The sequence below is a fragment of the Miniopterus schreibersii genome (genome assembly GCF_964146895.1).
Source record: "Miniopterus schreibersii genome assembly, chromosome: 1".
NCBI classification, from domain to species: Eukaryota; Metazoa; Chordata; class Mammalia; order Chiroptera; family Miniopteridae; genus Miniopterus; species Miniopterus schreibersii.
This window is the reverse complement of record NC_138101.1, coordinates 29,166,642-29,238,285: the sequence shown is the minus strand read 5'-3', so window position 1 is coordinate 29,238,285 and position 71,644 is coordinate 29,166,642. Positions and strand designations below refer to the sequence as shown.

Here is a 71,644-nt window from a genome sequence, read left to right as displayed (position 1 = left end):
GTAGGCCTCATTGTTAGGTGCCTAGTAGAACTCCACACACTGCAGAACACAGAAAATGAAATATAGGTGGAAACGGTTAAAATGCCCCTCATCTGACAAATGTATAAACAAGGTATGGCATATCAATACAATGGAATATCATTTGGTCATAAAAAGAAATGAAGTTCTGATACATGCTACAACATGAATGAACCTTGAAAACATTATGGCAAGTAAAAAAGAAAAAAAAACAATCACAAGAGACCACATATTATATGATTCCATAAATATAAAATGTCCAGAACAGGGACATCTAGGGACAGAAAGGAGATCAGTGGTTGCCAGAGCTGAGGAAGAAAGGCTCTGGGGAGGAAGGGGGATGATAGCTGAGGCATATGTGGCTTCTTTTGGGGGTGATGAGAATGTTCTAAAATTGACTGTGGTGATGGCTGCACATAACTGCGAATATGCTAACAACCATTGAATTGTACACTTTAAATGTATGAATTATATGGTTTATAAACAATATCTCAGCTCTTTTTAAAAAATGGATGTAGCCTGGCCGGGCGTGGCTCAGCGGTTGAGCGTCGACCTAGGATCCAGGCGATCAGGGTTCGATTCCCAGTCAGGGCACATGCCCGGGTTGCGGGCTCAATCAGTGACTCTCTCATCATTGATGTTTCTATCTCTCTCTTTCCCTCTCCTTTCATCTCTCTGAAATCAATAAAGATATATTTATAAAAAAATAAAAATAAAAATAAAAAATGGATGTATAAGGTGAGGAGTTTATTGACAATTCCTGTAAGTCTCCTCACTGGGATTTTTTTCCCCCACTGGTCACTGTTTTGTTAACTTTAATTACTCTCTAGTGCAAAGAAGAAAATCTGAAAGCTCATGAGACTCGGAGTTCTCATAAATATCCACAGACATTATCTGCTGAAGCTGACAACCCATACCTCCATTTATGATAGAGAAGGGAGTTGTGAGCAGGGGAGTCCTGATCCCTACCTCACACCTCTCTGTAGTTCCTATAACCTCAATATGATATTTTACAATCAGAAGAAAGTCAGAAAATCCCAGCAAAGCTGATAATCTGGATTTTTAAAAATATCCACCCAATGTACATAAAGAGATTTAGAATTATAGAATTTCAGACCTGGAATATATCACAAAATTTAAATATTTAATTTAATCCTTCTATTGTATAGGCAATGGATATTTGATGAGCTCCCTTCCCTCTGGATATGGGGTAGAAACTTTCTTTGTCTTCTCACCCCCAAACTTGCCTACAGAGTGTCCATTGCCCACCTTCCCCCAGCCTCCTTTGCTTTGTTTTGCTCTCTTCTCTCCTTTCCCCAAATTCCTCCACCTAGTTTAGAAAGTTTGCAGTTGCCTTCCTATGTGGCACAAAATTGAAATTGTCATATCCTACATTCTTCTAACTCTTTAGTTTATAGAAGAAAAAAAAAGTATGCTCAGTCCTCCAAGCTCTGGTACTGAATATTTAAAGAAAAGCTTTAGGAATTTGGAAAAAATGTTTTTCTCTCCAGCTCCTGGCTCTTGCAGTTCAATGTGTGGTTTTCCCAACTACTATTGCTGAAGGAAGCATTGAGAGTCCATCTTGACAATCAAAACCTCAAGTTTGACTCCTTACTTTTCTTTGCATTCCAGCTATAAAGATCCCCATCACCCCTGAGGGAGCTGTGTGCCTGGCTGAATATTTGAAATAATGCAGTCCCACCACACAAAAAAGTATAGCACCATCTACACATCTAAAAACTAGTCAATAACTAAAGCCATCTATTCAAATGTTCTAGGATTCTATGACTTTAACCCAAGCAGCCCTGAGTCTTCAGTGCTCTTCCCATGGCTGTGGACCCCACCACCATCAGTCATTCTTCCCACAAGCACCTCCTCCTCCGTTGCCAATGGTAGAAGAAAATGGTCACATGGCCCCTGGATTCTGCCTCACAGACTAAAACAAGCCTGCAAATTCTTTGAAATCACTTATTTTAATCTTGAAGATTCATGCATATGTTCCATTCTCCAGCAACACTGATCACTTCTTCTTTTACATATTACAAATTAGTTTTAAATTACATATCAAAAGCACTTAGCTTATTCTCTCCATCTGAACAAAATTGACCCTCCAGTATAAATCACTGCTTTAATCCTGGGACTTCTAACAAACCCTAACACATTGCTGAGTGCCTCTAGTGATGGGCACAAATTTCAAAAATATGGGCAGATGCCAATACTAAATCTGTGTTGTCAGCAGGTACTTCAAGCCACTATATCACTGACAATATTTGTGAAATAAATTAATTTGGAAGAGAAAATAAAGAACCAGCCAATTTGAGCAGAGTTGAAGACCTATTCAGAAATGTTAAGGAGTTAAAATTGGTTTTCTCATTGCTCAGAAAAACCACCAGCATTTCAGCATTTACTGTAGTCATATATAATATTTGCATGTTTGCAGCATCAAGTGGGGATAATATTTGGGGAGTGATAAACCACCATATTTACTTTGTTGTCAGCAGTTCCAAATTGTTCTAGAACACCAGAGCAGGAGTCATTTTGTGTCTGGAGGTTTCGGATTTCCTCAGAACTATAGAGAATAGAGTCTTCCCACACACAATAAGGCCACAGGGCTGGCCAGAGGGGAGGAAGAGCCTGTCTCCTCCAACAGAGAGCTGTAGAGAGGAGAACAGAGAAAGGGGCTGAGAAGGAAGGAAGTTTAAAGGTGCTTTCCCTCCCACCTTAGGGCCGCAGTCACCTTAAGGAAAGTCATTGTGTTTGTTTTCTATACAGGGTAACAAATTGCCACAAACTTAGTGGCTTAAAACAACACAAATTTATTACTTACAGTTTTCATGGGTCAGGAGTCCCACATTTTCAGCTGGGTCCTCAGCTCAGAGGATAAGCATGTCTTGGTTGGGCCCTCAGCTCTGCCTCTCTGGCTATATTTCTACCTGGAGGATCAGCTAGGGAAAGATCTGCTTCAAAGCTCATTCTGATTGTTAGCAGAATTTCTTCCTTGCAATTATAGAACGGGGGTCCCATTGTCTTGCTAGCTGTCACCCAGGGATGACTCAGCAACTAAAGGCTGCCTCAACTCCTTTCCTTGTGTCCCCTCCACAGACTCACACTCCAATCTCTCTGACTTCTCTGACTCCGGCCTCCAGACCTGATTGAAGCGCTCATGTGATTAAATCTGGCTCACTTGGGTAATCTCCCTTTCTCTTTAAAAAAAAAAAAAATTAAAAAATTTTCAATTACAGTTTACATATTAGACACTTTTAGATTAGATACTTATCTTATGAAGTGATCACCCTGATATGTCTAGTACCCGTCTAACACCATACATAGTTATTACAATAGGTATTCTCCTCTTAACATCAACTGATCTGCAAAACCTGGATTTAGCACCTGGATTCATGTTTTATTTAATACCAGGAAAAGGTGTGAGTACACGAAGGGCCTGGACCCCTAGAGTCACCTTAGAGTTCTGCCTACCATAGGCAGCCATAAACACCCAGATATGAATGTAAAAGACTGTCAACACCTGGGCTAGCGCACACTTCCCTGTCATCCTGGAGGGAGGAAAACTCCACACCTGATGCCTCCACTTGTAATATGACAAGACAGTGATGGATGTTATGATAGAGGTAGAAAATCAAATGAGTCCAAGGCAGCACTGCCAGTTCCCCAAGTCCTTCTCACGGGGAGCAGGAGACCCAGAAGTGCCCAAGCCTGAGAGAGGTCCTGCAGGGACATGAAAGGCTGGTGATCTGGCCTGAGGGCAAAGCTAAAGGGATGAAGTAGGTAGAGACTCTAAGATCGAAGGTCTTTTTAAAAATTTATTGGGGTGACATTGGTTAATAGTATCATATAGGTTTCAAGTGTACATTTCTATGATATATGATCTGTATATTGCATTGTATGTCCACCACCCAAAGCCAAATCATCTTTGGTTTTAAACAAGAGCCAGAGGTTCAAGCAATGGGCACCAGAGACAAGCTCCAGCAGTCTCTGAAGCTGCCAGGTCCTCCTCACCCAGTCACCAAGGGTATCCTTGAGAGAGGCAGATAGGATCCAGAGAATTCCACAGGGATCCGAAAAACGGGGCTCCTCTTTCACTGCTGAGTCAGGTGAGCACACCTTTTCTCCATTCACCAGGGCCTTTGTGGAGAAGAAACGCAAGCAGAGGGGATGGAAAAGCCTGAGCAATGATCCCAAAGAGACTGAGGGGCATTCTAGGCACATGACTTTCAGTTTTAATACTGGCAAAGTCCTGGCTTTGAAGAGATGATGGTTTAAATCATTAAATTGAGCTAAGATTTCAACTAAGTAGAACCAAATTGAGTCACACACACACACTGCCCACCTTGGAAAAATCTCATTTCCTCTGTCACCCAGTTGCAATGCTAGTAAGTCTCCAATCCTGCTGGACCATTTTTCTAAGCACTTTTGCCCAGATTCCATGGTTTCATGCTCTGACCAGCCCTGTCATATTGACAGAAGAGATTATAGGGACCATATAAAAGATGGGGCTAAGAGGCTTGCCAAAAAAGCCCAAGACTAGCGAGTGCATTGCAAGACCAGTCTTGGAACCAGATTTCCTGCTTCCAGGTGTTCAGCATATGGTGACTCTTGAATCTAAGAATTTGCCACCTATACTTATCATTTTCAGTGATTTGCTTACTTTCACTACTAAATTAAATTTTAAATAGTTATCAATGTTAATTACTATCCACTGAGTGTCCCTTGGTTGCATGGTCACTTTAAGACCACAGGCAGGCATGGTCACAGCTGAACAGCAGCCACCTGTGTAGGGTCTCACCTACTTTCCTTTATAGATGACAATAGAAAACCAGAACAAAGAGCAGGTTGGGCCAGAGCACTCGCTCTGTATGATGCTTCCCTCTTGTGGCCAACTTGCTGCTTTGGACAGGAAGTAAAGAATTCTCAAAGGTCTCCCTTGCTTAGGGATTACTCACCTATTCAGGTAAAAAGCTGGGCCTGGGTCTGAATGGACTCAGCCTGACCCCTGGCCAAAGATTTCACATGAAATCCTTACCTTGTAGATAAGGGAGATGGAGGTTTGCCCTGGAGAAATCTGGGTGTCCAAAGATTAAGGCTGATAAAATGAAGTCTCTGACTTTAAAATTACAGCTGGGAACTTTATCATTGCTCATAGACTCTCTAAGATACTGCAGTGCCTGGCTGCCAACAAATGGTCCCTATGTCTTGAGGATGTCAGTAGGTTGTAAGGAATAGCTGATGTTAAAGGATGGCTGGTGGGAAGGAGAGTTAGGTGGTGGTTAACCACTCCATCATCTTCATCAGAGCTGCTCGCAAGCCCACCTTGGTGTTCTGATTCTTTCATTATATATATGGTCCTTCAATTTTATATAGACTTGAATCAAAACACTTTCAGAAATTGCTATTGTTATTTATCTTGGCAAGCAAAGAGAGCTTTAAGAGTGGTCTCTTAGGACCCTCTTCCAGACCCCTTGCCATCTCTAAGTCCCTCTTGTTCATTAGCCTGGGGCCATCACAGGCTGTAAGCTCATAAAGACCAAAACCTCACTCATCCATGTTGACCAAATGGTGAATAGGGGCAGGTTTAGCTTGTTATATGGAGCCTTGTTCTACACAGTTTCCAACAAGAGCAGAACCAGACTAAGGTGGCAGAGAGAGGCTGAGGGTAGAAAAAATGGGCAGAAAGAAATGGTGGGAGAAAAGGCAGAGAAATTGTCAGCAGACAAATTCCTGGATTATATTTCCACAATCAGAAGCTCCAAGAAGACAGCGTTATGCTAACTAATGGATTAAAAATGTTTCAACTGGCCCAGCCAGGTGTGGCTCAGCGGTTGAGCATCGACCTAGGATCTAGGAGATCGTGGTTCGATTCCGGGTCAGGCACATGCCCGGGTTGCGGGCTCGATCCTCAGTCGGGGGCGTGCAGGAGGCAGCCGATCAATGACGACTCTCTCATCATTGATGTTTCTGTCTCTCTCTCTCTCTTCCTCTCCCTTCCTTTCTCTGAAATCAATAAAGATATATATATTTTTTAAATGTTTCAACTGAACACGTCTCACACTGGGTTTATATTTTTTGGTCCAGTGTAGGGCTGGGGGTGAGGGTGCAGAGCAGGGTTAGAGTTGAGATGGCAAAAATATTCTTATTTGTGTCCTTGATAGAAAACTCACTTTCCACTCTTCTCATCCCTCCAAGACAAGGTCAGATACGCCTTGTGCATACATTCAAAATGACCTATCATTTTGCTTACAGCTTTCATCAGAATCTTACGAAGTAACTCTTTGAGTACGTCTATTACTAAGTTTTTCCCCACCACTGAACCATAAATAAAGACAGGGATGTGAACAAATGTTTTAAGTTAATGAGTAAATGACTGAAAGATTGTGTATTTGAATAAGTGCTGAGCTCTGTGCCAGGCTCGAGGGATACAGAAAGGAACAAGACAGAGGGGGCCTGCCTTCAGAGAACTTACAATTGAGCAAATAATTCAAAGGCCAATGCACACTTCAAAGGACAAATACAGTGAGCTACGGGAGCCCATAGCAATCTGGCATGGTTTGGGGTGTGTGGGTCTGACACCTCAAAGAACGCATGGTGAGACACTAAATGAAGAGGTGGGGATCCAAGGAAAGAGCATTCCTGGCAGTGAGAACTGCACGTGCCAAGGCCTGAGACGGAAAAGAACTGAGCTCATTAGTGAGACCATTGTGGCTGAGCCAGGGTGAAGGCAGGAGTGATCACTTGGGGCCTTTCAGTCCTTGTGATGGAGCTAGACTTTTCCCTAAGGGCAATAAGAAGCCATTGATTAGTAGAAAGCTATGGAGTGCCATAATCAGGTTTGTATTATTTAAAACATAATGATTTCTCCGGCTGCTGTGTGAAGCATGAGTTGGAAGGAGGTGAAATGGATAAGCCCAGACCAGTCTAGAGGCTGTGGTGGCTGTCTAGGTGAGTGGCAATACAGACGTGACCTTGGTGCTGGTCGTGGAGATGAAGGGGGTGACTAGGAAACAATCTTGGAGAGTGCAGGGAGACAGGAGAAGGAGTCAGGGATGACTTCTAGGTCTGGGGCTTAAGCAGCTGGAGCATGGACACTAAAGGAGGAACAGGTCCCTGGGTTCCTTGGGGTACCTCTTGAATTTGAGGTCCTGTGTGTCCTCCAAGAGGAACTATCTAGTCAGTAAGAGGCTATGCGAGTCTGGAGCCCCGGGGAGAGGACAGCACTGGAAACAGAGAGCATATGGATGGTAAATGAAGCTAGGTGAGTTCAAGATAAGAGAGGCAGAGGGACTCCACCTTGCAGCCACTGAGCAGACAGGCAGTCAGTGCCTGTATGAAGACAATGCAGCAACTCCCTGTGTGGTAGCTCCTCTTGCATTTTGTTTTTTAGCCCACGTATTCTCCTGGACATCAAATAATTGAATTCTCATATGTGGTAGAGCCGCTAGTTGTCCCCCCATTTTTATTCTCCCTTCTGCCTTAATTACAGACTCCTGTATTGTTAAGTCTCAGTGTGTCCAGCTGGAAAACCACATTTCCCAGCATTCTTTGTAGATGGGGATGGCTAATGGATACAAATGGAAGTTGTTGACTGAGACATCTAAAAAATACCCTCCTAAGGGGCCTGTCCACATGGAGTCATGTACCCTTTTGCTTTCTATCTTCCTTTATTTTCTCCCTGGAACTTGGGCCTGAGGGCTGGGGCTCCAGGGGTCATCTTAGACCATGAGTTAATCTTGAACATAGAAGCCATACCTAAAAGGTGGGGGAATGGACAGAAAGACAGCTTCTGGGTCTCTAATGATTGTAGAGCTACCATAGCTGCCTAGGTGACTTGTAGGTTTCTTTTTTTTTTTTTAATTTATCTTCATCGTTGAAAGTATTACAGATGTCCCCTTTTCTTTCCCCATTGACACCTTCTACCCCATCCCACCCCGCTCATGCCTTCATTTAAAGTGAAATAAATATGAACCTCTATACTGTATAAGCTTGTGATATTTGGATTTTGTCATTTACGCAAAGACAATCTAACTGATAGATTATTTGTGTGATAATCAGACATGACAGTGAATTCAAGAAAGAGACTATAGGAATGCACGGGATGAATAAAGTGTGTTAGGCTGATGCATGAAGGAGCAAAATACTCTTTCATATATCATCAGGGAAAATGTCCATGTTTCTTGCAATGTCTTGAACTAGCAGTGCAACAAGCCAAAGTACATTATCTCAAACACATACCCTTGGGAGTCTACTAGCAACTGAGCATCTTTGAATCACAAGGGAATGTTAATTCCACATACTAAAAAGAAATACAGAAATAGTGCTCATTGTGATAAAGATCTATAATCAAATAATTGCAAAGTTTAAAATAGTTCAGACAGTTTAGAAAGCACAAGCATCTCAGCTACATGGGGTGCACACCCATTTTCTACAAAGTTTCCAGAAAATAATTAAATATATATATAAACCTCATCTTATTCTCGGCTGTCTTTAGCCCACTAATTCTAGAAGTCTGTCTCCAGGTTGCCTGACCAAGGGTGTGGATGAGGGCTGAAATCTATCCCGAGTTTAGCTCCCAAACAAACACTACCCTGGGACCAGGCTGGGTCAGCTTGGAAGCAGTGGCACCTTTCGCAATTTGTTTACCTATAAGAGGCACCCTTCGGCACTTGTCACAAAGATGCTTGATCTGCTAGCTGGTCCCCTGGTGGCTATGTGAGCCCGCCTTCTCCTTTCCTTTGAAAACCCCATTGATGTAGATCGCATTCAAGAAGGTGAGGAAGAAGGCATATTACGAGTCCCTCCAAACAGCAGAGAAGACAGATGAAGCCTTAGAGGGGTTGGCATAAAGAAAATTATTACAAGCAGACAAATATGGGGTAACCCACAGCACAGCCATACCCACTAAGTAAATATAACCCCGAATCGAAGAAAACATCTTACTTCCTCCCAAAACTAAGAAATGATGCGGTCAAAAGGAGAAAGTTTAAGAAGTTTCTTTAGCACTTCTGTTGCTCTCTAGCAACCCCTTGTGGTACTTGAAACAATCTGCGGTCTAGCGCTGCTGTTCCAGGCCAGCTCTTAGCTGCGAGGTTAGAGCTAGAAGAAACCGATACCTTGAACGTATTAGAATCCCTGTGCTCAGCACAAGAATCTTATAGACCTTGCAAGAAAAAGTTACCACAATAAAACTGGCAATGAGTTCACTTCCTGAACACCAGTGAAACTCAATTCTTTAAGACAACCAATTTGGTTAAAAATTCTCTCTCTCTCTCTCTCTCTCTCTCTCTCTCCTTTCCACTTGTCAAACATTTAATAAGATCCTGCTATGGACCAGCCCTATGGTTGTGGCTCAGGTAAATAGATGGACATAGTATCATGGTTTTGTAGGGCAGACAACTAGGACATAGGCAAGGGTCAAATCACAAAAGACCTTTATATTCTGTTGAAAATTTTGAAGGAGATAGGGAAGCATAAAACATGTAAGCAAGGAAGTGATGTAACCAAATCTGTCATTTACAAAAGATCATTCTGGAAACAGGGTGAAGCTGGGTTAGCTGTGGGTATACGACCCAGTGATGGATTAGGAGACTGAGAAGTCAAGTTACGAGAGTCTGACCCAAGGCAAGGGCAGTAGGCATAAAGAAAAAGAAAGGACAAACTGAAGAGAAATTTGGGAACAGAGTGAAAGACATAGTATAGGGGTCGTGTTTCCACCTAAAGCAGCTAAGTGGCTGGTAGTGTGAATAACTGCGAGGCAAACGTAGATGGCTTGGAGCAGGGTAGAGGGTGTGGGGACTGGAACGGAGAATGTGATTAGGAATTTAAATGGTTTCATGGAAAAAGCTTTTCATCTGGAGTCCAGCTCCTGCCCTGATGCCACTTGGTTCTAACTGAATTTTCTTAGACCATTCATCTATTTGCATTCTTTAATCACAGGGCCCAACTAACACCCAAAGTTGTTTACATCTCCCCTGCAATCAGCTTTCTCAGGTGCATAAAAATCATACTGCAAACTCCTCATGTGGCCCTGAATGCCATGGTGTGCTCCTCCTTCTCAGGAAACGTGAGCAATAAAAGTCTTCTTTCCTTGGCCTTAACCTCTTCACGTTGTCACTCAGTCTCCTTTATACATTAAGACCTGGGCGCAGGCCACGTCTCCTTTATAATTCTAAACATGACACTACTTTCTTTTGCTCATCTAAAATACAAGAATAATAAGAGTTACTTTGTGCGATTTTATGAGGTTTATTTAAGATGTATCATAACAGTCTTGGCACATTGTAAACATGTTCACTATTATCATTAGCCCCAAAGAATCTAAGCTGCTAGTGACTTTTTTTTTTCTTTTAAATATGTTTTTATTGATTTTAAAGAGAGGAAGGGAGAGGGGGAGAGAGAGACAGAAACATCAATGATGAGAGAGTCACTGACCGGCCGCCTCCTGCACGCCCCCCACTGGGGATCGAGCCCACAACCCGGGCATGTGCCCTGACCGGGAATCAAACCGCGATCTCCTGGATCCTAGGTCGATGCTCAACCACTGAGCCACCCGGCCGGGCCCTGTTAGTGTCCTTTGCCAACAAAATCAAGTTCTGATTTTTATTTCTGACAATATAGTCAATGAATCATCTTCTCTGAGCGTAATCCCTGTTCAGACGTGGGGTTCTTATCACAGCCCAGGTAAATTCATGTAATCTGACCAACGCAACAGATATAAAGCTACAAGGATCTGGGTTGGTTGGTCTTACTTAATGCAATATCATATTTAAAAATTCTGTTTGAAAAAAAAAATCAATAAAAAGGGCTCTCCTAGTGAATTTTATGATCATTCTAGTCAGAACTTTTCAGTTCAGCTAAACTTGACCGTTAAGCTTTTAAGTCCAATTGCTAGTTTATAAAAGCTTCCCACTAGATTCTTACTTATTGTTGCTTAAACACGACGATTTAGCAACAAAAATGGAATAAATGATATTTTGGGAAGGAAAAGAAGACAATCTGGGGCAGGAGGGGATAGAAGACAAATGGCCTTTTTCCAGCAGCAAGGTGGTACTATTGTTATTCCAAGAAATAACAGTTTCCACAGAGAGCCCTCCATAGTTTGGAGATGCTAACAAGAAAAGGCTTGTCCGAAACCAGTCAGAATATCAGAATCAAGATGGTGATTCTACTTCAAGGACCTCAGCATGAGGAGATTCCAGATTTCCTGGGGCAGTTAATGCTAACTTCCCTTGTTCAGAATAAGAGATTATAGCAGTACCACGATCGGGGTGAGGAAGTGAGGTGCTTAAAGCATAAAATGTAAGGAGGCGCTCAGGATTCCTGACTCTGCATATCCCCCGGTCCCCACCCTGCAGTACAGCTACAGGGATAAAGAATGGGTAGTCACAAAGTCGTCACAGAGATGTAAGTTACAGCATAGGAAATACACTCAGTAACACTGTCATAACTATGTTTGGGCCCAGGTGGGTACATGGTCATCTAACCACTATGCTGCACACCTGAAACTAATACAGAATAATATTGAATGTAAACTTTAATTGAAAAAGAAATAAAAATAAAACATCATGGCAATGATTGAAAAGAGAAAAGCATTTCCATTCTAGCATCATTAACATTAGAGGGGCTCTATCAAGTGGCTCGCCCTCGGCTGCAGAATGATCATAATGCGGACGATTGTGAGCTGTACTCCACGCTGAAGCGGGCCTCTGTGCATGGACTGGGTTCCTTGCCAAGTAAACCCATCAAGACCTAACCAGAGTCCTGAATTTGAAGAGAAATTGAGACTCAACGATGTTTGCTTACTCATACCAGAAGTGGAACAAATGCTCACTCTTAGTGAGGTGAAAGTATTTCTGAGTTCACCTCAAGTTTGACAAATACACATGTGGATTTCATACAAAAATAGCCACCACACAAGACCACCCACGTACTTAATTCCAATCATGCTCAGGATCCGAAGTTCCTCATCCTCAGGCTCTTCTTCCTTTGGCCTCACACCAGGCTTGGAGAGTTTGCTAGCAGAGCTCTGGGTGTTATTTTAAAGAAGGATGGAATGCTTCCCAAAAGTCTAAAAGAGATGTTATGATGGCAAATGAGTGCACTCAACAGTGTTTGATTTTTCTAGATTCATGAGAGATTTATTAAAACATTTTTCAGTAGTTTTCATACGTGTCCCTGCTAAAAACCTCCTGTAAATTCACTATTATGATGGTTATCCCTTATTTCACTAGAGAAGAGCACAGCTATTATGTCATAGGCATTTTGGATTGACACACATGGGCAGGAGCTTGGAGTCAACATTGAGTCTGGCCTCAGGTGTTGCTTTCTCAATTAGCCTGCTGCCCTAAACTCCCTCTGTGTAGGGGTGGTTCATACAGTCCTGCAATAAGTAATTTACTGAGCACTTACTCTGGACCGGGCACTGTTCTAGGCACTGGGGCCTATCATTGTCCAGAAATGGCAATGAAGCCAGTGAAGTAGGAAGGGAGTGAGCAAAGGGGAGAATGGAAGAAGGAGATATGATAGATCCAAAGTCAAAATCATCAATAAAAAAGAAAGGACACAAATTATCAATATCATGAATGAATGAGGAGACAACAATATAGATCCTACAATAGTAAAAAATAAGGAATGTTATCAACAACTTTATGTTAATGAAGTCAATAACTTTTGGCTAAATTTATCACCCACATGGGCAAATTCCTTCAAAAACACAAATTACCCAACTTACTCAAGAATAAGTAGATAACCTGAATAGCCCTGTATCTATTAAGGAAATTGAATTCATAATTTATAACCTTCCAACTAAGAAATTTCCAGGCCCAGGTGGCTTCAATCAGGTGAATTATATCAAACATTTAAGGAATAAATAATGCCAATTCTATACAAACACCTACAGAAAACAGAAGAGGAGGAAACATGTTCCAACTACTTCTATGAGGCCATTAATACCCTGATACCAAACCAAGGCAAAGACATGACAAGAATATAAAACTATACAGGTGAATGTTCATCACGAACATAGATTTCAAGAACCTTAACAAAAACTAGCTAATTAAATCCACCAATATATAGAAAAAGGATAATAAATCATAATGAAGAGGATTTTAAGCCAGGAATGCAAAACTACTTCATTTTTTAAAATAAGTCAATATATTTCACCATATTAACAAAACAAAAAAAAACCCTATATGATAATCTCAACAGATACAGAAAATTCTTTTTACAAAACCCAACATTTATTTCAGATAAAATTCTCACCAAACTAGGAATAGAAGGAAACTTCCCTAAGCTGATAAAGGGTATCCACAAAAAACCTATAGCTAACATCATACTTAATGATGAAAGATTGAATATGTCCCTAAAATCAGGAACAAAGCAAAGACGTGACTTCCACCATTTCTACTTAACTTTCTACTGGAATTCCTAGTCAGTGCAATAAAGTAACTAGAAGAAGTAAAAGGCAACCAAATTGGGAAGAGAAAAGTAGAATTACAGATAACATTATTGCCTATGTAAAAAAAATCCTAAGGAATCTACAAAGTTGCAAAATAGAAGGTCAATTGCATTTCCATATACTAACCACAAATATAAATGAAAGAATGTCATTTACAATAGCATAAAAAAGTGAAATATTTAGAAATAAATTAAGAAAATTTAGGTAAGTACACTAAAGTCTACAAACTATTACTGAGATAAAATAAAGAAGACCTAAGTAAATGAAGAGACATACCACGTCCATGGATTGGAAGACTAAATATTGTTAAGGTGTCCAGAGCATAAGTCCTTCAATATAAGCAAATTTCAAGTATCTATTGTATCGTATCTTATTAACACTCATTAGTTAAAGGTAGTCACATGGCCAAGTCCAATATCCATGATGTGAGAATGTCTGCTTCTCATATGAAAACGAGGGAGAGGAATATATTTCTGAAGTATAATTCAACTTCCCACAATGTTCACTGAACATTAATTATGTTAATATCCCTAGAACTTAACATAATACATGTGAATGGCTGTCGAATGATGACTAAATAAATGTATTTTAGAAAAGTATGTCAAAATATCATTTCATGTTTCAATTTGGAAGGATCTTTGTTTCAAAAATCATAACTGGAGTGTCACAACCTTACCTTATGGTGATGATGTTACCTCACTATCCAGATCCCTGGGACTCTACCATCACTACAGTCTCATGCTGGGAACAAAAGGAGTTATGATAGGAGTTCAATTCTTGCTAGGAGTGGGAAATTGCCATTTTCTTCCTATTTTTTGTAGAGTTGAGGTGTAATGGTAGGTTGAACATGTAAACAATAGAAAATAACCTTAATTAATTATTGTCTCATAACTTCCCCTACATACATATTCTGTAGAGTTCTTTCTTCCTGCCCCTTTGGATGAAATTTAGAATACACTCACTGACATTTTTTTCTTTGCTTCAATAATAAAATATTCACTATTTCCCCCAGTATAGTAACCATAAACTCTGAATTTCACGAGAAGTTTTAATTTTTATGTCTCCATCTTTGATCTATTGAAGAAGAAAAGGCTTCGGTGGTAAAGAAATAGTGTGGTCAATTTCTCTCTTTTCCCCAACTAGAGCTTTATTATTCCATTACTTACTTCGTGGCCACTGGTCCCTCCAGGGTTAAGGGGAGTATCATTTGGGAAAGAAGTAGGAAGATAAAAGACTTGACTGGTACTATCTTGAGTTAATGTTAAGAACTGGGAAGAATCTGAGGATTTTCCTACTTGTAAGGTAACGAGTTAGCCTGCCACAGGTTCATGGATGCTGTCAGAAGACACAAGGCTCCTGGTACTCACGGTACAGTAAAAGCATGAACTTTATATTTGTCATTTCTCCTTGTCCCCCAAACTCTGTGGGGGGTATGCAAAGTGGCCTGCGTGGACAGTACACATGCAGTGGATCTGTGTCATAGCTGAAGAAACCTAAGAAAGGAGCCCTAATCTTTTATAATAGGCTACAAGCAAATCTGACCCACGTTTGTCCCAGAAGGAGACACTGTCTTTGTTACACTGGCCATCAACCAAATATGCCCTCTGCTTTAGAGAGAGACTGTCTCTATCTTCCATGATGTAGAGATCTTGCCTTTTTTTATTAATTTCTGAATCTCAGAACCTAGAACAGTGCCTCGCTAAATAACATTGAAAAACAGAGGGATAAAAGTTGGGAGAATGTAGCCCAGCCAGCGTGGCTCAGCGGTTGAGCGTCGACCTCGGATCCATGCGATCGGGGTTTGATTCCCGGTCAGGACACATGCCCGGGTTGTGGGCTCAATCAATGACTCTCTCATCATTGATGTTTCTATCTCTCTATCTCTCTCTCTCTCTCTCCTGTCCTCTCTCTGAAATGAATAAAGGTATATTAAAAAAAAAAAAAGTTGGGAGAATGTAAAGGAAGGAGGCCATGGAGTGTCTAAAATCAAGCAAGGACAGGGATCAGAGGAATCAAGACCAATAGGTCAGGCTACCCTAGCCTTAGCTCCTCATTCTCAAATGTCCCAACAACACTTTGTGTCCTTTGGTTGCAGAAAAGCTTTAGTGTTATCAAAAAGCTCCAATAAGGTAAACTCTACAGCCCACTCTTTTGAGTTTTGGTTACTGCCAAGTAAGGACCGTGGCACCTCCACCTACCACAATTCTCTGCTCTGTGCTGCTCTGCTCTGTGATGTAACGTTCCCCTCAGGTAATTAGCTGGTTGGGAGCAACTCTGCCAGCTGCCTCATGTAGGCTTAAGCATTTTAGACATCAAGTAAACAAAGAAGAGGCTGTTCTCTAATAAATATTTGTTCAAGGAATTAGTTAATAAATTATTTTCTGTGGCAGAATCCTAGCATCATGCTCTCATGCATTTTCTCCAGTTTAGGAAACCAAACCCCAACCTTCTAAGGGAGAGAGAAAGGATGTCTAATCATCTCAGGCTAATGAAAGATGCATCCACTCTGCAGTTGTCTCCAGGCACCAGATAGTGCACCCCGCCCAGTGGGACAGCAAGCTGAAGAAAATGAGAAATGTAATGGGACGTGCAGGACAGAGAAGAAAATAGTTTCCTTCATTGCAAAGAGTTAAATCCTAACCAAGTCTCCAACTTCCACCAACCAAACGATGCGCAGCTTCAGCACCACACGGAAAACACTGGCTCTGGCTCTGTGTGGAGCAGTCAGCATGAAATATAATGCAATTCAAAATAGACAGGATACACATGCTCCAGAGGGAAGTCATTAATACCCATGAATAATGATAAAGCAAAATACCATCTGCCAGGATCATGTGGCAAATCTTTTTAAAATTCCAATTAGCCTATAAACCAGAAACATCGAGCAAATGTGCTCCCCCTGCCATGGGAGACAATGTGTCCTTGATGTCTCCATCGCTTCACACGTAGACGAAAATGTGAGTGATGGCAACATTACCCATGTCTGCATATATTTGGGAGGATGCATTATTTCTTAGGACACAGGTGCTAGCTATGTAACCGGGCGGAACAGAATGTTAGAATCTGCTAATTAAGGCCACATATGTATTTTCATATACACTTTAATTGCGGGGGTGAAAAAAATGCATCTGTTATAAACACAGTGTATTAATTTCACTGTAACAATGTGGTTCCATTTAATTCTTGTATGTATTTGGAGTCGGAGCTAATGAAGCATTTCTATCACTCTGTTATCCCAGGGAAAATCATCTCGCGTATGATGGATTCAGGTATTCTAAGCCACTTTCCTGAACTGCATTTTATGAAGCAAATTACTATTACAATCATAATATCTATTATTAGCCCTGTTGTGGTATAGCCTGAAAAGAAACCGTTCTTATTACAAATGCATAAAATAGTCCTACAGCCCAGCCAGGCGTGGCTCAGCGGTTGAGTGTGGGCCTAGGATCCAGGCGATCGGGGTTCAATTCCGGGTGAGGGCACATGCCCGGGTTGCGGGCTCAATCAATGACTCTCTCATCATTGACTCTCTCTCTCCCTCTCCTGTCCTCTCTCTGAAATAAAGATATATTTAAAATAAAATTAAAATAAAATAAATAAAATAGTCCTACAGGCCAACTAGTCCATCACTTGTCTCGTGAAATACCTCAAGAAGCAAAGCAGCCTACTTCTGAGCACAGACTTTTCCCACTAGCTCTTGCTTTGCCGTGGTTTATCACAGCACATGAAGAGCCCTGGAATTCCTGTATTTGGAGCTTCTGATCCCACTGCTCTCCTTAGTCACTCGCATGCTTTCCAGAACTCACTCGGTTTAATCTATAAAACATCCTCCCTGCTTCAAAGCGTTATTTTAAGAATCAAAATAAGTCCATGTGAAAAGTACCTTCGAAGAAGTTTCAAAACCCTCCCGTGGTAAAAGTCACTTTTGATTATCATGACGAGATACAGGAGGCAGAATCGTCTGCATTATATTAAGAGGTAAAATTATACATTAAAAGGAGAACAGAAAGGTCTCTCCGCAGGCTTGGGGCACGGATTTGATGCTAGATTAGGCGGCTCTTGTTCAAGCAGCAGGACGATCTGTCTCCGTCCCAGGGCTGGCACAGAGGCCCGGCCAGTACCCCGCCTTCGGCAGCTCTTTCCAGCTCTGACGCCAAGGGGGTGTGCTTGAACCCGCAGGCCGCTTTAACTTGGGTTGCAGTGGGGTGCTATATTCCAATTATTAACAACATAACCAATTTCCATTAACCATGTGTTTAAAGGAAGGTGAGTTGTATCATTTTTGAAAAATTCCTGGTCATTTGACTCAGCATGCTTCAGAACACAAACCCCGCAGGCCTGCACTCCCGCACCGGCCGCATCACAGGGAGCAGCGTGAGGCCGGGAAAGCCCGGAGCCGCGGATAAGCTGCAGAGCAGGCTACTCGCGTGCAGACGCTCAAGAATCACCGCGCCAGTCACACCTGAAGGCTCGGGCTCAACAGCAGTTTATTTCTGCACACCCTTGGGCTTAGTAATTTTATTTCTAGGACTCTATCCTAACAAAACACTACTCCGTGTGCTGGATGATCATGAAGTCACTTTAATAGCAAAGAACTGAAAAATGTAAATGCATCTAACAGGGACATGGGGGCATAAATTATAGTACATTCACATAGTGAGATCCTTGTAGTGGATAAAAAATTGAGGGAGGTCTAACTATATATACTTCTCACGGAGGTCTCTAAAATATAGTATTTAAAATAAAAAGCACTGTGGATTCTGGTCATAATGATGCGCCATCGTTTGTAACAAATGTACCCCCCTCTGTGGGGGATGGGGGCAAGGGCGGAGGCTGTGCATGTGTGGCGGGCAGAAGTTATATAGAAATCTCTGTACCTTCCTCCCAATTTTGCTGAAACTCTAAAACTGCTCTAAAAAATAAAGACGAAAAGAAAAGAAAAGAGAAAAAGGAAAAAAAAAGAAAAGAAAAGAAAAGAAGAAAAGAAAAAAGAAAAGAAAAGAAAAGAAGAAAAGAAAAAAGAAAAGAAAAGAAAAGAAAAGAAAAGAAAAGAAAAGAAAAGAAAAGAAAAGAAAAGAAAAGAAAAGAAAAGAAAAGAAAAGAAAAAAGAAAAGAAAGAAAAGGAGGGGAGGGGGGGGAGGGGAGGGGAGGGGAGGGGAGGGGAGGGGAGGGGAGGGGAGGGGAGGGGAGGGGAGGGGAGGGGATCGCGTTACCTGAAGTACAATCCCATCTAAGTAAAATATAAAGCAAAAATAGCTTTGTTACACTTCACAGCTGTTGCGTGTTTTACAAACTGAAGGCAAGACCCCCGGGGGCGAGAAGATTCCGCCCGGCTTGAGCGCGATGCGCGCGTCTCCGCGGCGGTGGGAACCGACCCGCGGCAGGGCCGAGGCCGCCCGCGCGCGCGCACAAGCAGAGGCGCAGCCCGGCGAAGGGGGAAAGGGCGGCGCGGGTGATGCAGCTCCGCCTCTGCAGGCGGGGCAGGGAGGGGGACAGGGACGGGGACAGGGACAGGGACAGGGACAGGGACAGGGACAGGGAAGGAGAGGCAGTGGGAAGACTCTCACAAAACAGACTTTTTGTACATAACACTTGTGCTGTGTCCGAATGCTGTCCAGAGTGAACGCAGGCCTGTGCTCCTCGCTGGCGGGAAGCCTCACAGCGCGCTGCGCACAGACGGCGCCCTGGCGGCTGCCAGCGGGAGGGGGGCCTGGGCCAGAGGGGGAAGGGCCTGAGAAGTACACATTGGTGGCCACGAAACAGCCACAGGATGTAAAGTACAGCACAGGGAACAGAGTCGACAATATTGTAATAACTATGTATGGTGCCAGAAAGGTACTGGAAATATTGGGGGGGGGGGTCACTTTGCAAAGTATGGTTGTCTAACCACTATGCTGTACACCGGAAACCAACACAAAATAATATTGAAAGTAAACTGTAATTGAAAAATAAATGTTTTTGCCCTCCCGGGCGTGGCTCAGCAGTTGAGCATTGACCTAGGATCCAGGAGATCCGGGTCTGATTCCCGGCCAGGGCACATGCCCGGGTTGCCGGCTAGGCAGCCGATCAAGGACTCTCTCATCATTGATGTTTCTATCTCTCCCTCCCTCTCCTTTCCTCTCTCTGAAATCAATAAAGATATGTCTAAAAAATAAATAAATAAATAAATAAATAAATAAATAAATAAATAAATAAATAAATTTTTTTAAAAATAAAAATTTGCTATTATAACAAACAAACAAAGGATGAAAGATGAGCCATGTGTCAACCATCTTTAAGTCACATGCTGGGTCTGAGGACTGATTAGGTCAAATAATGTTTACATCTTAAATTTTCTGTTGGTTTCATTACAACCATAATACAGAGGCCTACTGGGATGCTGCTAAGAAAATAAATTGAACAGGATTGCTTTAATTTCTATGATTAAACTAAAGACAGAAATGTTAGAACCTTAGCATGACTTTAAATTATATATATATATCATTTATTGAAATATAAAGATCTTCATTTACACGTTTAAAAACAGAAACACGAACGGTGATTGGTAATACATTTTGCATCGCTAGAGCCTTCCTGTTGAGTTAGTTCTCACACATTCACCACACCACTGTTTTGGGAACACTTAGGTATTTTTCTCTTTATTATTTCTAAAATATAAATTTTGGACATTCAAAAGTGCAACAGTTAATGTGCCTGTGGGGAATATCACAGTTAAAAAAATATAAACAAAGGCAGTGATACAGCTTGTCATAAATGTTTTGGCAGTATTCTCCAAGTCTATATAGAAATACATATATACATATTGATGTATAACATCATTTTATCTTACGTCCCTCTTCACAAAAATAGGACCATTTTGCTACAGGTTGGCAGACCACATTTTAAGGACATCATGGATCATTTTAAAAGTCACAAATTGTGTTTCCCAGTTCAGCTTTGATTGTCTTCATAGAAACAGAAAGCAGGAAGGATTGGCAAATTTTCATCCGGGAACTTCGCAGGAGGCCATAAGGGGGAAAAAAAAATCTGTGATACACTGAAAACACTGTTAAAAAAAAAATGCAGTTACACACAACTTGGGTGGGAGCATTCGTTAGGGCTGGAACCTGCTGGTCTGAGAATTTTCATCCAGCCTGATGATGTCACACAAGACTCGAAGGAACATCAAAATGCAAAGTACCAACAAAAGAAGGCTGTACAAGGGAGAGTGGGTGATAAACAGAATGCTTGAGCTGTGATTCTAGAAACATAAATGTATTTCAGGTCTAATTGGCTCTACAGAACCTAGTTAGGTTTTCTTTTTTTAATTGGCCAATCTGGCTCAGTCTTCATAATATGAAAAGGTAGATAAGAAAGTGGAGCTTGCATTGAGATTACACCAGTAGGTAGTCAAGTACCTTGTTATTGCTTTTACATCTTCCAAAGCATCACCTGCCGGGAGACATACAGTGATTGCAGTAATCACAGCCCATGTTTCATTCATACGGTGTCAGCGATTAAGCGGTATTGCAAAGAATGCCAATGAACCCACGCCAACCAATTTGACAGCTTGGATGGATGTGACAATTTGTTCTCCCATCTAACCCCAAAATATCAGTAAAACTTCTTTATTTTCTTTTTCCCCACCAAAATACTGGCCTGGTTCTAGAGACCGGGCACACTGAATTGCATCATTTTTACACATGCATTCCGGGGGACCGGAGGAAGAGGGAGTTCAGTCCCCCCATGCAGTGGGAAGCAGTGCCTTTACTTTTAGAAGACCTGCCAACCGAGATTTAGCATGCTCAGCCTCCGCAAAGAATGAAAAGTTAAATTAAGGGTAGCAATTGCTAGATATGTGGCATTAAATGGCACTGACCGAAGCCATTTAAACAGCAGGCTTCCTGCATGGTTGCTTTCTAGCGCAGTTCCTGATTCCAAATTATTTTCTTCCCATGGCAGTTTTCTGTAACCTCAGCTGCTTATTTCCCAAACCTGGCTGATCAGAACAGTCAAGGTGTTTATAAAAATACAGGTTTCTGCTCCCCCCAGACTTAATAATTCAGAATGTCTGGGATGAGGGCTTGGAATCGGGGTTTTGGTTGGCAGTTCCATTGGGGAACAAAAGACCCAAATGAAGACATGCACAGCCTTCACTAGGCAATGACTTTATGGTCTCAGAGTTGCAAACTATTTCCTACTGTGGTAAGAGAAGAAGAAAGAGGGCTCATGGTCAGGATATTCTTCTCTTTTAGGGTTCAGAGAATTTTAAAAATACATATGTTGGGACCCACCAAAGTTATCACCAGGCATGAATAAAACCTCTGTATATGCCATCTTTTTGCTGATGATTATATTTTCCACTGAGTATTAACAAGAGAAGTCATGTTAGCCATAGGCATATGCCTTTATATTGAGAACATTTAGGATTCAAGGGTTTTGCTTAATTGTTTCAAATCCCATTACTTTCCAGGGGAGTTAATTGTTTTTAATACAATGGATTATTCAGTACACAGTTAAAAATTCTGACTTCCTGGAAGACACTACTTTTACTTTGTTCTCTATGTTCAACTAAATTTAATCCACTAAAGCTATTACCGTATTTTATAGAGAAACATGTTATTTAATATAAACGTCAAAAACTGTCAAACTTGTCACCTACTTAGTAAAGATTTTTTAAAATTGTGCTTTCTCTGTAGGAAAAAAGTGTTACATATTACACATTTAGCATTACTGATAACAGTAGTATTATTATAAACATAGATTACAATATAAAAATGAGTTGTTGGGCTTCTAAATGACCCAAATCTATTAAACAAGGTTGGTTAATCATTAGCCTTTATCTCTTTAACACTAAAAAAAAGTAAAATGCTATAGTACCAGTACCTTTTAAGGTTCAAAAGTGGTTTTGCATGTACTTCACAAGAAAGTTCAACAGCAGCTGATACCAGGTTCCAAGCGGGAAGTACATGGATGGGTTGAGTGGTCGGTCTCTTCAGAGGTCCAGAGAAGATAGTTATAAATCTAAACGCATCCTTGGTTAGAGTTATTTACATAATTACAATGCTGGAGTTTCGTTGCAACAAAAATTGTGTATTGTTGGAATCTCACCAATGCCTTGAAACACAAAGTTGGTCTTGTGTGGTTCATTATTTCCTTGTCCAACTACCTCCAAACTTCACACACTGAGATGCTACTGAAGCACTGCAAGAGGCAATGCTGAGAAAGGTCATTTCAAAATATCCCACTCACTCACATGTAGAAGGCTCCCTGAGGCCCTTGGCTGGGAACTTCTCTTTACACACGATCCAAGTCTTCCTCTCAAACTTTGCATTGCAATAAAGTGGTTTTCTTAAAAGGATCCACGGTGGCTCCAGGAGTGGAAGGTACCCCTCGAATCTGCCAGTTAAAGGAAGCTGTCCTCCACCAGGTCTGAGGAGTCTATGCCAATGTCGTCCATCATGTCGATGTCCTCAATGGTCTCGTCTTCTCTCTTGATGAAGGTAGAACTGCTGGAACCTGTCTCAATGGCACTCTCTTCAGATGTCTGCGAGCTGGAGAGGGAAAGAACAGGAAAGATTATGACCATATAAAGCGCAACCTGACCATGGTGGTATTTCTAGGGTGGGCTCCCAAAGGCAAAGGTGCTCTCCCTGCAAGCTCCTTTGCATTCACACTTGGGCTACCCAGTTGGGCAAGATTCTACCACCAAGCCAGGTAGCTACTCATGATCCAACACACTGCAGTGGGCCACGTGGAAAACTAAGGGCCACAGGTCATCTCCACACTTCAGCTTTCCTTCTCTTCTGCTAAATCTCTCATCAAAGTTGCTAACCAGCCGAGATGAGACAATTTCTACTTTCCCAACTCATTGCTAGTAGAAGAGAAAATAAGCAACGCCTGATCAAAAGGCATGGGGAAGAAAAAGCAGAGGGATGGAACCAGGGGCAAACTTCAGCCAGGCCACTTCCTTGATCTCCCTGAAGCCTCCTGAATGTCCAAACTGTGTTCTCAGGATGTCACCCCACTGCCCTCCTTCCCCTCACCTTTATATCCAGTCCCCCTAAGTCTTGAAGGCCCAGGTGAAGGGTCTTTACTTACAAGAGTAGTGGCTGAAAGAGAACGTCCTAGAGTCGGAAAGCCTTAGGTCTGGAATGGTCCACCCCTTAGTAGCTTTGGGACTTCACACTAGTCACTTAACCCCCTGAACTTGTTCCCTTGCCTATAAAATAGGACGACAATAGTGCCTGACAATATTCCTGTTTGTTAGGGTGATTAAATGAGGTAATAACCATAAAGCACTGAGTACAGTGCCTAGAACATAATAGGTGTTCAATAAATGTTAGCTGTTATTATTGTTAGTATTCAAACTCTTACTGAATTTGAATAGGGCCTGGATATTAGATGACATCAGGAAACAGTTTAATTGTCTTATGTGTGATCATGCTGTTGTGGTTATGTAGGAGAGTATCCTTGTTCTGAAGGGGTGTGTGCCACAGTTTCAAATGATTTAGTTCCGAACAACTTTGCAAGGAAAATAAGCTATGAGTATGTATGCATTTGTGTGAAACACACACCATTATTTACATGTAGCTAGAAAAAGCAAATGTGGCAAAATGTTAAAACAGCTGCTAATCTAAGTGGGAGATGTACTCTCTCAATTTTTCTGGACATTTAAAAATTTTCACAAAAATTTTTGGAAATAATTTTCCCCAAAATCTCCAGCCTGTCACAATTCCCTGCTTGTCCTTCCTTCTCTGAACTCATACTATTTTACGGTTATCCTGCCTTGTATTGCTAAATTTTTATGTATGCGTTTTTGCTCCAAGCAGATTATCATCTGCTGACAGGCAGGAATGGTTTCCTCTCCTTGCTGTGAGGCAGCAGCTCCCTGCTACACACGCAGCCTATAAACCCCACCGTTGGCTAGCAGGCCAGAGGAAGAAGCTCTCACACACACCGCAGAGGGGCTCAGCCTGCTCAGCTGTTTCCTGCTGTTAGCCCAGCCTGATTCCTCAGCCTCTCTCCCCTCCTCTCCACACCATTTCTAAGCAGGGACCTGAGCCAGCCAAGGAGAAGCCTCTGGGGAAGTCTGCTGCCATCCACTCCCAGGCCCTTATGGCTTGGAGAGCTCTAAAAACCTATGGGGCTACTGGACTGAGCTTTCCCTTCACAACCCCACGGATTAGGCCCTTCCCCAGCATGAGCTCATGCCTGGGTTACTAGTTTGTACTCCACCCCACACCCCCACTTACACCCTGCTCCTGGAGCGTCGCTGGGAACCCCAGCCCACCCGGCTGGTCTTGATAACTGTCTAGTCCTGACATCCCTCTTCCCTGGCAGGCAGACTCCGTTCCTGGTACCTTGGCCAATGGCTAAGGGCCTGAGTCAACCCTTGGATATTGACCCAACTCATCTGGGACCTGCATGGATGACACTTCCTCGGATGATGTAATTTAGACCGCTGGTCCCCTCTTTGGGTGCAAGTTCGACATCTGAGTCCTACAGTAGAGCCTGTCTCCCTGGAACTTGCCCTGGGCCTGGCATACTTCTCTCTCTCTGATAGTCCATCTCACAGAGAGAAGGCAGAGTATGGGCACAGAAGCTAACTCCCACAAAAACTCAGTACCAGACCATCCTTGCTGCTAGTTAGGCTTCATGGTGGGTACTAGAGCTGATGCCTGGGATTACTCCTGGTTTCCAAGCGTATCTTATAGCTCAGGGCCTGGCTCCCAATAGGCCCTGACCTAGAACCCCTCAGCTCTCTACAGCAAGGCCTTGTCTTCCTCCTGCCTACTCCCCTCCCAAGGCCAAGCATCCTGAGCCTGAGGAGAGGGTTCTTTGGGACCACCCAGACCACCGTGCTGACTCCTGTCTGCCTAAACCCAGAGCATTCCAGCTCTGGGACTCCCTCTCTTTTATAGGCTGAATTGTGCCCACCCCCAATTCATATGTTGAATTTGACATCTTAATATGACTGTACTTGGAGAGAGAACCTTTAAAGAGGTAATTAAGGTTATATGAGGCCCAGCCGGGCGTGGCTCAGTGGTTGAGCATCGACCTAGGATCCAGGCGATCAGGGTTCGATTCCCGGTGAGGGCATGTGCCTGGGTTGCGGGCTGCAGCCGATCAATGACTCTCACATCATTGATGTTTCTATCTCTCTCTCTCCCTCTCCCTTCCTCTCTCTGAAATCAACAAAGACATATTTAAAAAAAAAAAAAAAGGTTATATGACGTCACGAAAGTGGGGCCTTAACCCAATAGGATTAGCATTCTTATAAGAAGAGGACGGGACACCAGGGGCACTTGCACACAGAAAAAGGCCATGTGAAGACACAGAAGAAGGTGGCTGCGCTAGCTCGTTTTGCTCAGTGGTGAGAGCATCGGCCTGCAGACTGAAGGGTCTCGGGTTCTATTCCAGCCAAGGGCACACACCTCGGTTGCAGGCTCAATCCCTGACCCAGGTCAAGGTATGTGCGGGAGGCGACCAATCGATGTGTTTCTCTCACATCAATGTTTCTCTCTCTCTCCCCCTTCCACTCTCTCTGAAAAGCAATGGGAAAAATATCCTTGGATGAAGATTAAAAAATTAGATTAAAAAAAACGGGGCCATCTGCCAGCCAAGGTGAGAGGCCTCAGGAGAAACTAAGCCTGTCAACACTTTGATCTTAAATTTCCAGCCTCCAGAACTGCGAGAAAATCAATTCTGTTGTTTAAGCCCCTAGTCTGAGGTATCGTCTTCTGGCAGCCTGAGCTGACTAAGACATGCACCACGCTCGGCCCACCTGTCAGGGCCACAGTCTCATCTGACCTCATGTAGTCATTTGGGACTCGATTTGTGGGATTCAAAGATCGAATGTATCTGCCTAGCAGAAGTTCTAATTTTCCAAACAACTACCAGCTATCAACTACAATTATTCTCTCTGTTGGGTATGTGTCAAGTTCTGCAGTCTCACCTCCTGTACGCCTAGAAAAATTCTGGGGACACCTTTCTTATGCTATTTACCCCAATGTGACTTTCTAACTTTATTTAGATGCAGAATCCTTTTTACATCTGAAATATTATTCAGAGCCCCCAAACACAAAGTAACCAAATAGATCACAGAGCTGTGGAGGGTGCTGAGACCCACTGCTCAGCCTTCCCCCATCCTCGTGAAGTTCCACCACAGATCCCCCAGAACCTGGATAAGCATTGTTTACTAAAGGAATATAAACATGTTCTTAAAGTTGTTCTAAGCAAAGGATCATTAGAAAGGTAAGTCAGACAGACCACTTTGCCCCATCTCCAAATCTCATATAAATCATGCATTCCAAAACAAAAACAAAAACCTTACTTTTAAAATTACCTGGTGCATGCAAACAAACAAGAGCTGTCTAGACCTTATACCTCAGTTGGCTGAGAGTGGTCACAATCATCAGCCTCCAAAATAATAATGCCTGTGCTTCTGCCTAAATAATCGTATGTAGTCAACTGAATGAGAAAGAAGGAACAACAACATCACAAATGAAGGGGGGAAAAAGAGACTCATAGCAACCTCGACCTTGAACCAGGAGCCACTATCACCTTCTCCTGCCTCTGCTCAAGGGCTGTGCAAAGAGAGGGAGGCATTGGGACATTCCATCTGGACTGTGTGAGCCAATGGTTCTAGTCCTGGCTGTGCACTTGCATCATCTTGGTAATAAATTAGTGGATCTAGGTAATTATCACCAATGGCTTCTAGTGTCACAAAAAGAGACACAACTGGACAGTAGGCACCTCCTGACAGAAGGGCACGGCACCAGCTCTGAAAGCATGCTTGCTTCAAAATCTAACCTGAGTTAGATCAAGTCTCAAGATGAACTGCCAGTTTACAACAAAAATATGAGACAGAAGCACATGGTAAAATACACTACAGGATGCAATCAGCAAAATTCTAAATGTGAGAACTCTACAGGCAAATGTTCTGGTTTCTTCATAAATAACATGCAAGGGGGCAAAAGAGGAAGGACAATATAGAGTCACAGAAACTAAATGCAATGTGTGACTCTTATTTGGGTCTTCAATAGAACAAAGCAGTCTGGCCCGGTGTGGCTCAGCGGTTGAGCATTGACCTAGGATCCAGGTGATTGGGGTTCGATCCCCAGTCAGGGGCATGCAGGAGGCAGCTGATCAATGACTCTCTCATCATTGATGCTTCTATCTCTCTCCCTCCCTCTCCTTTCCTCTCTCTGAAATCAATAAAGATATATTTTTTAAAAAAATAGAACAAAGCAAACGTAAAATAGTATTTGTGAGAAGATCAAAGGAATTGGAGCACTAACTAGATATTAATTTATTGTCAATTTGGGGGTGAGATGATAATAATGTAGTTATTTTTAATAACTGTGGCTCTTTTTAAAAATAGAGACTTTACTGCATGGAGATACATACTGGAATATTTATGGAAAAAATGATACGATGTCTAGATGTGCTTCAAAATTCTCCAGAGGGGGCAGAGGCAGAGAAACAGAGAATAGATATGGCTATGCATGTGGACTGGCCGTGAGGTCATAAACGTTAGAGGTGAGTGATGGATACCTGACGGTTCACTATGCTATTTGAATTGTGCATGTTAGAACTCTTCCATAATATGAAGTTAAAAAGAAAAAACAAATCAGCCAGGGCATGCTTGGGCCCCACTCCCAGAGACTCTAAGTTCTTGATCTGGGTGAGGCTTGTACATCGGTAGTTTTAAAATCTTCCCAGGTGATTCCAACTTGTAGCTAGGGTTACAAACCACTGATGTAGCATCAAACAACCCAGTCTAGCCTCTCTCTCACCTTTCTGGATTACTAATTAAGGAAACAGCAAAAGAGGCGTATAGTATCTCAATACTCTCAGTTGCTCTGTCAGTTTGATCAAATTACTTGAGGATTTCAATCAAAGGTTCTCTACCAGGGAAGGACAACCTTCCCTGCCCTACACCTCCCAAGCCACAGGGGGCGCCTATTAGCATCAGCTGGGAAGTGTTTTCAAAATTAAACAGACCCCTTGGGGACACTACCCTTTGCTCCCCTAAAACAGATTCACTACCGGGAGCTTGATCATCTGGGCAACGGCTCCTTTCCTTCATATGTGCTGGGGCAGGGGCAGGGGCAGGGGCAGGGGCAGGGGCAGGGGAGCTGTGCTGGAAGCTGAGGCCATGCCTGTATCTACCTGTGTCTGTTCCTCTTGCCCAGGTCTTCCTCCTCAGGAACAGGGTCAATGTCAGGCAGAGGAATGATGTAGCCGCTGTCAGCACTCAGCCTCTGCTCATCCAGGCCACCCTCCCAGTCCTTCAGCTTGTCCTCTTCATTTTTGTAGGTGACGCCAATGTAGGCATTATCAGCATCCACTCGCATGCGTGCCACGGCGGGATGGTCGCTCTTCAGGAAATCCAGGTGAATCTTTTCATAACTCTGCAAACATTTGTTTCACATAGTTAATCAAGTGTTATTAACCAAACTGCCCCCTCACATCAGCTTTATATGGTGTGGTTGTGGCCAATACTCACTGCCAGTAAGCCTGAGGGTGAACTCCACCCACTGACGTTCCAACAGCTCAACTACAACTGGAGGGCACACACAACCCACACAAGGGACACTCCTGGGACACTTAGCTCAGGTGATCAGGGAGACTGTGCCACTGGGCCCCACAGAACACCTACTACATAAGGCCACCCTGCCAAGACTGGGAAATGTAGCAAATCTACCTAATACATGGAAACAAATACACATACGCAGCCAATATGAGGAGACAAAGAAACATGTCCCCAGTGAAAGAACAAAACTCCAGACAAAGAACTAAATGAAATGGAGACAAGCCATCTACCAGATGCAGAGTTCAAAGCACTGGCGATAAGGATGCTCAGGGACCTCAGTGAGAACTTCAACAAAGAGAGAGTGAGCATTAGAAAATTAGAAATTACAAAAAAGAACCAGTCAGAAATGAAGAATACACTAGAAGGAATCAACAGTACATAAGATGAAGCAGAGGATGTGGAAGACAAGATAGCAGAAAACACCTCATCAGAATGGGAAAAAGAAAAAAAATCACCCCCAAAATGAGTATAGTTTAAAGAACTCTGGCAGAATATCAAGCTAGCAACATTTGCATCATAGGGATATCAGAGAGAGGAGAGAGAAAGCAAGGGGTTGAGAACCTATTTGAAAAAATAATGACTGAAAACTTCCCTAACCTGGCGAAGGAACTAGATATACAAGTCCAGAAAGTATAAAGAATCCAAAACAAGATGAACCCAAAGAGACCCACACCAAGACACATCATAATTAAAATGGCAAATGTTAAAGAGAGAGAATCTTAAAAGCAGCAAGAGAAAGACAGTTAACTACCTATAAGGGAGCTCCCATAAGACTGTGAGCTAATTTCTCAACAGAAACTTTGCAGGCCAGAAGGGACTGGCACAAAATATTCAAAGTGATGAAAAGCAAGGGCCTACAACCAAGACTACTCTACCCAGAAAGACTATAATTGAAAATTGAAGGAGAGATGAAGAGCTTCTCAGACAAGAAAAAGCTCAAAGAGTTCATTACCGCCAAACCAGTATTACAAGAAATGTTAAAGAAATTTCTTTAAGGAGAAGGGGAAAAAAGAACATAAGTATAAATAAGAAAATGACAATAACTACATACTTATCAATAATCACTTTAAATGTAAAGGAACTAAATGCTCCATTCAAAAGACACAGGGTAGCTTAATAGATAAGAAAATAAGATCCACACATATGCTGTCTACAAGAGACCCACTTCAGATTGAAAGACATACCAACTGAGAGTAAAGTAATGGAAATAAGTATTTTATGCAAAAACAAACAAACAAAAAGCTGGGGTAGCAATACTTACATCAGACAAAATAGACTTTAAAACAAAGGCTATAATAAGACACAAAGAAGGGTATCAATAATGTAGGGATCAATCCAAGAAGAGGATATAACCTTTGTAAACATTTATGCACCCACTATAGGAGTACATAAATATATAAAGTAAATATTGACAGACATAAAGGAAGAGATTGACAATAATAGAGCCACAGTAGAGGACTTTAACACCCTATTGCCATCAATGAATAGATCTTCCAGACAGAAAATCAAGGAAAGAGTAGCCTTAAATGACACATTAGACCAGATGAATTTAATTGATATTTTTAGAGCATTTCACTCCAAAGCAACAGAATATACATTCTTTTCAAGTGTAGATGGAACCAGCATTATTTTTAATAGCCAAGATATGGAAGCAACCTAAGTGCCCATCAATAGACAATTGGATAAACATATAGTACATACATACAATGTAGTATTAAAAAAAAATGAAATCTTTCCATTGTGACAGCATGGATGGACCTAGAGGGTATTTTGCTAAGTGAAATAAGTCAAGCAGAAAAAGACAAATACCATGTGATTTCACTTGTATGTGGAATCTAAAGAACAAAATAAATGAACAAACAAAACAGACTCTTAGATACAGAGAACAAACAGATGGTTGCCAGATGGGAGAGGGGTTGGGAAGCTGAGTGAAAAAGGTGAAGGGAAAGAAGTACAAGTTGGTAGTTACAAAACAATCATGGGGATATAAAGTACAGCACAGAGAAAACAGTCAATGTAACAACTATATATGGTGCCAGGTGGGTATTAGACTTATGGAGGGATCATTTCATAAATTATATAAATGTCTAAACACTATGATGTACACTTGAAACTAATATAAAATAATACTGAATGTCAACTGTAATTTAAAAAAAATTTTTTAAGGGAAAAAACAGGCCCACCAATGGCAGGTCTTAAGGCCCCTTCTCTGAGTCAGCAACTATGACTATGTCCCTCCCCACACACACCCCCTCTCTGGGATTAGCATGGACCCTTCTGGCCTCATCACATACATAGTCTCTCAGGGCTAGTAAGAGGTCATGAGGACTTCCACAAGGAATACCAGAACCTGAAGCCTTCCTGATCCCTAAACACAGAAGAAATCTAGCTCACAACTTAGGACCTTTGATCTAAAAAGATCCTATTTTCTGTCCCACTGGGTGTGGCTCAGTGGTTGAGCATCGACCGAGGATCCAGGCGATTGGGGTTCAATTCCCAGTCAGGGCACATGCCCTGGGTTGCGGGCTCGATCCCCAGTTGGGGGTGTGCAGGAGGCAGCTGATCAATGACTCTCTCATCATTGATGTTTCTATCTCTCTCTCCCTCTCCTTTCCTCTCTATGAAATCAATAAATATATATTTAAAAAATAAAAATTAAAAATAAAATAAAAAGATCCTATTTTCAACAGTAGTTCCAGTCTCTTTCCACCAACACTTCTTCACCAACCAGAGTGTTTTTGACTGACCTACGGTGAATTTCCTTCTGCTTCCCCACTGCCTCACTTATGGGGACTTGTCATGGGCAGCGAGATCATCAATAGAGAAAAGTATTTCACTTCCAGTTCAGGGTGCAGCTTCCTAACACTGCTCCTCCTTGAGAAGAAGAGAAGCAGAAAGTATGAGAAGTCTACATGGTGACTGATCTGAATCTAAGAAATTCAGTTTATTACACAACTGTGTCTTGGTTTCCTTCTCAGCATCTCGGCAGAAAGTTGTTTCATTCATTAACATTATCTGCTTGGTTCCATGAAATTACATTTGTTCCTTTGAACAATGTTTCCTATTCCACAAAAAACCAGCTGGAGCCACAGATAACAGCTGAGGTTGTTCCTTCCAGTCAGCTGGCAAAAGCCAATTTTGCATGGATTTAAGTGCATTCAAATTAGCGATGTAATGGCTGTGGATGCCCTGAGATTAAGTGCACAGTAGCTTCAGATACTCAAACATCTGGAGAATAAAGTGCTTACAGGTGTTGCAGCCTTAAGATGAAAGAGGAGCCCTGAGGGAAGAGGAGGGTTTTCATTCACCACTGCTACCAGGGCCCTGGGGAGCACTCCACAAAACCGCAGCCACTGGAGCACACAATCTTTTTCCTCCTTTGAAAATATTCCTTTAAAGCAGTGTCGAACAGTGCTGCTGGCTCGCTAACTACCAGCTATTGTCTTCTCCCGTTGCTCTTTCCTTTCCACCCATCTTAAGAGGCCCACACAAACCTTTCATTGTTTTTAAATATTTGTTTTATTTTTAAATTACAGTTGACATATAATACTGTATTAGTTTCAGGTGTACAACATAGTGATTAGACATTTATATAACTTATAAAGGGATCAGCCCAATAAGTCTAGCACCCATCTGACATCACAGTTATTACAATATTATCAACTATATTCCCTAGGCTGTACTTTGCATCCCTGCGACTGCTTTTTTTTTTTTAAATCCTCACCCAAGAATATTTTTTCCATTGCTTTTCAGAGAGAGTGGGAAAAAGAGAGAGAGGGAGAGAAACATCGATGCGAGAGAGACACATCAATTGGTTGCCTCCTGCACACACCCCTACCAGGGCCAGGGATCCGGCCTGCAGCATCAGTATGTGCCCTTGGTCTGAATCGAACCCGGGACCCTTCAGTCCATGAGCTGACGCTCTAACCACTGAGCCAAACCAGCTAGGGCTGTTACTGTTTTTATACCTGGCAATTTACACAACTTATCCCTTCCCCTTTTGTACCCAGTCCCCTAAGCACCCCCAATCTGGCAACCATCTAAATGTTCTCTGTATCTATGAGTTTGCTTCTGTTTTGTTTGTTTATTTTCGATTCCACATATAAGTGAAATCTTATGGTATTTGTCTTTCTCTGTCTGACTTATTTCACTTAACATATACTCTAGGTGCATCCACGTTGTCGCACAAACCAACCTTTTTATACTGTCCAGGCAGCAGGTTCTCCACAATCTCTCTCAGATGGTAAAAGGAGGGTCTCTTCTCTGGCTCGCTGTTCCAGCACTTCACCATGATCTCGTAGCTGGAGGAGCACAGAACTGAGTGAGCACAGGGAGGAGCGGCGGGTACCCACCCTCCACCGCCCACACAGGCCCACTGGGCGTGAACCAGGGCCCATGGGAGAGGCTCACATTTCACTGGTGGCGTGGTCTGGCTTGGCCATCCGGTACCCACTCTTGATCTTATTGTAGAAAGTAGAATCCACCATCATGCCAGGGTAGGGTGTGCCACCTAGAAGCCAAAAAAGAAAGCAACCAGGATTAACAAGTGTGTGGTACATTTCTGAAACGCTTGGGGGGATACAGCACCTTTAGAAAATATTTGGGGATCCCCACCATGAAGTGTTGGTTCTTTTAAGAAAATAAAGTATTATCTCCCTGCCCAAATCTTAAATTTTAGCAGGACTTCTAGACTGGTCAAGAACAGACCCCCTAGGCAAAACTTCTAAATCTCTAGGAAAAGCTCCCAAGTGCTTTTCGATGTTTCTGACTACTGCACCTACATACACTAAGCAAACTAGAAAGGCAAAAGAAATTCTGAATCATTAAGGCCACAAAAAGTCATTTTCACAGGAAACGTTCAAAAAATTAGAGCAAACGTCAGAGTTAGGGCTTGGAACACTGAGATCGTTATCTGCTTTTAAGGGACTTCGCACACTGGGGTGATCCACAGGGCATCCAAGGAGGGAGAACTAAAAAAACGGGGGCCAGTCCTAGCAGACCAGAGTGACAGTAAATCCTGAAACATTCACGTTTATGGCCAAGGCCAGGTCAAGTTCAGCTTCCTCCCTCCAGCCTTCCAAAACCACTCTAGGGCTCCTTTCTCCAGACTTCCAATAGGATTTTAAATCAGGACCAATCAGTTTATCAGTAAGTGTGTGAGTCTCATCTCCCTGGATGAACTGTCTCTGGAGGTCACGGTGGTGAATCATCCCTCTCTTAGGCCCTCACCAGGCAGCGGGGGGCACCTATGCTATTCAGCAGCTGGTGACTGATGATTGACTGAGCACTAGGAGGTTTCTGTCCTCCAGAGTGATGACCAGGCAGAGGAGCCATGCCCTTTTCCTTGCCACACTACCTGTCACCTGAGCCTCCATCACCATGATGTGATGAGTGACTGGCAACTCTCCACTGGTGAACCCACTTAACCCAAAGTGCAAAGTAAAAAGCAGCTGGTGAGTGGATGTTGTTAGGAGCACTTCCACTGGGAGAAAGTCACTCTGGTGTAGCTCAAAGAAAAGAAGGGGCAAAAGCCAGGGGTGAGGGTGCAGTTCCCCAAGACCCCTGTCTCATTTAGCGTGGCCATCACCACACTTCGTACATGCACAACGTGTGGTATAAATCGGCTGCAGTGCACTTGACTCACACCAGATGTCTAACACTGATTACATCCTGGAGCTTGGGAAAACATAGCATTTCCCTTCCAGTGTTGGTCCAGAACAGCCCAAACAAGCAGAGATGTCAGGCACGTACCGAGGGAAAAGATCTCCCAGAGCAGAATGCCGTAAGACCAGACATCACTCAGCGTGGTGTAGAGGTTGTCGAAGATGCTCTCAGGAGCCATCCACTTCACGGGGAGGAAGGTCTGCAGGGAAGGGGGAAGGAAATTAAACCCAGCATATGCGCTGACGATCTGCAGCAGCAGAAACAGAAAGACATTCTCTTTCTACTGGGCTAAGAATAACTTGCCCTAATAATGTTGGCCCACAGGAGTGTCTTCTGTGGGTGTTATTTGCTGCTGTACTTTCAGCACGCAGAAAAGGGCCTGGCACCTAGTGGGTGCTCAAAAAATATTTGATGAATGATGGATGGTCGGTTTTACCCCTTATGTACTTCCAAGGAATAGCTTCCCAAAATATTTAATCCTGAATATTTACCCCAGAATTATAAGCCCTGAATGGACCTGTCCCCTATTTGCCTTGGAACAAAATTAAGAACAGACGCAGGGTTCTGAGAGCCAATTACATTTTTTAACTTTAAGAAACACTACAAAGAGTCTGACATGATAATTTGCAGCCTTTGTGAGGTTGTCCAACCTTCAGTGGAAATACTAAACCTGGCAGGTACATCAAGTAGCCGCATTAGCATCCTCCCGCGCTCTAAAATTGCTGGGGAGGTAACAGAGATTCATAACCTTTTTGAAAAGACCTTGGCTCCACCAAAGTCCATTGGTTTTTTCCCAAGGGGTCTGAAGCTACAGGTCATGGTCACAGAGTACATGAAACATGCAGAGCCTGGACACAGCCCAGTGTCCTTCCTTCTCCAGGTGGATGCAGCAGCCCCGTGAATGGCCTCACAACCAGAGCAGTGGGGCGATTTGGATTTGTACCTACAGGTGGCAGACAAATCCCCAGCTATTCCATCTGCTTAGAGGTGAAAGGGGTGAGTAGAAAGGTTCAAGTGTAAGACAGAATGGCTATCTTTAAGGAAATTGTGCCTCTAAGATATATGAACTCAAATGGTCTTAACAGTTTAGGAGTTAGATTCCATTTGAAAATTTGATAAAAGTTAGAGAAGCTCTCCTCGGAAATGCATGTGTGTACACATATATGCACAATTTACACATACATGAATAGCTAACACTTACTGGGTGCTTGTATGTGCCAGGCACTGCCTTAAGCCTTTTACATGACTTCACTGATTTAATCCCCCACAGCACCTCAGGAGATAGGTATCACTCTCGCTTCCCTGCTACAGATAGGGAAACAGAGGTACAGAACAGTCAAACAACTTGTCCCAAACGCCACGCTAGTAAGTGCTGGGGCTGGTGCTCACACCAGGCCGTCTGCTGCAGAGCCTGTGCTTTTCATACTGACCCTGGAGCCCATTCATGGACTTGGGGACTCCACGCTGATGTATGGGCACCGAATGGCTGCAAGCAACACCCGACTTCAGAGAGTCAAGTGAGGGAGAGTGAGCACGCCAAGTGGGGTGGAGAGAGCACTTACGCTGCCTTTTGATACGTAGTTCGAATCATGCATGATGTCTCTGGCCAGGCCAAAGTCACAGATCTTCACGATTTTTCCTTGTGCCAGGAGGACGTTGCGAGCGGCCAGGTCCCGGTGGACACACTGCAGAGAATGAGAAGAAATGGTGTCAGTGTCAATCCATCTGCAGCTAGACAGCCTCACCCCAGCAAGACTGGCTGCTTCATGGTGGCGTGTGGCACTGCCTGGTGCACCTCAGAGAGGATGTTCTGGCATAAAGAGCTCACCTCCAGGCTCCCCTCCCAACTACTCCCAAGAGCAAGAAAGCTCTGGAGAGAAGCAGACACCTGATGACGTCAGATTCCCCAACCTGCTCTGGGAAGAGAAGAGAGAAGCAGCCACTGCTGCCGGCCTCTCCAAGATCTCACTTCCACACTCACCTCACTCAGACCCGCGGCCTGGGTCTAAAGAGCTCTCTGTCCCAGTGAACACACTTACATTTTTTGAAGCCAAAAACTCCATTCCTCGGGCAACTTGATAGGTGAAGCTCAACAAATCCAACAGAGTCAAGCCTTCCGAGTTATCATCCGAAAGGAGGTCTTTGACTTCTGAGTCTGCAGGTGAGGGATTGAGAGTGTTGGTGCTGGCAAACAGCACGGATCATCGCCCCCGAGCCGCGCCCGCAGGCTTGCCCGAAAAACATCGAAAGTGAGTTTCTCTCTTTTTCTGTTTTTTGTTTTTACTTTTTAAAATTACAGTCTACATTCAATATTATTTTGTATTGGTTTAAGGTGTGCAGCATAGTGGTTAGACAATCATATACTTTACAAAGTGATCCAATCCCCCGGATATTTCCAGTTCCCACCTGGCACCATAGGTAGTTATTACAATATTATTGACTATATGTCCTATGCTGTCCTTTATATCCCCATAAAATAACTTTCTTACAGAGTTTCTAGACCTCACAGGTGGGTATCTAAACTATGCAAATTCTAGACAAAATACCGTGGAATTTAGGAATGAGCTGTTCCGATGGACGTGAACATCTGCTAGTAACCTGTCTTATTCAGGACTATACTAAAGATAGGAATACAGTCAAACATGGTTAAAAATATGTTACATATTTAAGGCTAATGACTAAATGATGTAGCCGAACGTTGTAAAACAAAAAATAAATAAATACTATGCAAAGGCTCTATCTTTAAAAACAAATATATCAGCAGAAACACATATCTGGTTAAAAATATTATATCTGATAAATATCTCCATAAGAACTAATCTAATAGGTCCTCACACATATTTTGTTGTTTGCCTCCCAAATTATTTTTAACCATAGCAAATCACCTCAGCCACCATTAAGGCACACACACACACACAAATCTTCCACAATGAATATACATGAGGGCCTTTTGAAAAAGTATCTTCTAGGAATTGCTTTTTTTTTTTTTCCTCTTTTTAAAGCCGCCTTCATAGTACTTGGCTTATTTGGTGAATAAAATCAACCACCAGTCAGACTAGAGGTAGGAACCTTAAAGATCAGTGCCAATAATTTCCAGTTTAGTTCCCTTCGTAACTTGTCCGCTTTCCCCGGTTAACTCCATCTGGAAGGGTCCCAGGGTTTTCGAGGAAGGAGGCAATCTAAGCCAACAGCTCTCAGTTCTCTCTGAAATTTTCAGGCAAGTGAAGAGTAGCTGCAGCCATTCACATTTTTCCAGCCAGCTAAGGGCAGGCCAGGAAGCAGCGGTCTGCCTGCCAACAGGGCTTGGGCTGAGCATGAATCAGGTTCCTCTGACATCTGGAGCCAGGTCCAGCCTGGGAAGCAATGTAAACTATTTTTAACAATACAGGAGTGGAGAGGAAGCACTGATTCTGACAGCCCTCACTGGCTCATCTTTAAAAAGGGCTTGGAAGTTTACCCATTTGGCAATGGGGAATGAATGGAACTTGGAACTGCAGCAATGGAAATATCATTGTGTACTGAGTGAGCTTTGCAAAATGAGCACATTCTTTTTGTAATGGATTGTACCTTTCACTTAGGAACCCTGAAAGCATTCAGAGTACATCAGTAATTTTCAAAACAATTTCCATAGCAGCTCAATGTTTTTTTTGCACTGACCAATGGGAGTTGCAATAACACAAGATCACAGGACAAGTCAACATCACATCCATCTAGTAGCCTCCTCCCCGCTGCAAGCCTGTGATTAGACTAGAACCCTGGAGGGGCCACCCCCCCGCAGATGTGGGGTGGTCCATCTGGTCTGGGCATCGGCTAGGCTCCCTGGAGTTTATTAATCAATTCAACCCTGTTAGGTGCCCATCTGCTTTGAAACAGACAGACCTTCCTTCAAACAACATTCAGTAGAAACACCCAACACCCCCGTCAGAAAAACATAACCTCAAATTGTCCACTTTCCAGTTTCTATCACAAACTATATACTAGCAAAGCTAAAAGCAAGCGAATTGAACCCATGGATATCAGACCTACATAATTAAATTTTCAAAATAATATTAGGGACCAATATAAGATTGACAACTCTTAATTTTGCCAAATAAGGGCATTGAAAGAACAACATCAATATCACCATACTTTTAAAAAAATACATGTTAACACCAAAAAAGATCATTATATCAGAATAAACAATTCTTTAAAATGATTATGTTTAAAGTCTGAAAAATTCATTACATTGGGTCTGTCTTTGTTCTTTTTCTTCTTTTCAATGTCACAGGCGAGTTGCATCCAGGGTCTGCGTGGCCTGGCTGTTCTACTTACCACACCTGCCCACCTTCTTCCGAGTGCCCTAAGTATCACATTAAACTGCTGGGAGAGCACAACACCCACAGAGTCAGCAGACACCTACCTAACACAGACTTCTTCTTGTACGAGGCTGGGCGGTCATACAGGGACCTCTGGATGTCCGAGTATTTAGAAACTTCTTTTCTTTCCAGCATGGGGACGTACTGTGTGGTGTCAGCTTGCTTCATGTCCATGTAGTCACCATTGTTTTCAAAAGATAAAACAACATAACTGTAGAGACAGAAAAAGAAACCTTATCCAGGTGCCCCTGGGAGTGATCGCTCAACATTCAGCAAACGATGACCAGGTACCAGCAGTCTGCCAGGCAGTGCGGTGGGCATGGGGGCGGCCGGGGTGGGGAAAAGCAAAACCCATCTGCACCCTTCACGGGGGTGGTCCAGTCTGGGGGATGAGCATTAATCAATAACCGCACAAACCATCTCAACTCGGGTGTGACTGTTTTTATTGTTTCTCAATTCACAGGTCACAAACCTATGCCACGAGACTATGTGGCTTAGGCAGACGATTCCTGCTACTTCATAAATTTAGCACCAATTTGGTGTCCACTGAGTAATTTAATATGAAGTTAACTCATTGTATTTCCTGATGTTACAGAACTTCATATCTACAGAGATCTTTGTAGCCACTTGTGGGTTTCTGACCAGGGATCACTATCATTGGCTCCATTTATAGGCCCAGGTTCAACAAGGACCAGTATCTCAAGCTCTGAAATCCTCAGACAGTTTCTCTCAAAATAGGACCATGGAGGCACCCTAGGCAGTGCTGCATTTGATAGGTGTTCAGTGGACCACATAAAAACAGGAAAATTGTTCCCCGAACAATTCCAATTCTTGCTTTCATTCGAACCTATCAGCAAGGCTCCACACACGATATCCTGGTCCAAAACACCTGCAGACATCATGTATCTATTGGCACTGTGTCCTGAGATGATAGGGCAGGGTAGTTAGACTCTAAGTCTTGCTATCCTACCTCCTGGCACAGAATCTGCAGACATGGAGTCTATCAGGACATGAGTTCTCTCCACTGGTGAGGCTCCTAAAACAATGATTCACAGCAAGGTCTCTCTCTGAACCCACCTCCGTGTGCTTTCATCAGCGGGGTTCAATCCAAAGATGTCCAGCTCTTTCTTTGTCTTCTCTGGGTGGTGGCTCAGGAAGCTGTCCCTATTCTTATGCAAATAGTTGACCAAATCCCCATAGAAGCAGTACTCGGTGATGATGTAAATGGGGCCTGTGGGGACCAACACAGGGTTAAGAGATAGGTATAAAAATGAAAAACAGATAAGCCATGAATTGCTATGTTTGCACTGGCAAGAGATGCTGCTCAAAAACAATGAGCTTTCATCAATTCAATGGAATCCATTCAACTCCATTCAAGGGACTTACATTCGCTGGCTCAGTTGGAGAAGCCAAGTGGAGGTTTAAAAAGCTGGGTTCAACGGTTTTCACAACCATAGGTGTCCTAAGAAAGCCCTCCCTCCCAGGTCAGGAAGCCTACCTGACTTGGTACAGGCTCCCAGCAAGTTGACAATGTTTAAATGTGGCCCCAGGTGGGTCATTATCTTCAATTCAGACATGAGAGCTTGTTTTTCACTGGATCTGGCTGTGGCTGTTGAAGAAAAAAATCACAAATCAGTTCTGAGAAACCTATTTCCCTGAAAAAGCCAAAAACGTGGCTCATCCTGTGACTGGATGTTATTTTATTGACCAGAGTCTAAAAGAGAGAGAATGACTTGGTCTAGACGCTAATACCTGATCTCTAGTTATTAGGGTAAAAAAAGCTCATTAAAAATAACAACTCTTGCCCGGCTGGTGTTGCTTAGTGGTTGAGCATCTACCCATGAACCTAGAGGTCACCGTTCTATTCCAGGTCAGGGCACGTGCCCAGGTTACAGGTTTGATCCCTAGCAGGGGCATGCAGGAGGCAGCCAATCGATGATTCTCTCTCTTTATTGATGTTTCTGTCTCTCTCTCCCTCTCTCCCTTCCTCTCTCTGAAATCAATAAAAACATATTTGAAAAAAAAATAAAAATAACTCTTGATTTTCCAACACACAGGCAACAAAAACAATCCAAATAAACCTAATTGATAAGAGTCTAAATACACATAAAGCCTACAGTCCAAAGAACCAGGTTCTAGTCCTAAGTATGGCATTTACTGGCTCTGTGATTTTGAGCAATTCACTTAATATCTCCATGTACAAAACCATCCCCAGGGAGGGGCACTTACGTTTAAGCATCTTCACTGCTACTTTCATGACAGGTTGGGACCGGCTTAATCCATAGGCAGTTCCTTCAACCACTTTACCAAACGCACCAGATCCCAGGATTCGACCTGTGGGCAACCAGAACCATTAACACAGGCAGACGTCAGGCGGCCATCAGCTCTATTTTCTCCAGCCAGCGCCCGCCCCTGGGTGCACAGCTGGGCGGTGTTTTTCCCGTACCGAGGAAGCCTAATGATTCCTACAAGTCATCACGTCAAAAGCCAGAACTGAGCCCACAGGGAAGGAAATTAGTATAATTGCTTTTGTCAAACATTTGCAAGGGAAAGGAAAACAGCCCAGAGAAAGGAGGGTGCAGGCCTCCCCGGTGGGAGCACACTGTCTACCAGCTCGTGCTGGGCCAAACCCTGGGCTCCACCGCACTTGCTTTCTGTGGCTCTCGCCCAAACCCCCTGGTTTTCTGCCCTTCTGTTTTCCATATGTAAACAGGCATCTTTTGCATCAATAACTACTTACCCACTGGAAACACTTCAGTATTCAAGATGCCCCTGACTCCAGTGAGTGACAAAGTGAAGTTCAGGCTGGACCCCCTGCTGCCTGTTTGTCAGGGGGACCAGGAACCACTCAGGTGACCCTGCCCTGGGAGCCCAACACTTTGCCGCATGTTGGAAGATACAAAAAGAAGTGCCAGCTGTCATCCCCACTCTTAAAGGGCTCACAGTCCACAGGGATGCTTCCCAGAGTGGTTGGTCTCAGCACAGAGAGCCAAGCTGGGAAAAGAGTCAGCTCTAGAAGGACAGTGACAGCTGACACTGCCTCTGACTGCAGGTCCGCACTGTGGGACACCGTCTGGAGATCACTGCGCCCCAGCAGTGGGGGGATGTGCAGGAGCAGAGGGCTGCGGATGTGCCTCTTGGGATGTTAAGGATGTTGCCCTTTGCCCTCATATTTTATTACTTTTTAACTTCCCTCAGCTCCTTGTCCCTTTTTGTAAAAGAAGGGGAAATATAATTTTAAAAAGCCTAGTTCCCAGGTATAAGTATTTGAATTGGGAGTAGCTAGGATGTCTTCTTTGACTTCAGGTTGAGTAACTTCCTAAGAAGACCTAACCTTGCTGTATTTTGGAATCAGACAGGTGGATAATTGAAAACTACCTTTGGCATCCTTCGAGGTACATACCCTTAGAATATTCATGGTGACACAACCTCTAGGCCTAACTCATTTCTTTGTCTTGTTTGCATTCATTCAGAAGGTGATTTTTTTTTTAAATCCCCTGAACTAAAGCTTCATTTATTTGGTCTCAGCCCCAGATTAAAATTTTTGAAAAGTCTGACAAGTTGGCTCGAGTATTCTTACATATTTTGCTTAAAAATATACCTACAGTTTTATATTCCATACTCTAATACATAGTTTAAAGAAGTATCTAATACGTCCTCAGAATGTACTGGATCAGGATATATTTGTGGTTGCCCTCACTCGTCTCTCATCTGTTCCTTTGTAGTCACAGAAATTCATCTCATTTTCAATTTGTGTCATGTCTAAAGCAAAGCCATTTTGATGGGTATCGCTGGAGGTATTCTCGTATTCTTTTACAAAATGTTCTTTAACCATAATTTTCTATAAAATGAGGTTTTAAGAAATCACTGCAGTGATCCAATTAACTCATTATCAAGATAAAAAATACTTATGAAAGCCAATTTCTATTACCAACTGTTATTAAGCACAAGCTCAGATGGGCCTGTAAAGAGCAAAGTTATGGACAAATCGAAAGGGAGTCTTGGGAGGTCACCCCAGTGGGAGCTTACCCAGCACTAGTCCATCTCTTGGAAACTCCCATCTCGAGTCATAAGGCAGCTGCATCGGGTCCACATAAATATATTCATGTCCATCGGGGCTGATAGATTCAATGACCCTCCAGCGAATTTCATACCTTGGTTTCTATAAATGACCAGGACAGGTAACTGGTGAATTACCAAAGTCCGAATGCACTGAGGCTTAGCAGCACCAGCAGAAGAGTGGAACACAGTAACTCAACACAATTACTGAGCTCCTTCTCTGTGCCAAGCACTGCACTAGGTTGCTATCCTTCTTGTTCTGATTGGCTTCAAAGATGTTTAGTTCTTTGAGAAAAATATCTACCTGTTTCCAAATGACAACCAGGACAATCAGTGAGATGATCACAATCACCAACAGCACCAGGACTGCGGCTGCCACCGTGAGCTCAGAGCGCAGAGCTAGAGGAGAAAGAGGAAGGCGTGAGAAAAAATGTACAGGAACACACAGGAGGGCAGGAAGGCAGTAGAGTGGTGACTGGGACAGAAATCCCTGACTCTGGTGGAGAAGCATGAGGGCTGCCTGGCTCATTTTCGGGATGGGCAATAGCATCTCTCAATTATCTACACCCATGAGGCTACTCCAACTCTTCCCTTAAAAAACAAAGGGACAAAATCCAATCCGGGGAATGCAATACTTTCTCTAAAGGTGCTCCAACATTAACCTTCTGGACAGAATGTGAATTGGAATATAAGGACTGACAAACGAGACTGAGAACTACTATAAGTTCTGAAACTTCGATTCAGTTTGCTTTGAAAGACTGCACGTTGTTTATGTTGCTTTTAGCGTCATTAGTTTTTTCCTTAAGGAATTCAACCTGTCTCAACTGTTGTAACGAGCAATGAGGCAAAGATCCTTCTTGGCCCCTCCATTCCCACACTCAGACTAGACAGGCTGGGTAGCCATACTGTTAGACAAGCAAAATGTCAAGGACCTCTGCAAGGTGCAATTTTGGATCTGAGTCTGAAAGAAAGGACTTTCATACAGATGCCATGAGAAGGCGCTATAAGAGCAATCAGAGCCCAGCCAGTGTGGCTCAGTGGTTGAGCATCAACCTATGAACAAGGAGATCATGGTTGGATTCCTGGTCAGGGCACATGCCCGGGTTTCAGGCTCAATCCCCAGTAGGGGGCACGCAGGAAGCAGCCAATCAGTGACTCTCTCATCATTGATGTTTCTCTCTCTCTCTATCTCTCCCTCTCTCTGAAGTCGATAAAAACATTTTTTTAAAAAAAAGAGCAATCACAAGTGAGCTTCTGCCTTGGGACCCCATCTGGGATTCAAAGCTCCACTTCAGGGAGAAAGGGCTTGGCTGATCACTTAGACTTGTCCTGACTGGTGAGCAACTTACTGGGAGCCACCAGCTTTAGCTCTCGATTCTCAACCCCAAGGAGATTCTTAGCCAGACATCGAACCGCAATGGTCTCCTCTACTTTGGCGAACGTCACCCGGCCCTCCACCATACTCCTATCTAGGGCGTAGACCTCCGTGATGATGTTTGAGATGTTGTTGGCCAGAGTGGCCCACGAAGTCTCATTATTACATCTGGAAAGAGAAATGGCACAAATATAGGGACAGTTATCGGGAGTAACAGAGGTGAGTGGAGCAGTGCGAGTTATCTAAGACAGCAAGTCATTCTGACCTGGTCTACATTTGGGGGTGCTACAGGTTGATTTTCTTATTTTATGTGCATATTAACTTTAAAACTTGTTTGCATACACCCAAGATTGAATAACCTATTTGTGGATAATTGCAAGTTAGCCGATTATAAAGGCAAGGCAGAGATAAACAAGTCCAATCAAATAGAGCTACCAGTCCCAAGCCTTGAACCCAGGAGCAAACTGAACAGATTTTGTTTTTTTTACTTCAAGAATGTTTAACTATCCTAATTTTCTACCCCTTCAAAAAGGCCTGGAGCAGTTCCTTCTCTCTATCTACACCGTGAAGAGCCCTCAAGGTGTCTGTCATAGGGTTGGAATTATGACCTGGCTGTGTTTTGAGACCTAGATTGTAGCTCCAGTCAAGATCCAAATCTGTCCCCTTAGCCCTTAGGAGGGCGTAGTCTCAGCCTTCAGGAGAAGCAACTGAGGATTCCACACACAGCCAGTCACCACAGGAAGTGTGAACATGTGGCTCAAGTGTCCATTAGAAAAGACTGAGGACAGGGGATGAAGGAGGAACTGGGGAGTTAAATCTCATCAAACAGCAGGTGGCAAATGAGGTAGTGAGCAGTCACATGGGCTGTATTTTCATCTATGTTCACATGCCAGTCTAGCCACCAAAAAAAGGTCACCATATAAGAAATGAGAGGTGAAAATGTGACCCAGGGTAGTAAAAATCCTCTTGGAAGAGTAGCTCTTTAAATTCATTTACTTCTTAAATGAGACCCTTGGGGAATGTGATGAAAGCCACAGACCTTCTCCTCCCGTATTCGTAAGCACACAGGTGCACGTGCACACATGTACACGCACACACAAGGGCCACGTTCAGAACCCTATCTTGTAGTCTATGAGACTTGGGCCAGATAAGAACCTCAAATACAAAAGAAACAAAATGCACTTGAGGAAGGAAGAAACGTTCCACCCACGAATGAAAAAGGAACATCTGGTTTCCATACCTCTTAATGTCCTTGCAGATCAGCCACTCAATGTCAGGGAGAGGCGTCCCTGCCGCTGTGCACCTCACAGTCTGTCCCCCTGAAGAGCCGTGGTGGTCGTCCACCAAGTCCACAATAGATGAGGGAACTGCAGGAGATGGAAAGAAATCAGAATTGAATGGTTCCTCAGCCAAAACTCCTGGAAACTACAACATGGAATGTGAGCTCAGACCTCGCCCGTGGGGCGCACAAACCTACAAATCAAGTAACCGCCCCAGAGGAGGTTGTGTGCGTGATCGCACCCCAGTTCGCACAGGCCCACTTGGTTAAGAGCATTTTCACAGCTTCCATGATCTGGGATTTGTGCCCTGTGGTGTTTTAAATCTGGGGCGAGGAAAGCAAAAAGCCCCTGTGGTTATTTGGCTTGAAAGGCAAAGCGGCTCTTAAAATTAATATAGCTTGGGATTCAACCAATGGATTCAGCTCAAGTGGAATCTAAAGCAGCATGAACCAAAGTGCATCTGCAGGATATTATGAGGTTTTTAAAGATTTTTTTTAAATCTGTGATCAAGCAAATTAGAAATATGTTACTGATTGTACCACAGATTGACTGTGGGGATCACATGAGCCCACCTAAGACAGTACCCGGCACGTGGAAGGAACTCAACGAACAGGAGCTGATCCCGAGTATAAAAAGACATGGGTACTCCTTTCTGGTAAGGGCCACTGTATCATGTCTATGGGGAAGCTAAGCAAAAAGGCCCAAACTCTCTGGAACAATCTAAGGTCACCTGGACCAAAAAGCATCACTTCATTCTTCCCAGAACAGTAGGCGCCGGACTGAGAAGCAGGTGGTAAGGAAGCTGCTGGAGCTGAGGAATTTCCAATCAGACTGTTTGGGAGCAGCCGGAAACCTCCTAGAATTACTAAATCCTCAAATCCAGCCAAGCTCTCCCTGACACGGGGCACCTACAATCCCTGCTCCCCTAGAAGCGTGCCTTCCCCTCCACGGCCTGGGAGAAGAGTACAGGCCCTCCTCAGGGGGCACACCCTCATTCACTGCGCGAGCCTTACCTCAGGCTGCCCTTGGCATACCTTGAGTTAAGAGTTCGAAAGTGTAGGTCTTCATGTCATCTTCGTTTTGAACTACGATAGTGTAATGGCCACTGTCTTCTTCCTTAGCACGGATCAGCTTCAATTTGCTTCGGTACCTTAAAAGGAAAGGACTTTGTTCCAGCAAGTGGCAGCCAAATACATTCCAATCACGTCAGCAATTACCATGTTCAATAGAAACTTTATTTTTGTAGAAAATAAAAATATCTTTATTTTCTTGTCTGGATCATCGGGATTTCTGATACACTGTAGCTATTGAAGGCCTGAGTTGTAGATGCTTAATTCTTAAGCGAGAGACCAGACATTTTGAGATGAGCAATGGCTTGTGTGGCTCCAAGAGCAATCAGCCCTGGTAAGGCTTGACTTCTGAATGGAAATAAACACATCCCACCAACTTTCCTTTTTGAAAAAAAACAACAAAAAAACTTGATCTTTACCTTTTGAAAAAATACTTGCTTCCCCTAAATATCAATCATTTGGATGGCTCAGCCAGACAATGAAACACCAATGGATGAAAGAATATGAATACATATGGATATGGAGAGGTGGTCAGGATATAACATTCCTTCTTGCCTGTATTTGCTTTTAAAAACTCTGGAAGGGCCTGGCCAGCATGGCTCAGCGGTTGAGCATCAATCTATGGTCCAGGAGATCGCAGTTCGATTCCCAGCCAGGCTCACATGCCCGGGTTTCAGGCTCAATCCCCAGTGCAGGGCGTGCAGGAGGCAGCCCATCAATGACTTTCCCATCACTGATGTTTCTATCTCTCTCTCCCTCTCCCTGCCTCTCTCTGAAATCAATGGCGGAAAAAAAAACAAGAAAAAAAAAAAAAAAAAAACCTCTAGAAGGTTTCATAGAAACCTAACAAAACTAACAAAAGCATTTCCCTGTGGGTGGGAGGAGAGGGGAACTGGGCAGGTGGGGGGCTTCTGACAATACACCTTCTTTATGTTTGAAAGGTTTTAAGGTGCAGGATTCCATCACCTATTCAAAGAAATCAACTAGAAAAATATATTTCTTCATACTTTATCAAAGCAAAGTTTCCCCAAAGGATTCCTACATATGTGTATTATAAATGACATTTGGCCACGCAAATGTGTGTGCATGTGCATCAATATAGCATTTGCCCACTTGTCTTTTTTTAAAATATATATATATATATATTTTAAATATATATATATATATTGATCTCAGAGAGAGGAAGGGAGAGGAAAAGAGACAGAAACATCAATGATGAGAGAGTCATTGACCGGGTGCCTGCTGCAGGCCCCTTGCTGGGGATGTGCCCTGACCAGGGATAGAACCTCGATCTCCTGGATCGTAAGTCGATGCTCAACTGCTGAGCCACACCAGCCAGGCCATTTGTCCTTCTTTATAAAACATCACAGGATGGTAAAGCAACTAGAGTGGAGAAGAGCAATGGCCAAGGTGAGCAGACCTTGGCCATGCTTGACATTCTCATGGTGAGCAGACCTTGGGCATTACTGAAATTCTCATTATTAAAATGCCTCAGTTTCCTTATGTGTAGCATAGAAAACCTGTATGCATTGCATAGAGTCATTTAGAAAATGAATTAAATAAAATTACATGTGTAGAAGCACTTCATAGACTCAAAAGTGCTCTGCAAATTAGAGTCTTCTAGACGAAGATGCTGGGCACCAGGACCTTGATGAGAGCATGCAGGCCTGGTTTTCCCTCATCTGCACCATACTGGACATGCTCCAGGACTGGATTTCCTTAGAGAGAACCCTTAGGCACATCTGGCTGATGACCAAAGGATCTTCTGTCATCCATTTTCCATACTTTCAGCCAAGAAAGCCAGTGGATCCACTAGTTCTGAGCTCCAGGAAGCCAGATACCCCATCCATTGTGTTCACCTCTGGCCCAAAACGGGAACTAGAAGAGTATGTGCTGAAGGAACTCTGCATCACTTTCACATGAAGCTTTCCTGCACCCCTCAGTTGCCACTGCTATTGACTATCGCTTGCAGACAGTGCTCGCACATGTGTTTGAAGTGCTGGCTGTGCCAGGGGTACCCTACCCCTCCTGGCCTAGTGGGAAGTTCAGTGCTTCCCACCGCTTTGTGCACCTTCATTGTGTGTCATCAGAAAGCCTTCCAGATCCAGTATTCCACTTCTTTTTCCACCATCATCTACAGGTGGAAAATATCATTTTCTCAGATACTGCTTCTCAATTATGCATGGAATTTAGTTCAGAAAGCAGAAAGCAAATCCTGAGGTTAAGTGAACTGATGAGAGAGGTTCTGTCTCCTCCTCCTGGTGGCTTGAAATAGAGGACTGACTTTTTTTGTCTGTGGGATGGCTGCTGACAAGGGCACAGGGCTGGATTAGCTGAGCTCTTCATGGTGTACCTTCTGCTCCTGGGTTCTAATCAGAGCTTAAAACTGCAAAAGACCTCAAATATCACCTGATCCAATTTCTTGCCTTCGCAGACATAAGGTATTATTAACCCTACATTATAGATGAGGAAACTGAGGCTGAGGCGTGACTTACCCAAAACTCCACCACCAGTTAGGAGATGAGAGCAGCCTGCCGCTCATCAGAGGAGAGGGATCCAACCTCCTCACTTTACCTTTTCTCCCACCAAACTTAACCAGACTCCATTTAATTTCCTATGGAGGTCTCACTGGGGCAAATGTGTTTCAAACTAAGTCAATGATGACTTGTTTTATGTCAGTTTATGTGATAATTGCCTTGAAACTGTAATCGCTGTACATGCCTACTTGCAATATGAATGGTGCCCATCAAGGAATATATTCAATCCGAGTGGGTCCAATTTACTTTCCTTCCTCCAACCTCACTGGATCCAGGAAACTTTCTCACTGGGGGACAGAGCTTTTCGGTTCTTCTTTCTTCTTACTTTATCGTGAAATACTTACCAACGTCCTACTGCCACATTGCAACGTTATCATTAAAGGTACTTGATCTCCACCATCTCCTAACTCAGATTGCTCAGTTTTCTAGATTGACTCCTGGTTTGGGCTGTAGGACACACACAGACCTCTGCCTACCTAGGGACACACAATAAACAGAAAAGGCATAGGTGGGGAGGGTGTTTCTTTACCTTATCTCCTGGATCTTTTCTATGTCGGTGGTGATCTCGGTGAGGTTTTCGATGAGGGTCAGGTTGTCCTTGAGCCAGGATATCCGGGGCGGGGGGTAGGCCTGCACATCCACCACAAAATGTTTGACTTCATGCAGGTTGACAGCTTCCAACTGGCTGAAGCTGGGTTGGATTTCAATGAACCCTTTCTCTGTACAGGGAAGAGTTTCCATTAAACAATGATTACCGCACAGTGGGTCCCGAGCAGCGTGGACGCTGACAGTTTAGAAAGCAGAATGTACCATGGACAGAAATGGTGACTTTCTTCATTTCTTTGACCTCCCTGGTGGTCAGGCGGGCAACGCATTCGTAATCTCCACTGTCTTTCACCGTGGCCTTGGGGACCATCAGGGTGTACACCAATTTGATGGATGGGTCCTTGATTTCCTCCAGCATTATGACGCCTTTGTTTTTCTACAGCAGAAGGAAAACTGACTTTAAAAAGCTAGCTCCTAGGAGTGAACCCTCCCATCAACTTCAGATGGTGGGTGACAGCGACGTGACAATGCAGGTTCCAACAAACGGACCACCCTGCAAGGATGGCAGGAAGGGGGGAGGCTGTGGGAAATCTCTGCACCTTCCACTCAATTTTGCTGTGAACCTAAACTGCTCTAAAAAATAAAGTCTGATTTAAAAAACTGTTTTTAAGCTAGTTCCTTACAAAATCACATTTTAAAAGGATATTAATGACGTAATGAGGTGTTGGTGCTATACGGCCAAAGGAGAAAGGATAGAACGAGGTACTATTTAAAGTATAATATCTATTAATTATTAAACATTTATCCTGTAAACAAAGTATTCAAGGATTTATCTCTCTAAAATATGCTCTGGGTAGTGCCTTTTCCTGTTTCTCTATATTTTACAAAGTTTCAACAATAAACCTGCACTACTTTTATTACTGGACAAAACAATTAATTATATACTTGTATATTTGGGGCCCAAATAGCATGTACTTTGGTTTAGGGGGGAAAATGTCTATCTCTAAGAAATGGAAAAAAAATTGTTTTAAGGATTAAAGGCAATCACGTATGAACAGAAAAATCAAATAGCTTCCTGTTTCAGGGAAGATGTATAAAACCAGAAATTTGCACATCAGGAAAATATATACATATATGTACATATGGTTTTTGTTCTCCGGGCTGCTGTATTAAGCATGTTAATCATTTCTGCATGGTCACTGCCTCTTCTACATGTGCCACGATGCATTAGAATGAGCGGGACCCTGTGCGTGAATCCAGGGTGACCAGAGATGACGCAGCGGTCCCCTTCCCCACTTCCGTCTCCACTCCTCCCTTCCTCCTTCTGTGCGTGGGCTGGCTGCCAGCAGACTGCCTGGGATTTAGCAAACATCACTACATCTGTGCTGAACGAGTGAAGGGATGCCTGGCCACCAAAGGTGAGCCGTGCAAAGGAAGACCAGGCAGGTAGGAGGCAGGACAGTGTCCGGGGTGGCAGGCAACAAAGCAGAAATGGAAGGGGTCACACAATCAACATTACTAATGCCTCAAACCCCAAAGGCCTGGGAGCCAAGGAAGTACGAATGAATGACTATTCCAACAATGGGCAAATTTCAAAATCCATTTGTTTTTTGCTTTTCTAATATTTTGGTTGTTATCTTATAGGCATTGACCCTTCCTATTTCTTTCTGACTTATGAACAAGAAGACTCAGGGTACAACTTTGATACATGTTGAATGTCCTGGTCCAGCTATTGTCACATCAAACTCTCCCACTGCTCAAAGAGCCATAAAGTCATCCAGCCAAATGTGCCTGCTGTAGAGATGGGAAGCTGAGCTCCGGAGAAGCTGTGTCGCGCCCTGTCAGTGACACAGGTCCTCTGAGCCCTGCTCCTCGCCATGCCACCAGGAGCCCCTCCGGTACCTACCACTTCTCCAGGGTAAGTCCACCGAAGGTCAACCACCTCATTGTTAAAGACGATGCAGTTGAGCACAATTGTTTCCCCCGACTTATATACAGTTTTAGGAGCTTCCAGTTCTAGATCAAGTTCTGATGTTGCTATTTTTAAAAAAAGAACAAACAAAAGGACCTAAATATCCGTAGTATAGTTAGGATCTTAGAAGGTTTGGGGAGTTTGTTGTTGTTTTTTAAGAAAACTATGGAAAATAATTTGCAAACCGCTTTGATCAAGACGAAATGTTAAAAATCTTAGAAGCCTTGATTTTGAGTTTGCATACATAATTTGGCATGTAGTTATAATACAAAATAACGCACACACATGAACAATAATAGTAAAACTAACTTCCAATTGAAGAGAACACCGCGGTCCCGAGCGTTTGGCTCACTGTGGCTGTCCTCTTTGGCAGGCGCCTTTACTGGTGTATTTACTCGTTTCACCAGCCAACCTTTACTGACCAGCACTCCTCTAGGCACTGAGCTCCTGTCCCATCACTCACTCTCCTCTTCTTCCTCCTCTGCTCCTAATTATCCTCAGCACTTTTCCAGAGACCAGCACAGTGCCTGGCATAAGACAAGGCCTTCCTAAGAGTTAAACGGCACACTCTCACTGCCGCCCTGCCTGCACGGAAGGGTTCTTAGTCACTGCCGCAAACATGTACTGTACTTTCCCACTCTCATTCAATCTCACATCAAAGGGATGAAGTCTACAACTACCAGCTTTTCTCACAATCAAAATCGCTTTTCTCTAGTTACTAAAATTAATCTCGGCATCCAAACCCCCGAGGTGTGTATTTGTTTTTAGGGCCTCTGTAGTCAGGAATGTGAAAAAAACAGTAAGAGGCTTATACAATAAACAAATTCCTTATAGTATTTTGAAGTCAGCTGATGAAACATAAAATCTTACAGGGGTAAGAAAGCTTTTATCTTCAGTAAGGCTATTACTAGAGCCACAGAGGTCAGCCTAACACTGTATGAAAAAGGTAGAGTTCCAAATGCTCAAATCAAAATTCAGGATCTTCATCACCAGGAACAATAATTTAAAAAAAAAAATACTATAAGCATGTGATTATTTTGCCTGTAACTCCTTTCTTTTTTAATTTTTAATTTTTCAATTACAGTTGATGTGCAATATTGTATTAGCTGCAGGCATACAACACAGGCCTGTAACTCATTTAAAGAAGGAGGGAGAGAGCGCAATTACCTGTTACAGCATAAATGTTAAATGGAATGGTCTGGAACTTCTTCCCTCTGACGATGGCCTCACAGATATAGGGCCCACCAGTGAAGGTCCCGTTGAAGCCCTGTCTGCTGTCATAGTCAGCCAGGACCACCCCATCACTGCTCAGCAAGGTCACCGGAGTCTGCGGGTCAGTCGTGCGGCAAGGTATAACAGCAAAATCATCGTTCTCCACGATGACCAAGTAATCAGTCATTCCTAGAGGCACAAAGGCTACATCCGGGTCTGTGGTGTCAAACAGAAAAAAGGCACGTTAGGTATTAATTTCAGCTTTATATATAAATATACATATATATATATGTATATATATATGCAAAAAAAAATTCTCCCATTGGTAGTCATTTTCCTAGGTATGAATTTTACGTTCACACATATGTCCAGGAGCTGTCACCCCACTAACATTAGTCATCATAATAGCTAGAAGATGATTTTAAAGTATGAATAATGCCAAATTGCCTGTACCCTAATAAAAAATACTGATGATACATATATTAGCCAGGAATTGAAATGAAAATTGACACTACTAAGAACAAATTGGAAAATATAATAATCAACTCTGTAGAAAACAGAAATGGTATTTAAATTAGGAAATGCTTTGCCCAGCCGCCGTGGCTCAGCAGTTGAGCATCGACCTATGATCCAGAAGATCCCAGGTCCATTCCCAGTCAGGGCACATGCCCGGGTTTTGGCTCGATTCCCAGTGGGGGCGTGCAGGAGGCAGCCGATCAATGATTCTCTTTAACCATTAATCTTTCTATCTTTCTCTCCCCCTCTCCCTTCCTCTGAAATCAATAAAGACATATTAAAAAGAAAAAATTAGGAAATGCTTTTTAAAATTCCTACCTCCTATAGTCAGCTCATGGCTAAGCCTAGCCCGTCAGAGTGGCTCCTGTGAGAAAGCACCACACACATTCCTCCAACCGCAGGGGTCAGCTCTGAAATCCATCACAACCAGAGGCCATGCCCTCCGCCCTCCGGGCTGCTTTCAGTCAATGACCACGTGGAACCGGGGTTCCTTAGGCTGGAGAACTCCAGGACCTTCCTTAGAAGCCTAGGACTCATCTACCCCACCTTCCCTTTCTCCTCCATTCAGGGTCACACTTACCATGCAGTCAAACAACTCTCCCAGCTTCTGCGGGATCCCTCCCCATTTTTCTCACATAGGCCTCTCCCTTAATAAAGCCCTGGCATGTTTCATCCCGCCTTACTCCTATCTTGGCATCTGCTTCTCAGAGGACAGGAGATAACATCATTACTATGAGATTTGCCCCGAAATTTTATTTTATTTTTTAAAGTATGTTTTTATCGATTTTAGAGAGAGGAAAGGAGAGGGAGAGAGAGAAACATCAACGAGAGAGAAACATCTATCAGCTGCCTCCTGCATGCCCCCTACTAAGATCCAGCCCAACACCTGGGCATATGCCCTGAATGGGAATTGAACTGGCAACTTCTCGGGTACATGGGAAATGCTCAACCAACTGAGCCACACGGTCAGGGCTTGCCCCTAAATTTTAATTAAAAAGAGAAAAAAAATCCCTTCCAATTCATCACGAGTAGATACATGCTTTAGTGAATTTGAGAAGAAGTGTATTTACTTGTAAACTATTATAATGAACCACAAGCAACTCCAAGATAGGGCCTACCTAATTAATTTGTGACCCCAACCTTTAGCAGGATGTCTGACACACAGGAAGTATTTGTGGAACTTGACTGAACTGAATAGAAATGAGTACATTCCAGACTTTTTGTGTATAATACCAATAAAGAATATGCTACAATAAAAATGATTTTCAAAACTTACTACAGTTCCAAAATGTCAACAATGAATTATTTCTTGATAATGACATTACAAATGATTGAATTCATTTTGTGTGTTCGCCTGTTGTTTTTTTTTAGTTTTTCATTTTCTTTTTCTGGGTAGGAGGAGGGGAAGGGGAAAAGGGAGGGGCCGGGGCAGGGGCTGGGGAAGGGGAAGGGAAGGGGAAGGGGAAGGGGAAGGGGAAGGGGAAGGGGAAGGGAAGGGGAAGGGGAAGGGGAAGGGGAGGGGAAGGGAGGGGAAGGGAAGGGGAAGGGGAGGGGAAGGGGAAGGGGAAGGGGAGGGGAAGGGGAAGGGGAAGGGAAGGGGAAGGGGAGGGGAAGGGGAGGGGAAGGGAAGGGGAAAGGGAAGGGAAGGGGAAGGGGAGGGGAAGGGGAAGGGAGGGGAAGGGGAAGGGAAGGGGAAGGGGAAGGGGAAGGGGAGGGAAGGGGAAGGGGAAGGGGAAGGGAAGGGGAAGGGGAAGGGAAGGGGAAGGGGAGGGAAGGGGAGGGGAAGGGAAGGGGAAAGGGAAGGGAAGGGGAAGGGGAGGGGAAGGGGAAGGGGAGGGGAAGGGGAAGGGAAGGGGAAGGGGAAGGGGAGGGGAAGGGGAGGGGAAGGGGAAGGGGAAGGGGAAGGGAAGGGGAAGGGAAGGGGAAGGGAAGGGGAAGGGAAGGGGAAGGGGAAGGGGAGGGGAAGGGGAAGGGGAAGGGGAAGGGGAAGGGGAAGGGGAAGGGGAAGGGGAAGGGGAAGGGGAAGGGGAAGGGGAAGGGGAAGAGGGAAGGGGAGGGGAAGGGGAAGGGGAAGGGGAAGGGAAGGGGAAGGGGAAGGGGAAGGGGAGGGGAAGGGGAGGGGAAGGGGAAGGGGAAGGGGAAGGGGAAGGGGAAGGGGAAGGGGAAGGGGAAGGGAAGGGGAAGGGGAGGGGAAGGGGAAGGGGAAGGGGAAGGGGAAGGGGAAGGGGAAGGGGAAGGGGAAGGGGAAGGGGAGGGAAGGGGAAGGGGAAGGGGAAGGGATGGGCGTGCTCCCAAGAGTGAGAGCCTCACCTGTGGTGGTTTTTTTTCTAATTTTCTCCAATCAATCTTTGTTACTTTTCTATCTGCCTAGATCTCGAATGCGCAGCGCAGGAGGGCCCGGCTCACCTGGCACGTAGATGTAAATGTGGCTGCCTTCGACCTCGCTGTCCTTGGTCTGCGTGTGGTTGTAATAGCAGGTGTACAGGCCCGTGTGGGCCGCCGAGGCGTTGGCCACCTCCAGCACCGTCACAAATAGGCCGCTGTTGTTCTCCTCGCTCCTGATCTTCACATTGGGGTCCTCGTCCGACATGGGGTACTGCCAGGTCACTTCGCTCTCCCCGAAGCATCTCAGAGAGAACGACGAGTTCAGCTGCACGACCTTCTCGTTCTCGTTTGGGAGGATGGAGGGCAGAGGGAGCTGGCAGAGGCCTCGCCGGGGCCCTGGGGGAGGAAGCGGGCTCTGGAGGGTGCGGCCGGGGACGGGCTCGCCCGCGGGGCCCAGAGGCAGCAGAGGCCGCTTCTCCCAGCAGTGACCATTCCACACGGACACCCGCCAGCCTGGGTGCGGGAAAGGCCCCCGGACAACAGCCACGCATCTGCCGAGAGCGGCCACTGCTCCAAAGGCTCCAACAGCGAGCCGAGCCCCCCTCGCCCCCAAACTCTCAGATGGATGGGGGCGTCTGATTCCACTGCCACTTCAGGCTCTCATGCGTGGCCGTAAAATCTCGCAAGATGGCATGGGCTCTTGAGCACACGTGGGTCCTTTATCGGGCATGTTTCCTACAGAGGTTTCCCTGGGTAAGAAAGGGGATGGGACAGGGGCAGGGACACTGACTGGACCAAGCACAGAGCAGACTTGTCTCGAGAATTACACACCTTTCGTTTTCTTACAACACTCGGACATGCCTTCTCTCTAATGACTTCCAGAAACCAAAGCGGGACCGTGTGGATTTTCACTCAAAAACAGGGGTAAATAAAGCCCAAGAGTGAAAAGTCTATCTTAGAACCTAAAATTTCAGTCTAGCTGCTAACTGATAGCAGAGATATTATGGGTTAATTATTAACTTCGGCCTCTAATCTCCCCGGAGCCCAAGGTGGGGTGCCCCACCCATCTTTACTATGTGCCCACTATGATCCCTTCAGCTTGTTAAGGTGGAAGTCTAAGCACCCTGCAGACGGCATATAATCAGTGGAGCTTAGAGCTACTGCATCACTGATCTTGCTCAGGTCTATCGCACCCATAGAGAGACCTAAAGGCTCTAATAGGCTGAAGTTAACTCCTCAGACGAGGAAAAACACTGGTTTCATGGTGCACGTCTGCAATGCACAAATATCTAGATGACAACTAAGAAAAGCCCAATAACTATTTCAACAAATGGCTCCAATGGCATCCTCCACTGAAAAACAGTTGGTAAGAATCAAATAGTCTATTAGATTCCTTAGAAAGAAACAGCTGGAAAAGGTGGTTCTAAGACTATCCAACAATGTAAGCATCTTCCACTTAAGACATGTATGACTTAAGACAGGTATAATTTCCTGGACAAAAATTTTCTTTTTTTTCAAAAATATTTCTTAATTTCTCTGCTCCACCTTGGCTGGAAACCCATGTCCCAGGAACAGGAAGGGAGCAGAGGGTGAATTTAGGCTATTATTCCTAACAATATTTCAATGCTAGAGCAACACGTACTAAAATTGTCCCTGGAGGACATTCTTTTAGAAATAGGGAACTGAAGGTTTGCGGTGACCCTAGATAATGTCCTATCATTTCCTACTTTTCTTCACTCTTTTGGGCTGTTTATGCAGAGTGCAGGTAAGAAGGCCCGGAGCACAGAACTTAGAAAGGCTTCCCCCAGGACTGCAAACACCAGGGAGACAGGGATCCATACCTGCGAGGAGACAGCCTAGGACCAGGAGTGCCAGATGGGAAGTCCCCATAGCTCTGGAAAACTGAAAAAGTCCAAAGTCAAACAGAAACAGTGTTAGCCAATAGAAACAGGAGCCTACTTCTCTTTTGTGTTTTGAGCTACAGAAAATTTCGACAGCATCATTTTAGTAAAAAACATCCCAGTGTAAGATTCACAGTTAAAGTAGTAAGATGCCTAAGAAGACTCAAATAGCCTGATGGGTCCCCAAGATCACAACACAAGCCGTCCAAAGCTGAAACGCTTTTTGATTGCGTGCAGTTTTCAAATTCCAAAATGTCTCGTTTTATGGTCTTGGAACGTGTCCAAGAGCACAGGAGAACTGTTCCTTTTGCGTCATTTCAATTTAGAACATAAAAAACAAAGATGTAAACACATGTATTTACTTTTCAAACTTGAACTGTTTTCATTCAAAATGGGTTGTCACTTGCTGTTTCACTCCAGAAAGTACATGAAGGTCACATCCTCTACAACCTTTGGAAAAGATGCTTGGCTGGAGCAAATATCTTATTCTCCAAGAGCTATTCAGATCTAGAGTTTCTGAAAGTCCCACTAACCAATGTCACTTGGAGGAGGATGCCACTTTCTTCTCCTAGGACCTGCTGCACTCATAGTCGAGCTAAACAAGGAGCAGAAAGCCTGGGGCACAGGCGTGGAAGGAAGATCAGTAAAGAAAATAAAGGGAGAGGAAATGGGACAGGAAAGTATGACTAAATTCCTATATCTCAGGGGATGCAAGCAGAGCACAGGATCAAATGTGATGGAGTCTGATGATTTGTTTTCACGTGAAGGTTATCATAGTACCTACAGAAACCAAATTCTGGACTCTGATTCCCTGCAACAAAATCTGGGGAATGGAGGAGAAATGGAGACAGATTGAAATTAAATGTCCATAAGGCACAAGCAGGGAAAGTAGTGGGCAAGTAGGAAGGAAAGCAGGATAAATAAAATGAAGGAACAGAAAAATTAAAGAGAGGCCCATGTTGCCCTGTGATAAAAGCACTGATCTGGTCACCTCTCTGGAAAGGCCCCTTTTCTGGATCTTGGTCTTTTCATGCACACCCCGGACTCACTTAATTTTATCTCCCCCTGCACTTCCGACATGAAGTCATTGATAAAGGGATCTTACTGAAGGCAATGAAAAGGAACTGTATACGGGCTTGCTGGCGTGAGGCTGCTGAGCACCAGAGTTTCAACTGAAGTGGCCTGGGGTCCCTGAGTGGCTTAAAACCCAAGTCATGCATTGGAATGGCATGATGGGACTTAATCTGTTCCATCACTGACCTTGGAAACTAAGATGTGTGTACATAATTCCTCAGTTAAACTAAGAAAAAAAAATTAAGAAAGGAGAAATTCAATGTATGCTTGTTTATTCTAGTTGTTTTCGGTTTGGTGTGTGTGAGTGTGAGACTGTGCGAGTGTGTGTGCCTGTGTGTGTGATTGGAGAGAATTCAGTAGATAATCAGCTAGTCGTTTCTGGTGTGCCTGACCATAAATTTTTGCTTTAAAGTGGCAAGGTGACCTACTTGCAGAAATCAGATTTGTTTCCTTGAATTCTACCAGGAAAGTGAAGGAGGAAGGAAGATGAAATGCAGGTAACAGGGAAGGGGATGGGTTGGGCAGGAAACAATGATCACTGTTTTCTCCAAGACAGGAATGAGAAACCAGTATTTACTAAGCCAAAGTTTTCATGTATACGCTGTGTTTGTTAATAATAACCCTGTGACCTATTTGATTTTAAGAAGTGGCAATTGAGGCTCAGAGAGGTTTAGCAAATGACCAGAAGTCACACAGCTGGTGACAAAGCCAGGATTCTAACGCAAAGTTTGTGATGCAAAAGCCATGCTCTCTCCAATCCACCATATGGTCTCTCTCAAGGGAAAGTCAGTGTTTCGGCCTGTGTGTTGCCCTCCCCGCTCCCAACGATTTCCTAATGCAAACTGGGGCCCTGCTTTTCCCCTCTGCTCACCACAGTGAGAGCAGCACAACTGCAGTGCTGTGAACACTAATGCAATTGGCACAATACTGGCCGGCTGAGGGCTTCTGAGGATCCTCGCATGTCCCTGGGGTGCAGGGTTTCCACACTGCTGCTATGATGGGCACAGTGGGCCCCAGAGCCAGGATGGGAAGCCTGATCTACCTCAATTAGCAGTAAGGGCTTGTGTGTTTGTACATATATATATCAGCCTCCCACTGATAATCCACTTAGCCAACTTCAAAGGAGCCCTCCAGAGCCAGCTTGCTGTCTTGGGTTTTATCACATTTATATCCTGTATTTCTTTAGCAGGGCTTGCCAACAACGCATCTTTAAAGCATTCCCTGGCTTAAGAGAGGGGTTTGCCGCTCTTACAGGGCAAGCTCTGAGCATCGTTCTGCCCTGGCCAGGCCCCACCAGATTTCCTTCTGTGCATGCAGATATGGTGGACCCTCTGCCAGGTGGGATGCTTACTGACTGACATACAAAGTGGGCAACGAAAACAAGGCCTGGGAGGGAGCGATAATGACGCCAATACTGAAAATCAACACGTGTTTGCTTAAGATTTCAAACTCCCTTCTCGGATAAGAGTGGTTGGTTGCCTGGCTAGAAATCAAAGCAGATTTGTGAGGTTTCATGTCATTACTCATCAATTTACTGGGAGCAGTGTTTGCCCTACCGGGAGGTAATGGGAAACAACCAGAGAGAGCAGAGGGGCTTCCCTGCCTGGTGGCCCTGAAGTGACAACCACCAGGAGTCTTACCACACCTGGTGCTTTTCTATTCTGTGAGGAAAAGCTAATCCTTAACCAGTAACCCCTCTCCTGAAGCTCATCTAAAAGTCAGATGTGCAAATACAAGTACGTGACATTACAGATTCAGAGAAACATGGCACGTTATGCGTCAGCAAAAACAATTCTCTTTGTGAGGAGGAACAATAAATTTCACCCAAAGCTTTTTAAAAAAAATCCTAATCATTTCTCTCATGCCAACTACATGTTAGACTTTGGTCTCAATCCTCTATATTCACAACTCAAAAACATTTGCCGCACGCTAGAGAAAGAAATGGTGAAAGAGATCCCTACCTCGATCAGTTTCAAGCAAGGACTTGTGATACTCCCCACAATGCCTGCCCCCCCCACACCCCACTCTCTCGTCTTTCTCATTCCTTCTCTTAGAAGGTATAGCGGAAATCACATTGGACTAGGCTCTGACCCATATCTGATACCTAGTTCATCTCTCTGAACCTCAGTCTCCTCTTCTGTAAACCGGATAATCACACCTGACTTGCCAGCTTGCCTTACTACCTACTGTAAAGATTAAATTATATAGTTAAATTGCTTTGGAAACTACAGCTATTGGTTTTCTTATTGACTTTTTCTGCAGACTTCTCAGATGTTTTATTTTATTTTTTAAAATATATTTTTATTGATTTCAAAGAGAGGAAGGGAGAGGGAGAGAGTGACAGAAACATCAATGATGAGAGTCATTGATCAGCTGCCTCCTGCAGGCTCCCTGCTCGGGACAGAGCCCGAAACCCAGGTATGTTCCCTGACTGGGAATTGAACCTTGAAAAAGATCTCCTGGATCATAGTGTATGCTCAACCATTGAGCCACACCGGCTGGGCTCCTCAGATGTTTTAGATGAGAGGAATGTCAGGAGTGGCTACTTCACCTTCTCCCTCCTGAGAAAGTAAGGCCCCAGAGGCCATGTGACTTGCCCTGTATCATCTGCCCAGTGGAGAAGCAGATCTGAACTCCGACTCTGCCCAGGCCTGGTGTAGCTACCCAGACTACTTTAAATTGAGCCAATATACAATCACATAAACAGAGAAACAAATCTGTTTGCAGTCATGATTATTTCTCTTTAACAGGCTGGCATCTCATCCTGCGAGCAGAAGTGAAGAGACATTGAGTGGGACTCCATAAACAAAGGCAACACGCTAAGCTAGAGAGTAAACAGAGCAAGGGCCCTATTTCCAGAAGTAAGAGTGCAGCGTTATTCCCATAAAGCCACAGAGCTTGTTTCCCGGTCACCAACTGCACGGTGCACCCACTGCAGGGCCAATGAATATTGGATTTCACTCCACCCTGGCATGATTAAAGGCCACAGGAGATGCTCTCACAGTCCCAAAAGCCACTGATGGCTTCAAGATTCAGATTTTGGAGGTTTAGTTAATTTCAGCTCTCCTAAGTTAATTCTAACTGTGAAAATTGCATATCCTGTTTTTTTCCCTGTGACAAATGTTCTACCCAGTCTCATAACTTCAGCCCAGGCAATCCAAGTGCCTGTCTACACTGGTGGTAACTTCAGGAGGGTGTGTTGACCAGGATCTATATCCGGGAGAGTGTGTTTTGTTGTTTTGATCTCCCTGTGCTCCATTAGACATTCCAGTGGGGGGTGGGGGCTTGAGCATTTTTACATGGAAGCATTTTATGGGACAATGTGAGTTCATAAATCTTTCTGCTCTCCCTGTACCAGATATTTAACCACAGAAGCTAACATGACACTTCCTTTTGATTGTAACCAAACTGGTGTGACTCCTAATGGGATGGCCTTAGGTGTAGCAGCTTGTAGTACCCTTAGTTGGAGATTACCAAGCTCGGGACACTAGGGCTTCACTCATAAAGGGAAATACAAATTCTGCTCTGATATGCCAAGAAGTAACTACTAAAGCAAAATAACTCCACAAAAATCCCCAAAATAAATGCCGATTGCCCACTGATTCTTGCAGCCTTACAGGAATAGTCATCTTTCACTTGGTCCTACCGGGCAAAAAAATGCATTTTCCTGACTCTAGGACTTGCTTAGAATCTCCGAGGATCCCATCCCCGCAGAGGGTCGCTGCAGTTCTCAAGTGTGGCAGCAGATGGCAGTGTCGGCCCAAGGACGGGCCATCCTGCAGTTCCTGGGATGCAGACGCCTCTGCAGATTCTGTGCTAAAATGTCCCAAATCTTAATTTTCAATCTCTTCCTTTCTTAGATTGTCCTTTTAGATTTCGTCGTGACATCAGGTCCGAGTCCGCAGAAGGAAGCAGGAATGGGAACCTGCTCCTGAAACCCTCCGCGGAGCCTGGGAGAATTCAGGGGACAGCCACCGTCACCACCGTCACTGCGAGCGGCGGCCACAAGGGCCGCGGGAGCCAGGAAGCGACAGTGCCGCCCCGGGCCGCAGAAGGTCAGCAGGAAAAGCCACTCGAGAAGGCTGAGTGGCTCCGGGTTTTGTTCAGCCAGCGTTCTCCCCACCTCGGGGTTCCCGCCCCACTCGAGGAGGGCGGGCACCTGGGCGCGCAGGGCGGCTGCGGGCGCGGAGCCGCCCAATCTGTTCCCCCGCCGCTGTCACCCCTCGTAAACCCTCCCGGCGGGGCCGCGACGGCCGCGCAGCCCGGGGAGGGCGCGCTGATTGGAAACGACGGTTCCCGTTACACAATACCGCGGGGTCGTAAAACAAGCAGCAACAGGCCGCCTAGGCTGCAGGGAAACTTGGGAGAGGTCGGAAAACTAAGTCCCAGACTAGCTCCCCCTCCCCCCAACGAGCGCCCGGGACCCTCCGACCTCCGCGGTCCCCGCTTCTCCTGCATTTAATTATGATGACGCGCCATTCTCATCCCCAAACTCGAGGACCTCCGCTCCCTACGGCCCACCCATCGCCGCCCGGGCGCGCCCAGTGCCTGCGAGGCGTCTATTCGAGGCCTCCAGAAGGAGGAAAGTGACCCAAATTATTTTTTGTGCGCCCCCCTTGGTCTCAGCGGGGCGCTCCGACGCGGCTGTGGCGGCGCCCGAGGCTGGCGGAAAGCGGGACCGCGCTCCAGGGGCCCGCTAGAGGGCGCAGCAGCCCCGCAAATCTTACCTCCGGCTGGCCAGCTCACCAGTCGGCCGCCGGAGCTGCGGATCCCCGACAGCGCAGCCCGCACCGCGGCTCTCCCACCTTCGCCCTGGAGGTTCCGCGCTAACACTGCCCAGCCCCCGGGCCCGCCACACCCACACGTACAGGGTGCAGGGAGCCGGCCGCTGCCCCTCCCGCCGCCTCCACGCCCTCTGCGGCTCGGTCACCCTGGGGATGGTGGCGACGACCGCCCCCTCCGAGCTGCAGCGGCCGCGGTGCCCCAGGCAAGATGCTGGGCGTTTGCATTGTTTTCGGTTGAGACCTGAGAGGGGGCCGGACCGGGTGGAGGGAGCGGGGCCGGGAGGAGTGGAAGGAAAGGAATCGGGGGTTTAGGGTTACAGCCGCGCGCCAGCGCCTCCTATAGGCCCGAAAGCGACATGGCCGCGGGCCGCTGCTCGCAGTGAAGGCCCCGGCGATCCGTCCGACACTGCGCCCCCTTGGTTTTTAGGAACCGAACCTCCCTCCGTAACCCCCTCGCCCGACTCTCGCCTTTGCGGCGTCCGCCCAGAGCACCCTCGCGCCCGCCCGCGCCTCTCGCTTCGCTTCCCTGGGGAAGGGAGTCGCTCTAAGACGAGGACGCGCCCGAGGCAGAGGTCTTTCCCTGCCCCATTCTACTGCTAACCGATCCCTGGCTCACTGCTCACATTTAAACAAAAGGAAATGCCGCCGAGCAAATTCAGCAAAAGACAAGCACCGGCCGAGCCCGGACTAGAAGGCAGTGGGCAAAAGCAATTTGCCCCCTACCTTGCGTGCGGCGCGGCGACCGAGCCCGCAAGACCTCCCAGCGTCGCCCCCGACAGCTAATGTTGCTCACGGAGCCCCCGAAACCCGACGCAAAGGACGCTGAGATCCGCACCTTTCGGCCACCGAGCAGGCTTTTAACTCTTTCCCCAGAATTGCTACTTTTCCATCAGCAACATGTAACCGTCTCGCAGCTCCACGGAGGCCAGATGAGTCCCCCACCGCTGGAGTCTGCGAGGAGGCGCTGACCACCAGGTCCCCAGGACGCGTCCCCCGAGCTGCGCACCGCCCACGGCCGGTCCCCAGGAGGCACAAAACCCGCCCGCCTCGGCGCCAGACGCGTTTGCAGCTGGAAAGCCAAATCCGAAGCCCCTCCCCTTTCACCCCTCCCCAGTCCGCGCCCCAGGAGGATAGCGGACCTGGGCTGCGCGCCGCGAGCCGGGGCTTTGCTTAGGGTCCTTCTGGGTCTATATAAGGCTGGTGCGAGGGCAGGGGGTCACCTACGGCTTCCTCAGCGGTGTCTCCTCCCCCCACCCCACCCACCCACCTCCTTCGGCTTCCCTCAGGGTTCTCAGGACTCCAGTCGTGGAGTCCAGCTACACTTGGGTCAAACCAAAAGCAAGACTGCAAGAGCCCCGAAGCAAGGACTGACCAGGGCGTCAAAGTGAGGCTGGTCGGGCCCTCGCCTGTAGGGGAGCGGAGGAAGGGCCCCCTTTATCGTGAGGACTGTGGAAAAGAGGAAGCCGGGGTGGGGGTGGGGGGGATGCAACGCAGCAGCACAAGAGACCGTGGGTCAGATGGGGGGAGGGTGTAAAAACCGAGCCTAGGCGGCGGCAGATTAGATGCGCACGCCCGGGGCGCCTCTTCCTCCCCCTCCGGCGTCCCCGGGGCTCGCTGGGCTCCAGGGTGTTAGTCCCCGGAGCCGCGCGGCTGATTGTCGCGCCCATTTGCCCTGGATGTCTCTTCCTGTTCTAAAAAGCTGCCTAGTTCTGGTCGAGAGCGACCGCGGTGAGGCGAGGCGATCCAAAACGTTGAGCAATTAGGCTGTGGAGCCAAAAAGCCATTTCCCACACCGCCCAGCCCCAAGCTTTTCCAGGCAGCCGGGCCAGGCGCGGGGCAGCCCGGACGCGATAAAGGCCATTCACGCTCCCTCTCCAGCGGGTCGCCTCTCCCTCTCGGAGATGAGTGGCAAGTTCTCGCAGACACTCTCTGCGCACCCTAATGTCTTAGCGGGGCTGGGAGAAGCGAAGTGCGGGACGGGCGCGCTGGCTGAGGGTGGACGGACGGCCGACAGCCCAGAACTTGCTTCGGGCCGAGACGTATGGCCAGGCGATTGGCACCCCTGCACACCTGGCCGCGCGGCCGGGGCTCCTGGCCCCTGGGCAGCCGTGCTCGGGTCGTGCCACACTCCCTCTCGCTCGGAGCTGGCCGCGACCACCCTTTCGGAACAGAACTGCCGTTCCCAGTTGTTTCCAAGCCAAGCGGACGTCGCCCCCTCCCCTTACGCTGCTGGGAGAAGTTAATCTCACGTGTAAAAGCCGATTTCCATGGGGATAGATGGCAGGGGAAAGGGGGGGTAAGGAGACCGCTGGGCACAGGACAAGGCAGAAGGCGGCCGGCGCGGGGAGCGGAGTACGGACGGGACACCAGAGCAAGCAGCGCGGGGCTCGCGCAGGCGGCGAGTGCCACGCATCCCCGCGCGGGCCCGGGCAGGGAGGGAGGGCCGGGGGCGGGGGTGGAGATGGTTCGCCTCCCTCTGTCCGTCTTACCTGGAACAAAGTTTCTGCGTTCCGAGTCATCCCTAACTTTCCCACAAGAAGTTGGGCACTTCCCTGGCGACCTACTTCTTTCCTTCCTGCGGCCGGGACTGGGCGGCAGCAGAGCTCCGAGCTTTGCAAAAACGGGTCCACGGAGGAAGGGGGCGTGCAGAGGCGGATAGTGGTGGGGGGCGCAGCGCAAACGAAGGCCCCTTGGAGCGCAGTTGAAATTCCTCAAATCCCAGTTGCTGGAATGCCAGGCGACGACGACTTCTTCACTCGGGGCCAAATGTGTTTGTCATTACTCCAGACCGCCCGCCCGCCCGCCAGCCCGCGCCGCAGTCGCCCCCGCGTAACGGCGCTCAACCCGAGCGCACCGCGGGGCTGGCGCCCGCTCTCCCTAGCACCTCGCTGAGCCCACAAACCGCTGGAGAGCTCCCCGAACCCTCGCCCAAGTCCGCGCCCCCTCTGCTTATCTTGCAGCCGCCACGGTCGCGCTGAGTCTGGCCCCGGGTTGCAGTCGGCGCTGCACCGTCCAGTAATTACGCGCCTTGGGACGGCGCCGATTGCACCCGGCGGGCACCCAAGGTCCGGCCTCCTCCAGGCGAGCCCTTCACTCCTAGTCTCCCCGAAACCCCTCCCGCGCCCCACTAGGAGCTCTTCTCTCCCCACCTCCCACCCCCGGTGTTTCAGCCTCGCTCCCTGCCACCCGCTGCAACGCTGTCCCGCCAAACCGCGAGCGAAGAATGAAAATACTCATTAAAAACCTGTCGCCTTCCAGGACCCGCCGCCAAGAGGAGGGCAAGCACCTCTGCCCCCACTCCCAGCACTACTCGGTGCTAGTCCCAGTGCACACTAATTCCACCCCAACCCCAAAAGAAACCTCAAAAATGTCAGCCTGAACAATTTCTTTGGGAGGCCATAGAGTTGTTAGAAAAACACTGCTTTTAAAAATAGGTCTGGAAAATGGTTTTTTTTTTAAATCCCTAGACTTTCGAACTCTATGGTTATCTTCCCTCCAAGTGAAGTTTATTCAAAATAAATTACTGTCTGGACACTCCACTGGAATTCTACTCCAGTTCTGTTTTTTTTTTCTCATTGCCCAAAGTTTGAGTGGAGTCACTTCACTGCTACCCAGCGGGCCTAACAGGGACTCCTCAGAAACAAAAACCATTATTTCGTCTCCCTTACCTTCTCCTCTTATGTCAATTCGCAATGAAAATCCTACATATGCAGGGGGGAAGTGTGTCCACGGCCTCCAGTGCTCCCCTGCAGTCCCCTCCTGTTTCTCTCCCTCTAGCTCCAACTGTGATGGGCTCAAAAACCGCGTTTTGTAATTGATCCAACGTTATAGTCCATCCTAAAACTAATCATTTGCTCTAAGTAAATAGCTGTCAGGAAATGAAGCCCCACCCCCCCTGGCGTCTTCAAAATAAAAGTTTCCTCCCATCTCCCAACCTTCAGATTGCGCCTCCGCGTGCGCTCTTACGCAATCAGGGGGTCCAACCCCAACCCCCAGACTTCGACAACAACTCGGGGGCGGGGAGAAGCGGACCAGATGGGGTGGGGGTGGTGGAAGGGGGAGGTGTTGATGCTCTGCCGGGAAAGGCGTTCGTGAAAATACGAACTGCCCATCATCTTCCAGAATGAGCTGGCCTCCTGGTTTGGGGGGGGGGGGGGGCATTACCCTACGCTGCTCTATTGCTTAGTAGTCTCTATGAAAGGAAGACAAACGCCATGTAAAATCGCACTTAGCGCCCGGAGAGAATATAAATCTGGAATCGAGAAGTGCCCCTTCTGTAGACATTCCCGGCCCATCCAGAAGCAGGGCCCTCGGGGGAGGTTTCCGGGCGGTTGCGCCGTTCTGAACCCGAGGACTTGTTGGGAAAGTGCGGTGTAGTTGCTAATCCTTTAATGGGATTAGACAAACTGTTGAGGCCGACGTGAAGGCCGTGGCTTTTTTTGTTTGTTGTTTTTGGTTGTTGTTTTGAACACGGGTTTGAAAGGGGATTCAAAGAATCAAGGGTCTGCGTAGGTTTGGAAAGTTCTCTGAAAGAAAGACCTTTACTCCCATGGAGCCACTTATCTTGTGGCGCCTTTGTTTTCGGGTTATCTGGGCGAGGTTGCCCAGGCTTCTATCAAGTACATTAAAAGGCCCAGGCTTGGGCTTTGGGGGATCGTCCACCACAGGCCCGCCACCTCCGGGTTCAGGGGGGAGGGTGCATTTTGACGGTGCCCCAAGCTCCCTCCTGCGGAGTGGGTCGGACCCTTCCACCGCCAAAGGGGTGAAGAGCGGAGCCCCAAACCTAATTCCCAAAGCGCAAAGCTAGAGAACGATCCTGCTAGCGAAGGAAAGGGGGCGCTGACGCTCCAGGAACCAAGCGACCTTCCAAGCCAGGGCGGGGGAGGGGAGCGCATTCATCTCCCCGCCTACTACCAATTTTGAATTCTCTTGTTGGGTGGGGGGGCTCATCCTTTACCCCCACCCCACCCCACACTCTCAGAATTCCCCGGGCCAGGTTGGAACTGGAAGGTTGGCCAGCCATCACCTTCTCTCTCATCAGGAGGGTGGCCGCGGGACAACAGGCAGGGGAGGGTCACAAAGAAGTACTCCAGGGGGTGCTGTGCTTAACCGGGATGGGCTCCCGGGGTGTCAGGCTCGGGAAGAGGCCTGGGGCTGGGCCAGGGGCCCCACTCTCCAGCCCTTCTGCGCGCCAACCTCTCGTGCATCTTCAGTTCGGGTGACTGCACTGCTCACTATTACTTCCACATGTTCCTGCAGGAAATCATTGAAGGCAAATATATGAACAGCCCCTTGTTCGGAATGCTAACAGGATACCGTAATGTTTGTAGATAACGAACGGACACTAACGACCCCCGTAAAAATTAGAGTGCGGAATAATAGGAAAAAGCGGGTTTCATGCTACTAGTAAAGACAAGTTGAGATGGAGGTTTTTCTATCAAGTACCGAGAGGGCAGAGGGCGAGGCGGGGAGGCTGCTCTGCTACTGGGAAAGCGCCAGCCCCGCCGCACCAGTCCCCTGAACGCGGGACCCCAACGCTCCCGCCTACGAATAGTAACCTCACAGTTCATTTCGGAGACGCTTACGGGGGCCCGGAAAGGGGGCTCGCCCGGGGTGTCTTGGGGCCCTAACTCCTCACGAGTTTAAAGCCAAGAGAATGGATGAGCAAGTGAGCACCCAGTTGTCCTTCTGGTAGTAATTACCTGCCTAATTTGAATGATGCCTTTGTGATGATCATTAACAAACGTCTGCTAAAGGTTTCCATGTGTGACATTCCAGAAGGTTTAAAGGCCCGGGGAGCTGACTCCCGGGATGGCGCACCGGTGGGGGGTGGCGCGAGGAAACAAATGGTTGGGGGGAAGATGTCGCCGAGCCTGGGCCGAGCAAAGAGGGAGAGAGGTCAACATCTGCCTTCCCTGCTGCAAAATCAAAATAAACCGGGTGGTCAGGAGCAACCTCGGGGCTGGAGGCCCACGGAGAGAGGCGGGCCCTTGGCTAAAACGAGTCCGGCCCGCAGCCCCCAGCCGCCCGCCCCTCCCACCGCTCATAGGCGGGTTTGAATCCCGCCGTGTGCGCCCCGCGGCCGCTCCCAGGCCTCGGAGGAGGTCGGTCCGCGCCAGGCAGCCGGCCCGGGCGGGGGGGGCCGCGCGGGCCTGGCCGCGCTCTGCCGGTGTTGCCCTAAGATCCTTCCAGGCTGTTTCCCCGACGCCCGGGGTCCTGGGGGGTCCTGGGGGGTCCCGGAGCCGCAGCGGGCAAGAAGCGGGGCCCGCCCGACGCGGGCTGCGGGGCCTGTCGTCCTCGCCGTCGGCTTCTGCCCGGCGCCCCGAACAGCGACCTTCGCCGGCCCGCGCAGCTGTCGGAAGGTCCCAGCCCGCACTGGATTTTGGTTTTCAACCTCTTGTGTTTTTTTACTTGAGAAATCATCATGGGGTTAAGAAGGACGGTTTTCTCCCCAAACCGGGAGCCTGGGTGGCTGCGGCCCCGGGGAGGAGACCAGCTCCGGGGCCCGGCCTCGCCCGTCTGGGCCCGGAGGCGACGCGCAACTGGATGCGAGGGTCTAGAGAGGGGCAGTGGGGCCGGCCATCAAAAAGAGGGTCCCCGAAAACTTTTTACAACCAAATTAAAATGGTCACTGAAAACCAAAACACACACACCCCCGCCCCGCCCCGCCCCGCCCCGCCCCCCAGGCTCGTTCTTTCGACCCCCGCCCGGCCGTAGACGCGGCCGCAGCTCGGGCGTCTCACCTTCGGCTCCCGGGGGCGTTCCCCCCGAGCTGGCTTTTTGTTTCCTCCCCGCTGCTCCGCGGCTGTCCGCCCCACCCCCCAGTTCTACTTTCCCGTAGGATGCCGTGGGTCCTTTTGCCTTAGAAGACCCAGGACAGTGGCAGCTATCGAAGCCGCTGTGAAAATCACATGTAAACAAGCGCGATTTTTGAGGGGGCGGAGGCACACTTCCAGCCTCCAGGTTTGAAAATAAAGACGCTAACTGCCCCTTCCCCCACCCCTTCCAGCTCCCGACCGCCAGCGCCTCCCCGGGCCCCGCGAAGGGACCCTTCGTGGGGAAGACTCGGAGGCGGCTTGTGGAGGTGGCACACAGGTGTGGGGGCCCCGGGGGAGCCCAGGGAGCGCTCAGCCCTTGCCTCGGCTCTGAGCCGGCCGAGGCTTGGAAATGTGCTCCGAGCCTCCCTTTACACACCTAGAATTCAGAGCCGCCCAAGTCTTGGGAAAGGAGGAAGAGCTACTTCTCCAAAAGGGTCCCCACTGGCCTGTGTAACTTGGGGTGACAGTTCTCTCTCCAGGCTTCCTGCGCACCCCCTCTTCTTCCGGATGTTGGCTGACCTAAGGGTGCAGCGTCTCTTCTGGGTTCCTGGGGGGGCTCTGTCTCTGGAGATGTCTGCAGTGAGACGTGGAAAGCGGTTCCTGGGAGGTGAGCAGCTGCGCCCTCTCCTAGGGCTCCTAACGCCACCACCTGCCTGCAGACCTCGTGAGGACCAGAGACTGCAAGCTCTGTTCCTGGCCGGCCCCGCCCGGGTGGGCCTGCACTCCTCCGAGGTGGGAGAGGTGGATCTGGATGCAGATTTTGGATACCCTTTTCCTAGGGAGAGAGCCCCACTTCCTTAATATTTTTGCGCCTCCTACTCCCCTCTCCTTCTCTTTAAGGCCTTAGCTCTTAGTTACTTTTAATTTGAAAACCACTGCGAGGGGAGGGGGAGGGACTGAGGGGATTGGGAGGTCTGCTCTCTATTAGGGGCCTGGCTGTCCAGCTTTCCAGCACACAGCTGTGGCTTGGGAGGGGAGGGAGGGGGTGGCTCTGTTTAGGTCAGCCGGACTGAAAAAAGGGCCTTGTCCTCTGGAAGTCCCAGGAGTACCAGTACAGCAGGGCCCTGTGATGTAAAAAGAAAAAGCTTCCCCC

At 46.0% G+C, this 71,644-nt stretch overlaps 1 protein-coding gene across 5 annotated transcripts; it reads right to left on the bottom strand.

Moving 5' to 3' along the window:
* Positions 1–20,097: 20,097 nt before the first annotated feature.
* Positions 20,098–67,591, bottom strand: PDGFRA (platelet derived growth factor receptor alpha). 5 transcript variants are annotated; one of them, XM_081147697.1, is made up of 23 exons: positions 67,402–67,591; positions 57,816–57,876; positions 56,056–56,370; positions 53,089–53,349; positions 51,856–51,986; positions 50,214–50,385; positions 49,933–50,122; positions 46,831–46,946; positions 45,757–45,883; positions 44,491–44,684; positions 43,446–43,540; positions 43,112–43,244; positions 41,312–41,416; positions 40,581–40,691; positions 40,160–40,313; positions 39,127–39,293; positions 36,767–36,882; positions 36,290–36,412; positions 34,815–34,926; positions 33,474–33,573; positions 33,259–33,364; positions 28,640–28,881; positions 20,098–23,016 (listed from the first exon to the last, which is right to left on the bottom strand). In XM_081147697.1, exons 2-23 carry the CDS (start codon positions 57,862–57,864, stop codon positions 22,869–22,871), a joined length of 3,267 nt encoding a protein of 1,088 aa, XP_081003823.1. In that variant the 5' UTR covers positions 57,865–57,876; positions 67,402–67,591; the 3' UTR covers positions 20,098–22,868. The 5 variants fall into 5 exon arrangements, with proteins under 5 accessions (XP_081003823.1, XP_081003827.1, XP_081003824.1 ...); XM_081147701.1 differs by lacking the exon at positions 67,402–67,591 and adding an exon at positions 66,223–66,412; XM_081147698.1 differs by lacking the exon at positions 67,402–67,591 and adding an exon at positions 64,569–64,735.
* Positions 67,592–71,644: the final 4,053 nt, after the last annotated feature.

Excerpts from the sequence above, each read along its gene's own strand:
- PDGFRA (XM_081147701.1), bottom strand. The coding sequence starts at position 66,252 with ATGACTCGGAACGCAGAAACTTTGTTCCAG. Across the intron at positions 50,123-50,213 it reads AGTCACCATTTCTGTCCATG|AGAAAGGGTTCATTGAAATC; the intron begins GTACATTCTGCT and ends TTCCCTGTACAG. Across the intron at positions 41,417-43,111 it reads AAGAGATGGACTAGTGCTGG|GTCGAATCCTGGGATCTGGT; the intron begins GTAAGCTCCCAC and ends GGTTGCCCACAG.